This window comes from Microtus pennsylvanicus, chromosome 2, assembly GCF_037038515.1.
Source record: "Microtus pennsylvanicus isolate mMicPen1 chromosome 2, mMicPen1.hap1, whole genome shotgun sequence".
NCBI lineage: Eukaryota > Metazoa > Chordata > Mammalia > Rodentia > Cricetidae > Microtus > Microtus pennsylvanicus.
In genome coordinates, this window is record NC_134580.1 from 100901744 (window position 1) to 100973832 (window position 72089).

The 72089-nt window shown below is 43.2% G+C and overlaps 2 protein-coding genes across 3 annotated transcripts in view; one reads left to right on the plus strand and one right to left on the minus strand.

Annotated features, from left to right (window-relative positions):
* The window catches only part of Coxfa4l3 (cytochrome c oxidase associated subunit FA4L3), a 3078-nt gene extending 2041 nt beyond the window's left edge, over window positions 1-1037 (plus strand). For both annotated transcript variants that reach the window (XM_075963801.1, XM_075963800.1), the window contains one exon: window positions 648-1037. In XM_075963801.1, the coding sequence (XP_075819916.1) occupies window positions 648-716 (69 nt within the window). In that variant the 3' untranslated portion in view covers window positions 717-1037. The remainder of the gene's footprint in view (window positions 1-647) is intronic.
* A 31957-nt stretch (window positions 1038-32994) lies between these two features.
* On the minus strand, window positions 32995-59345 carry Slc30a4 (solute carrier family 30 member 4). The gene is made up of 7 exons (XM_075961997.1): window positions 58596-59345; window positions 51022-51168; window positions 41162-41315; window positions 39686-39890; window positions 38638-38743; window positions 37646-37780; window positions 32995-36997 (listed from the first exon to the last, which is right to left on the minus strand). The coding sequence occupies exons 1-7, from the start codon at window positions 58984-58986 to the stop codon at window positions 36843-36845; spliced, it is 1293 nt and encodes a 430-aa protein (XP_075818112.1). The 5' UTR covers window positions 58987-59345; the 3' UTR covers window positions 32995-36842.
* Window positions 59346-72089: the final 12744 nt, after the last annotated feature.

The window sequence follows — 72089 nt, forward strand, 5'->3', positions numbered from 1 at the left end:
ACTCAGCCCTCTTGCCAGCTCACCACTCTAGGTTTTAGTTTTTATAATTTAAATATTCTGAAGGCTACAAGCACGGGGCCAGAATGAACGCCATTTAGGGCTGGTAGAAAAGACTTCACAAAAGGCAAAGCTCTGAAAACATTTAAGTCAAGGAGAGGCATTCAGAATCGTTGTGTCTCAGGGTCTGGGATGAGAAAGCGCTGCTGGGGACAAATGGGGGTGTCTAAATGAGAGCTGATTGGCTCATTCGTGCCTCTGTGAAGCAACTGCAAGGAGGGAATTTTAGGAGCCTACTGTGTGACTTGCCCTGTGCCTTGAACATTGTCCATCCTTTTACAAGGAACTGATGCACCCCTTGAATTTAATTGCCATCTTAGCAAATTAAAAGTCTCGACGCTACTAATGTAAGCAGGACAGATGCGTGACTGCTCTCCCTGGTCCTGTGGCACCCGGAGACCCAGAGGTCTTAGGGGATGGAGTGGTGTGGTAAGAAACTGGCCAGTCTGCTAATCTGTGCTTGATTCAGAGTCGAGGAGAGGTGATTCCATAGTGATAGTCTTCCTTCAGGGAGAAGGACAGGTCCCCTAAGGGAATGTGAGGACGGAGGGCAGATCCTTAACAAAGCGGCTTGCTTTCTGTTTTTCAAGCTTATAACCATCAACCAGCAGTGGAAGCCCGTGGAAGAGCTGCAGAAAGTCCGGAGGGCAACCAGATGATGGCTCTTCACTCCTTCCTTCCGAAGAATGCTCTATGAATCTAGCGGAAACACTTCAGCACAAACTAGATTTTGATACCAGTGTGCGGAAATGCTTCTGCTACGATTTTAGGGTTTGCCTGCATTCTTTGGATCCTGTGTAAGCAATTGAAGGTAGCACATAGTCTGAAAAAAATTTTTTGTGTTTGTTGGTGTAAATTTCAATTTTGCATTTGAAATTTAATGTTCCTGATGCTTGGGTGTAGTCCTTGAAATGTATGACCATATATAAATTAGATTATTGCCTGTAATAAAATATTATTTATGCAAGAGATCTCAAAAATTATTTAGCTTTAAAAGTATGATACCATCTTTTTATGGGAAAAAAACCCACATTTTTTGAAGCATAAAACTCCATTTTTCAAATACCAGCAAGTACAGATTTCTAAGCTTTCCCCGAGCCCTTTCCCCCTCACCCCAGAAACCTTTGGAGCAGGTGTTGTCTGCAGTAAAGCGAAGAACAAGTGCAAAACTTGGAAGAAGGTGAATGCGGTAGGCTCAGGAGGAAAGGGAAGTGGAGACAGGCAAGAGGGCTGTATGGAGAGCTGGTGAACAGGAACCGGAGGCACACAGAGAGCCCTGCAGGTGCCAGTGGGAACCCTGCTGCTCCCAGGAGGACGGAGGATGGAGCAGGTGGGATGGGGGGTGGGGTAGGGAGATTGAGGGGGCTGGGGAACCCTGGCCTGCATCCTGCAGAGTCTGGCCAGAGACTTGAGAGAGATGATTTCATCATACCCAGAATGCCCACCCATCTCCCCATCCCCCTGCTATCCCACCCTTGACTGCTCTTAAAGATGCGATCAGGAGAGGGCTGTTTCCCATGGAGTGTAAAAGAAATTGGGATATAATTCTCATGTCTTAGTAAGTAACCCACTGAAATTGCACAGCTCAGTGTTTTTATTATATTTACAAAGTTGGGCAATCATCTTCATCTACTTCTAGAACCTTCGCGTTTTCCTCAAAGGAACGCTGTGCCCATGAGCAATCACTGTCCCTAATCCCTCTGCTCCCAGCCCAAGGCAAACATTAATCAGCTTTTGTTTTCTGGGCTTGGACTAATCTGGACATTTCATAAAAATAGGACCATGTGTGGACTTTCGCTTATGATCTGTCTTCAAGGATTCAGCACCCCATCCGTTTGGTGAGGAATTCTATTATGCTGTATAGATATCCCACACGCTGTCGGTGCATCTGAAACTAATGGATATTGGCGATGTTTCTAATTTGGGCTATGGGGAGTGATGCTAACAGGAACAGTCACGAGCAAGCTTCTCTCCAGGCCACGTATTTTCACTTTTCTTTATTAGGTAGCCGAGATCATTAACTATTAGAGTATGGGGTAAACATACTTTTCTTAATTTTTATATGAATGTAATGGGAATATATGAAAAGGGCTAAATTGTGTCCTTTCATAGCAATAAGAACCCTCTGGCACTTGGGAGTTCTGAAAGGATCCACAGTAGACTATTTCTCTCAACCTTTGCTTCAGAGGGAAATCTCTGATGGCCGGTCCCAGGGATTACACATAACCGTTGGGAGTTACATTTTTATTTGCTTAAATTTTTGAAGTAGAATATGATCCCACTTAGGGAAATAAAATTGAACGGCCTGGAGGTGGTTAGCCAACCCCGAGGGCAAAGTTGAAAGCACTCTTGGGAGGACGATTGAACCATTCCCAGCACCAAGCTGACTGCACACAGCATGAACCTGGCGATGGAGGGTGCAGGTCTGCAGGTGGGTGAGGGGAGAGCAAGCACAGCGGTGGCAGCTGTGGGGGCCGGAAAGGGCACATCTATCTCTTGCCGTCTTTCAGACCCACATCTTTATGACAAAAGCATAATAGACTCTTCTTAGGGCCAAAGGTAAGCTAGGATGAGCTGTCTACGTTTATGCTCAGTTTCCACAAAGCATGGTCACTTGGGTAGAAAACTGGCTGCATCCAGAAGCCTCCAGCTACTGCTAGATGTGGGGGAGCTGGACCTGGGGGTAGAGTAGGGGGATAGACAGGGAATTTAGCAAGGCCTTTGCAAACTCTGCAAGGCTGCTCTGTGCTGCCCTCCATCTCGGAATGGAGCCCAGTGCTTTCGAGGACATATAAGGTAGAGCAGACATTTGTTTCTGGCAGGCTCTCACGTAGAAAAGTGGGAGGAAGTCAAAGCAATATTTTACCAGGTTTTATGGCTGGCTTTTCAGAGGAGCTGTCCTCATTTCTGGGACCCATCCTGAGACTGAGGACTTTGACTTTCTACAGTTTGCCTCTGGGGAAGAAGGAGGGGTAAGGGATAGGCAGGCAGGAGAAGGTCAGAGAAATGGCTTCAGAGGCCTTCATTTGGGCTATATTTCCACAACACTCTAGTTTGTTCCTGAAGTTGTGATCTTAGGATGCCAATGGTGGCATCTGTCTGTAATTCCACCACTAGGGAGGCAGAAGCAGAATCAAGAATTCGAGCCTTACCTGGGCTACATAGTGAATTCAAAAGTCAGCCTGAATTACATGACAGGTTCCTATTTCAAAAACAAAACAAAAACCCTAAAAACTAAATAATAAATTAAAAAAACAAGCTCAAAGTGTTTTTAACCTGCTTGCAAATACTGCTTTAATTTCAAATCTGCAGAGAAGTGGGGAGGCTAGAATTAGGAACTTGCATCTTTTCCAGCTGATACATTACCATATTTGCTGTTCATGTCTGCCATTTCAAAATGTTACCGAAGTTGTTAGGATCATAACGTGGGTTCTGGCAGTCGCTAACAAGCTAGGCTAAGACACCTATCCTCAACTGGTCAAATAAAGATCCATATGGGCACTTTGGGAAGATGCCAGGCGATCCTGTCCAAGTCCATTTTCAGGTTCTGACATGAGATTCGGATTTAGAGAAAGGACGAGTTTCATCACCAAGCAGTTGGGAAAGTGTGGTCCTCATTACTGGCTGTCATTGTCTTGGCTCCAGCCTCCCCTGCAAGGCACTGTGACAATGGAGAACCACGAGAAGTCTCTTCAAGGAAACAGGCTCCTCCAGTTGCCACCAGGCTCTAGCCTTCTTTTCAGCATGACATTCCAGGGAAATTCCAATAGCTTAGGATCCATTATCTCAATAGCCTGATTTTCCAGGGGATTGCCCATGGGGAGGAGCCCATGCGCCTTCTTTTAGAAAGGTCTTCTCAAGCAGAGAGGCATAAAACAGCTGATGTCTGCAGGGAAATTGAAGGAGTGTACTGCATGCAATTTTTCATATCAGAGTATGAAGTGGGAGATACTGAAAAGGCCTTCTATTATCCCTAAGTTACAAAAGTACCAGAAAAGGAGGTTAAACTAAGGAAAGAGATGACATCTGAATAGATACGTGACTGTTAGCGAGAGGAGGTGGCAAATGTGCACTGGTCAAGATCAAGGGTCAATGCCAGTGATCCCTGGGACAGATGATAAGAGCCATGGCCAGCCAAAGCAATGGCAGGAAAATGGGTGGGAGGGAAGATGCCTTTGAATGACCAAGAAAAAGTCAGTGCTTGGCCCCACGCCTAAAGGCTTCACCAGCTCCCAACAACACCTCATGCAGGGACCAAGACTTTAACACAGCCTCTGAGGGATGCTTGCCTAAAACATAGCAAAGGCACACACCTGAGAAAAAGGGGCTTCAAGGCTGCCCTGGGTCTCTTTAAACCCCAATGTATTGAGAGTACAGTGATAGAAATAAAGGCAATCAGAAGAAAGGGGAACTGAGCAAGTCAGGAAGAGCAGCTATGCGTTCTAAAACTTAGCAAGAGCAGCTCTGGAGGCAGAGCCTTAGAGGGACAGAGTGACCATGCCTGTCCTTGCTGGCGATGGACATTGTGGCCCACGTGCCTTGCATGGCTGCTTCTAAGGTCTTTCACACCAGCCTGTGACCTCACTCTGTGCTGGCCCTGGGGAAGGCACATCCTGGGTTTGTTCTCTGAAGACCTCATGCACTAGAGGAACCAGTGGTGGCAAGGACATCACCGCAGAGCCCAGCTCCAAGGAAGGACCTGCTCTATTGCCCTTACACATCGGGCTCACTCCCTGCTGAAAACAAATTCAGATGCCCATGATGGTCAGTTTCAGTTAAGGATGCTTTGCGTTCCAAGCAAAAGATGTCTTTCCTAGTCCTAAATTCCCCCAAGTACGATATCAAGGCTGACACTTAGGTGATGTTGGGTTTCCTCTCACTGAGAGACTTTTGGGAAATCACTAGGCTAATTCCCATGTTCATGCCCCAGGCACCTTTCCAAGCATACTTTAAACAGCATGTCACTTTTTCTCTCTCTCAGCCCAAAGGCAGACAAGGGGCTCCCTTGTCCACTTTTCCTGCCCTGAGAGATGGGTGCCCTGCCCTGTTCACTCAGACCTGTGACCCTCAGAGCTGGGACTGGACCTGTGAAGTCCAGTGTGACTGATGTGAGGGCCAACTCTGAGCTCCCCGCCCAGCATCAAACTTCCTGCCTCTCGACTTCTGAGTCACCACCTGCCTTGGAAATCAGCCTCAGACCGCAGGCCAGTTCTGGTCTTGGGGGCAGGATGTCTTCTACAACTTTTGTCCCGTGACAGGAGGAAACAGCGTCCCCTGCACCACGTAGTCTGTCTGGTAGCGTCCCCTGCATCACGTAGTCTCGTGGTCTCTTTCACAGGAAGAAAAGGTGGGGCCGTGGCAGCAGTGGCAAGGGTTCCCGTCCACTACTGTCCTGAGCATTGTTTCTAAGAGCCAGATTATTTTCCTTCCTGACCCAGCTCCCCTTGATTAGAGTGTCTAGAATATGGTACGTGTCCCTCAAATGTCTTCTGGTTATAGTCAGTAGTGAAGTTTCACACCACAACCAAGCGCTGCTATATGATCACTAGATCTTCAGACACCCACATATTTGTTGGCTATTTAGATGAATGAATATTAGACACAGGCCAGGTGCAAGTGATCAATTGCCGGCACAAACTAGGTCCTCACAGGGCGCTAGCCTTGTGGTGGGAGAAATAATTTCCCAGATGCACACAAAAGGTTAATTATAAGGCTATCAAAGGAAGAGGACAGGACCATGGACACAGACAGGAGGCTCTACTGCGTCCAGAGGAGGCTTCCACCCACCCACCTCGTTCACTCTGAACTGTGTTTCAGAGGGGGCTCCTTTTCCCACCGGCAACTCAGTGGAGGGAAGGAAGTGAGTATCAAAGCAAACTGGCTCAAGATCATACCACACAGCACCCAGTTCTCAAAATGGTTTTTTGTCAGGCTGTGAAAGCACTGACAGAGCCCGGGACACAAAAGGATGTGGGACCAGCTTCCCTGGAGCGCAGCCGGCCACCTGTGTCCAGAGCTTCTGCCATGGTACCCTGAGGGCCCGCTAACAAAGGCAGCGGTGTTGGGAGCAAAGTACTTCGTAAAAAGAAGGAAAATCACGCGGCACTAAAGTATGAAAATTAAAATATGAATATGAAAATACGGCTGTCTGAAGTACACCACTGAAAATGACAAAGATGTGCAGCCCCCTACAAGTCAGGGGGCACTGGGATAGCAAAGGGCAGGGCAGAAAATGCATCGGGCATAGCTGCGTGTTTAGTAACATGGTAATGAAAACTGGAAGTTTAGAGATACAAGAGGTAGAGATTGCAATGTGTAAATATACTTTTCATAATTTTTGGAGTAATTGCAAATGCACAAAAGTTATAGAAAGAGTTTAAAGAACTTCCATGTTCCTTACTATATTTCCACTATAAACACTGAACCTCATTTTCTTATAATTTTCTTTCAAAACTATCTGTTTATCTATCTATCTATCTATCTATCTATCTATCTATCTATCTATCTATCTATCTATCTATCTATCTTCCTGTCTACCTATGTGCCCACCTACTCTGTATAAGTGTGGCACATGTAAGTATGCATGCATGCATGCAGGCATGTATTCCCAGGGGAGCACACCTGTGTGAGTCTGGATGGAGCTCAGAGGTTAGCATTGGGTGTCTTCATTGCTCTCCACCTCACTCTTGAGAGAGGATCTCTCTCTGAATCTGAAGCTCACTGGTAAAGCTAGACTGACTGGCCAGCGAGCTCCCGGGCTGTACCGGTCTCCACGTGCTGGTGTTACAGATGTGCACTGCCAGGCACACCCTATGCGTGTATCAGCGGTGTAAATGCCGACTCTCATGCTTGCACGGCAGGCACTTTGCTGTCTGTCTGTCCTATCTTGTCTTTTTTCTTTTTCATTCAAGACAACCCAATGAAAAACAGGACCCAGGGTGTTGCTTCGCCCTTAAGTATTTTAGGCTGTATTCTTTGCAAGACAGGACCAGTTTTAAATTAACGAGACACATTTGGGTACAACGTAAGGGTGAAATAATGTGATTTTTCCACAAAAGACCTGGAAAATCAGCTTCTGAAGAAAATGACCTCTCCCTTAGTCACCAGCTGCAGAAGACATGATGTCTGAGGAATAGGAGAGGGAGGGACTCGGGCCCTTCAGGAAGGATTTCTGAGGAAAAAGGCAAGGTTCTGGGACAGCTTAGCCAGTGGGGAGGGTGATTGCCTGTGACACAGTGCCTTTGCCTTCCTCGGCCAGCACCTGTCTGGTAGCAAGCCTCCTATCCCAGCGGCGGGCTAGCACCGTCGTTCCCAGCGGCAGGGCCTCTCTAGAGGACCAGGTTGTTGGTACAGGCTGTGGCCCGCCACAATAGGAGATAACAGTCCCACTTTTAATGTTACTTCAGCGTTCACAGGCATCAACCTCTGAGCAGCACAATCCCTCTGTGAGGAGCAGGAGGCTCAGGGCATCTGCATGCTGCCGGTAAACATATTGTATTTCCCTGCACACACGGACCCCGCACTGCCAGCCTCAATGCCATTGGGACCCCAGGCTCCTCAGAGGACTCTGGGCGATGGTCACACCATCCTGTGGGGGAAGGAGCGGAAGTCATTGTCTGCTTTCCATATCTACTCCTGAGTCACTGCCTGGGGTGGAAGGTGAAGCTCAGGCCAGGCAGCTGGGCTGGCTTCCTAGGCCCTGGAGACTGCTGGGAGCAGCTTTCTGATGGTGAAGCCAGGAACCCTCCCTGGCTTTGCCACCTCTACCGATACACCCACCTCCTGGGATCTACCGGGGTGAAGTGTTCTTCTTGTTGTTGTTTTGCTTTCTTCCCCCAGTCCCTTCCATTGTAAGTCAGGTCTGCAACCCACGGACTGCCCACTCGGGTCTGCTGTCTCTGTGGCTGGCAGCCTTGGCCCTGTTTACGTGGAGCTGGGCGGTGCTCTGCAGGCCTCACACAGGGAGTTTCCTCCCCAAGGCCTCTTTAGCAAGTGTGGGCCACGGCACAGTCATAGCTGCTGAGACACAGAAAGAACACGAGGAAGCCCTGCCCACGGTGCCAGGGCCTCTCTGGAGCAGGCCTGGTACCTCTGCCTCTCTACGCTTAGGTCACAAGGAACCCAGGGAGTTTCTGAGCTGCAGGTGGCTCTCATACACACTCTCAGTCTGGAGCAGTGTTCTCAGCTGGCCCGCACCTGAGGATCCCTGGTCCCAGGTTACCCCGTGGACTCAACATGTTAGAAGAGTGGTTCTCAGCCTTCCTAACGCTGCGGTCCTTTAGCAAACTCCCTCATGCTCTGGTGATCTCCAGTCATAAAATTATTTTGTTGCCACTCGCAACTAATTTTGCTACTGTTATGAATCATAATGTAAATATCTGATATTCAGGATATCTGATATACGACTCCTGTGAAAGGGTCGTTTGACCCCCGAAGGGGTTGTGACCCACAGGTTGAGAAACACAGCCTTAGCACCTCTGGCCTGGGATCTTTTGGGCACTGGTACCTTCACGAGCACTTCAAGTATCTGTGGGTAATGGACAAGCAAACCTGAAGGCCTCCAGTGTACTAAGCTGAATCTAGACACTGTATCTTCTGTAGTTTTGTACGTGTTTCTCCGTGTATGGACTCCCTCTTGTTCTTCATGGTACATCTCAGGTACCGACTCTTCAGGAAAGTTCCTTGAAGCCCGGCTCCCCTGGCAGAGTCTCTGGCTGCATACCTGTCATTGGTTCTCTTAAGTGCTGTGCTTGGGCAGGAGAAGTCTGGAGGCTTCCTGAACTCACTTCTTGTCTCAATGATTCACGAACAGCTTTACCAAGGTCAAGAGCCTCTCTTCCCTCATCTGTGACACAGATAGTAAAATGCCCACTTGAAGCAGTTATTCTACAGTTGAGGGCACCGATCCGCCTGTAGCAGGGTGGCCAGCAAGTGCCAGGCTTTTCCCTTTAACTCGTGTTCTTGCTGCCACATCTCAGCTTTGAAAACATAAACCTCCCAAGGACAGAGCCGTATCTGCCTCTGTCCAGCCTTTGCTCTGCAAACAGGAGCGCTCAACAAGCATTTGATGAAAAGTGAACCAGAAGGGTTTCCCTGTAATAAATGAAGCCTTGCTCCCTAACTTAGCCCCGAAAGAAACTAGATCCACCTATTAACTTATTTATAAAAAAATAAGTTATAAAAAAGAAAGCATTTTCTTTCCTTTTACTGGGTTATCTACGATGTGCTGGACTCTACAAATTGAGAGTTAAAGGAACCGTTACTGTCACTGAAGTTAGGGTACATGCTCATAGCTGTGTTAGATTCTTTATTGGGCTGTACTGGTTTAAGGAGGAGGAAGAGGAGGAAGAAGAGATAGAAGAGGAAGGAGAGGAAGGGCGTTGGTGGAAGGATGTGAAGAAAGGAGCCACAGGGAAGGGCTTTGGAGGCTAAAGGAACCACGGTAGCGCTGGGGCTGGGTGGGAAGATGCTGGCTGGAATGAGGAAGGCTTCAGGACTTACTAAGGGACTTCACACTAGCTGACAGGGGAGCAGCCACACCTGCTGCAGTTTCCTCCTTCCAGCCAGTCTCTGCGTCTCTCCTTCTCTAGGCGGACAGAAATTCAGATGCCCTGGGAAGTCTCTGCTGTGCTGCTGCCTGGGAGAGGCCAGTGAGGGGGAGTTGAGCCTGTTCCCACCTCTCTCCAGAAAGCTGAGGAACAACAGCGGCTATAGTCCTTGTTTCATTTGTTGGAACTGTGACCTCAGAGCTCCAATTTGCTGGAGAAATGAGGGGTGGGGTGGCCTCTGGGAAGCAGCCAGCACTGCCCAAAGGACAGATGCACCTCTTCTCTTTCCCTTTCCTGCTGTGAATTTTGGAAACTCAATCTCTCTCATAGTTTCACCTGTAAACTAGAGGGCGTGGACCAGGTGATCTGACTCTTAATTCCACGGAAGAAGGAAGTTCAAAAAGCCGTGTGGGATTCTTAGATAAGCTGTCCAGCGTGGGGAGTCAAGGGTGGGGACTCTCAGGCAGGACAAAGTCTCTTCCACATACCTCCGCCGAGTAGGTAGGTCTGAGAACACGGAGGAAAACAAATCTAGCAAATCACTACATGCAGAAACACGTATCGCTTCCGTGATCCCCGAACCTTCAGTTGTTTCTCTCCAACATCAAATTCCATCCAGCACTGGTACTGTGTTTCTGGTTCCTGGATGTGGCAGTAGGTCCCTCAGGCCACAGCTTGAGAGCTCAGTTCCCAACAGTGCCCATTACAGCCCCAGTCCCAGGTCCAGGCCGCTGAACCGTCTCTAACTAGTTACTGCCAGGGTTCCCACACACCACTCTAGGAGCCTGGTTAATTTCAGCACAGAGACAGTCAGGGCAACGCTTTCCCTGCCCTATCACCAAGAGCCTTTGAAAGAATACCGATGGTCAGCCAGATGGAGAGAAACCTGGGGGGATCTGGAAAGGTCTGGGTCACAGAGGCTTATCCCTGTGGATTTGGGGTTCATCATCTTCCTGGCCTGTGGACAAGTCCCACACACCTTTCTGCAAGCTTGTGTGCAACCAGCCCCCTGAACATGTTTTCTGAGGTGGGGGGTATAGATAGTTCATTGTCTGGGTTTAGCGGATGCATGGTAGTTGTGTGGGATTGTGATTGGACAGAGATATCTGATGGGGCTGGAGGTGGCGTGCATAGCAAGGCCTGTCCAGTCTCTTCCTTGGCCTCTCTGTGCAGTGAGGTCTTCTGAAGAGCACGGGGGAGGACTCTGTCTGAAATGGGGCTCCTCAGGATCTACCTGTCAAGTGGGTCTGCAGAAGTAGGCAGCAACTGGAGGTGAGCAGGGGATTATGGGTGGGCCTGGAGCCCAGAGACAAGATGGCGGCGAGCAGCTGTGTCTGCCCTTCCTGCAGCCATTTGCACAGACAGGGTGGGCCTGAGGACAGAAGACGGCACCTGACTGACTCCTGTGACACAGGAGGAAGGACTGGACTAGGAGCACGTGATCAGAAATAAAAACGGAGACAGTTTATAACGAGGGATAAAGCGCTCCCAAAAATGGGAGTTTGCGAGGGAGTGAGAGGCACGCATGTGCGCAACAGCAGCTGCCGGCCAGCTGCAAGCCCCTTAGCGGGCTTTCCGGGCTTTCCGCAGCATCTGCCTCTCTCATGTTTGTGCATCTAAGGTGTTTGGTGCATGTTGTGTTCTAGGATGCAGCCCAGGTGGGGAGGAAATTCTAGTCTCTCTTGGCAAAAAGCTCTTCTGCTCTCCCACCAACCCCCGGTGCTGCTCCTGGCCTCCCTGGTGATCTGTCTTCTACCAGCTTACTCGGTGACTCAAGATCCTGGGCTTCACAAACATTCTTGCTTTAAGAAATGTTTACCTAGATCTTCACGGGGACCCAGAACCAACCTTTTGTGACTATGTGATTGAAAAGAAAGAATTTTATAACTACTTTTAAAAACCACTCTACGCGTGCATGGATTAGAGAGACCCGTGTGTCTACTGTGTCAAGTTCTGTGTTAGGCTCTAGAGATGCAGGACCCAGGGTGGGACAGGTGCCATGGAACCACATAGAAGCATCTTCAGAAGAGAGAGTTGGCAACCCCATGGGGTGTGTCATCTCAGAAGGATAAAGAGCCTATGCTGGGGCAGGGGCAGTGAGCAGGAGTTGACGGGAAATAGTTCTTTACCAGCACATATCACAGCGTGAGCATCTGTGTAATGTCTGTGTCCCCCAGAGCGCAGGACGCGAAACAGTGTGCTCACTGTGGTACCCTACACCTAACACCCAGCACACAGTACATTTCCTCAATTAGAGATTGATGTGGGGAGGGCCCAGATCTCTGTGGGTTGCATCTCTGGGGTGGTAGGTAGTCCTGGGCTCTGCAAGAAAGCAGGCTGAGCAAGCCAGTAAGCTGCACCCCTCCATGGCCTTTGCTCAATGCACAGCCTCCACGCTTCGGCCCTGCCTTCCCTTAGCGTGATAGACTTCTAAGCTGTCGTGTGAAGGAAACCCTTTCCTCCCAGGAGGTACTTTTGGTTATGGCCTTTAATCACAGCATTAGGAGCCCTGATTAAGAGGGACCTCGCTCCAAGAGCAATAAGGAATCAGTGAAGGCCTTAGCCAGGGGATCTCTGCTTAGGTTTTGGTCTGGAAGGCTGGGGCCAGAGTCCAGCCAGCACCGGGGAGTGGCTCACTGCATAGGTTTGCACTTTAAGGGTTCTGATCCAGAGCTGGGGGTGACGGGGTCTAAGCAGTCCTGTCTATGAGGTCTGTGGAAGCAGTCCCCTTGCCAGAACACGGCTTTGAATAGCTCTAATTCACATCAACATGCTTGCCAGGGAAATCATGTCAAACCTATACTTATTGGCTTCCTCCAAACTCCCAGTCTTTCTTGTCACGGAGACAAGCTGTCATGTAGTCCCAGATGGCCTCCAACTGGCTGTAGAGCCAAGGTGAACTTAAACTCCTGACCTTCCTGTCCTCACCTCAGAGGATGGGGAGTAAGAGTTTGCATCACCGAGTGACTTAGACCTTCCTTCCTTTTTTAGAAATTTATTTGTTCTATTTCACAGGTACGAGTGTTTTGCGTGCATGTGGGCCATGTGCGTGCCTGATTGGCAATGAAAGTCAGAAGAGGGTGTCAGATCTCTGGGAACTGGAGTACAGAAGTTGTGAGCTACTGCGTAGGTGCTGGGAATCAGACTCAGGTTCTCTGGAAGAGCAGCTGGTTCCCAACTTCTGCTCCACATCTCCAGCCCCAGACCCTCCTTCTGGGTTGGTCCCTCACCATAATCTCACAACACTTTTGGTCAGGGTTCAGAGCCCAGCAGGCGTTTACTGTAAAGGCTAACGAGTAACTATTCTGAGCTTTATGGCCCCCACTCTGCTGTGAAAGCACACAAGTCACGGGCTTCCTACAGTGTGCCCACACCGTGACCATACGGCTGTGTGACAAAGACAGGGAGGGCTAGGTTGGGTTTCACTGCTGATTTTTCTTCAGCAGATTAAATGAAAGTGGCGTTGTAGGGACCATTGCTGAAGAGGGAGTGGAAAGATTTTAAGAACCAGAGGATCAGGGAGTTTGCTGTGAGATTGTGTCTCCTAGTAACATCAGATGCTCCACCCGTAAACATGACTGCCCACAGGTGAGCAACGAGGACAACCCCAGCGAACGTGCCAAACTGAACGGGGAGAAGCCTCTGGGGTCCCGAACCTACACAGAGAACTACAGGCAACGGAGGGAAACTGGGAGCAGGAGGGGTGGCCCTCCCCAGGGGAGCACACAATTGGTTGTCCAGTGCTAAACAGTCAGCCCTGAAATCATACACAGAATGAACATTATATGGACTCAACAGGGGGAATATTTCTGTATACACAATTACAAATATGCATGTAATAACCACAAAAAGAGGGGTCATGAATTTGAAGGTGATCAGGAGGTCTGTGTGGGAAGGCTTGGAGAGAGAAAAAGGAAGGGAGAAACATAATTAAACCACAACCTCAAAAATAAAAAATAATAAGAAAGTTATGGGGTTTTTTTTTGTTTTTTGTTTTTGTTTTTTCAGAATGAAAGTTTGGTTCCCCAGTGTGGTCTGGGAGGACTGTGTACGTGTTTTCACTGTTGTCCTGAAACATTGACACAATTTATTGACTCTTTATGTCACCTTGATCCCCTGGGCACCTACACATTCTTTGCCCCTAGCTCAGGATAAGGACCCATCAACTGTTGAGCAAGTATCCAGTGGGTGAAATCTCATTGAACGTTGATTTTCAAAAGAGTAAGAGACTGTCAGTGTCTGGTAAGTGCAGAGTCATGGGCATTTGTTAGAAAGGGCACAGGAAAGAGGTTTTTGGCCTGAGGAGGAGTGGTCAGAGGCCTGGGGGCAGGATGGAGGGAGGAGGGGGCAGTCAGCTTAGTGTGAAGTCAGAAGAAGCCTTAGCTGTGAGTGGGAAGACTGGTATGGAGAGGGAGCTGGAGGGGACGGGGAACTTTAAGGGGCCAAGGAGGGAGTGTCCTGGGAGGGCTTCCTGTGCCGGCCAGAGCCCTCAAAACATCCTGCCACTCCCACGGTTACTCAACTAACCCTGTTAACGGGTACTAGGGTGCTAGCAACAGGAGTCATGGGGAGTCTCAGCCCTGGATGACTCAGGTCTGGTCCATTTGTGGTCACAAGAACACAAATTTGTTTGGCTTTCTGTGGCTGCCTGTTCTGAGTAACCACAAGGCTAGCTGCCCACAGGCCAGTTTCATTAATTTAAACTGACCTCCTTAAGGCCTTCATGGCCCTAGATTCCTCTTTCCTTCATTTCCCAAAAGTTTGTCCCTCTACCCAGGCAAATAGAGTCTGGCTGGGCCCTGGGCTAGGGGTGGTGTGTCCCTGGGCATAGCACCCCCTCTCCTCCCACTTCCTCCTGTCTTTTCTCTGTCTGCTGAAGGTAGCAGTGGTTGGATGACCCAGGGCACTAGCACCCCAGTATCATGGGTCCTAGAAACCACTGGCCAGGCTCAGTGACTTTCTGGCAAATATGATATACAGGCATTGGGGGAGAAAACCGTGATTTGTAGGTTTTGCTGATCCCTGCATTGCGTTTACCCTCTGCCTGTGGTGAAATGAGAGAAACCACCGTGATGTCATAGAAAGCAGAACAGGGAAGAGATGCCCAAGCTGCTCTAGATCCTGTCACACTGGGTATGAATCCCGGGGAAGGGTCTGTCACGGGCCATGTGGTACAGTCACTGGAAAGTGAGGATGTTGAGTATTTCTTTAAAAAAAAATATAGCCAATTTTCTTGTACATATTTATAGCATATGGTGTAGAGCTGTAATGGTTTAACAGCTGCGCTGAGAAACTACAGAATTAACCATTAGACCTTGTGAGCTGTGAAGGCCTGGACTGGGAGAAAAGTGAGAGACGGCAAGCCCCAAACTCTAGAGGGCGCCACCTTTGTGGCTGCTGCTCCTCTCCTCATCCAGATGTTGGACAGCCTCAGCTGTTCCTGCAGGTGACTGTCAACAGGCCTAAGAGTCCCCATAGAGCCAGACATGCAGGAACAGAACTCGGCCCTGGCTCCCCAGCCTGAGCAGACACGCCACTTCCTGGCATGGCTCTTCCCTAGCCCAGTTTCTAAATGCCTACCCCGGTGGCCCAGAGCCAGGAAGCCCTCGCACACGCTGCAAAGCTCTTCCCCTTGGAGGTGTGAAATTCTGAGGGTTAGAATTACCACATCACTAAGACTCATACTTGCTCAACACACCCCATGAAGTAAGGAAGGGAGGCCACGTCCCGTCTGTGCCTTGCACCTGCATCTCGTGGCTGCAAGGGTGCCTCGCTTGCTCTGCATGGATGTGACTCTTGTCTGGACATTTCTAATAAGGAGGATGAAAAGCTGAGCAGAACTCATCCGCCATATTTTAAGGGTGCCCACACATAGTCTATCTCTCTTGAGGACACCTGAGCTGATGACCCACAGTGGCGAAAAGACCCAGGCAATGAGTTGAACCTCTGCCTGTTCCATGCCTGTCCATGGACCATGTACTCACTTCCAAAAGTGAGGGTCCTGTCCAGGGCTTGAGAAACCTGGAGAAAGGGTTCCAGCCCTACACATTCTCCAGGTCCTCAACTGCAGATGTCTCCCTTTTAGAAGAGCTTCTCCAGCCTTCTCTGCTGGCAGGGCCCCTCTACCGGGTCTCCTTTGAGCATGGGCATGTGTTTCTATGCTCGAGAAACTTTGTTATTTGGTTTCTTGACCCACATAGGGTCAAATGGCAGTGCCAGGGAGAAGATGATAGAATGCAAGGCTTGTCCAAGCCTGAGGGCAGCTGAAGCCGGGAGAGCCCCTGGGCTGAGTGCTGGGGAGAGCCAAGAAGCTGCACCAAGGCAAATCCTCAGGATAGCAATCTTGCACAGGACAGGGTCTGCCTTCTTACTAGGTTTCCAAAGTCTGTCAAGGCAGTTCTCAGCAATCACAAAATAGACTTAAAGCTGCAAAGAGGAATAAATGCCTAACTTTCTGACCAAGCACCCTCACCCACCCCGACCCCTTCCCTCCCCACCCCACCCCCACCCGTCGCCACCAGGCACTGCTCTCAGATTGAATGCCTGCCTTCTGCCTTCTGTAAACAGCGACCCCATGCGGCGCTCTACTACCATCCTCTATGTGTATCCGCGGTAGGTGACTCCTCTGAGGCTGTTTCTACCGCCACCTCTTCAGGACACCTTTATCTGGGTTCCTTGCATTTTGGTGAAGACTTCTTTGTCCTGTATTTTGAGGCGTCATTTTCCTCTCACAGATGGATATATTCCTATCCTCTGAAGATCTAGTCCTAGTAATTTCCCGTCTATTTATTATGTTTGGGAAAATATATTCTCTCTTTCGTTCTCCTTCCTTGACAAATACTTAGAAAGATTAGTTGAAAAGTCATTGAGTAAAAGGGTCAGATACAAGTTCAGGGCGCCATCTACTGGTCAATGATGAGTATGACCAAATCAAACTGGAATAGAGCTGCTTATACAGGTGAAAATTAGTTGTGTAAAAGTTAAAGGGATCTCTTATTTCTCCGTTAAGTTTCTGTCTGGTTGACCTGTCCATTGGCGAGAGTGGAGTGTTGAAGTCTTTTACTATTAGTGTTTAGGGCTTGATGTGCGATTTAAGTTTTAGTAATGTTTCTTTTACATGTGTGGGTACTCTTGTATTAGGGGCATAGATGTTCAGGATTTAGACTACATCTTGATGGATTGTTCCTGTTATGAGTATAAAATGTCCTTCTCCATCTCTTTTGATTGATTTTAGTTTGAAATATATTTTGTTAGATATCAGGATAGCTACATCCACTTGTTTCTTATGTCCATTTGATTGAAAACCTTTTTCCCAACCCTTTACTCTGAGGTAGTGCTGTCTTTGAGGTTGAGGTGTGTTTCTTGTATACAACAGAAGGATGGATCCTGTTTTTTAAATTTTTTAAATTTATTATGTGTACAATATTCTGTCTGTGTGTATGTCTGCAGGCCAGAAGAGGGCACCAGACCTCATTACAGATGGTTGTGAGCCACCATGTGGTTGCCAGGAATTGAACTCAGGACCTTTGGATGAGCAGGCAATGCTCTTAACCACTGAGCCATCTCTCCAGCCCCTGGATCCTGTTTTTGTATCCATTCTCTTAGCCTGTGTCTTTTTATAGGTGAATTGAGTCCATTGATATTAAATGGATTTAACACATCTATAGAACATTCCGCCCACACACAAAAGAATATACCTTCTTCTCAGCACCTCATGGAACCTTCTCTAAAAATGATCACAGATTTGGTAACAAAGCAAACCTCCACAGATACAAAAAAACTTGGAGTAGCCCTCTGTGTTATATCAGATCACCATGGATTAAAGTTAGAATTTAACGACAATACTACTCTCAGAAAGCCTACAAACTCATGGAAATTGAGCAGTGAACTACTAAATCACTCCTGGGTCGAGGAATAAAGAAAGAAAGAAATTGAAGACTTCCTATAACTTAACAAAAATGAAGGCACAACGTATCCAAACCTATGGGACATTATGAAAGCAGGGCTAAGAGGAAAGTTCATAGCACTAAGTGTTCACATAAAGAGAACAGAGAAAGCTCACATTAGTGACTTAACAGCATACCTGAAAGCTCTAGAACAAAAAGAAACAGACTCACCCAGAAGGAGTAGAAGACAGGAAATAATCAAATTGAGGACTGAAATCAACAAAAGAGAAACAAAGAAAACAATACAAAGAATCAATGAAACAATGAGCTGGTTCTTTGAGAAAATCAACAAGATAGACAAACCCCTATCCAAACTAATCAAAAGGCGGAGAGAAAACATCCGAATTAACAAAATCAGAAATGAAATGGTGGACATAACAACAGACACAGAGGAAATCCAGAGAATCATTAGGTCTTACTACAAAAACCTGTACTCCATAAAATTTGAAAACTTAAAAGAAATGGACAAATTTCCAGATAGATACCATATACCAAAATTAAGACCAGGTGAGCAATTTAAGTAAACCTATAAACGTCAAGGAAATATAATGTCATCAAAAACCTTCCAACCAAAAAAAGGCCAAGACTGGATGGTTTTAGTACAGAATCTACCAGAACTTTCAAGAAGAGCTAATACCTAAACTCCTCAAAGTGTTACACATAATAGAAACAGAAGGAACATTGCCAAACTCTTTTTATGAGGCTACAGTTACCCTGATATCAAAACCACACATACTCAACCAAGAAAAAGAACTACAGACCAATCTCACTCATGAACATGGATGCAAAAATGTAGTAAGAAAGAGCGGCCAGGCTGCGTTCCACCACCTGGCTAGCTTTACCCCAAAATAATTACATGGAAACTGTATTCTTTTAAACACTGTTTGGCCCATTAGTTCTAGCCTCTTATTGACTAGCTCTTACATATTGATCTAACCCATTTCTAATAATCTCTGTAGCCCACGAGGTGGCTTACCAGGGAAGATCTTAACCTGCGTCTGTCTAGAGTGGGAGAATCATGGCGACTCCCACTGACTCGGCTTCTTTCTCCCAGCATTCTGTTCTGTTTACTCTGCCTACCTAATTTTCTGTTCTATTAAAGGGCCAAGGTAGTCTCTTTATTTAACCAATGAAATCAACACAAAACAGCAGACTCCCACATCACAAAAATACTTAATAAAATACTGGCAAACCAAATCCAAGAACACATCAAAAAAAAAATCATCCATCATGACCAAGTCAGATTCATCCCAGAGATGCAGGGCTGGTCCAACATACAAAAATCTATCAATGTAATCCATCATATAAATAAACTGAAAGAAAAAACAAAACGTATGATCATTTCATTAGATGCCAAAAAAGCATTTGACAAAATCCAACACCCCTTTATGATAAAGATCTTGGAGAGATCAGAGATACAAGGAACATATCTAAATATAATAAAAGCAATATAGAGCAAGCTGACAGCCATCATCAAATTAACTGGAGAAAAACTCAAAGTTATTCCACTAAAATCAGGAACAAGACAAGGCTGTCCACTCTCTCCGTATCTCTTCAACATAGTTCTTGAAGTTTTAACTATAGCAATAAGACAATAAAAGAAGATGAAGGGGATTCAAATTGGAAAGGAAGAAGTCAAACTTTTGTTATTTGCAATGATATAATAGTATATATAAGTGACCCCAAAACTCTACTAGAGAACTCCTACAGCTGATAAATACCTTCAGTAACATGGCAGGATACAAGATCAATTAAAAAAATCAGCAACCCTCCTATATACAAATGATAAAGAAGCCAAGAAGGAAATCAGAAAACATCACCTTTCACAATAGCCACAAATAACATAAAATTTCTTGAGGTAACACTAACCAAAGAAGTGAAAGGCCTATTTGACAAAAACTTTAAATCTTTGAAAAAAGAAATTGAAGAAGATACCAGAAAATGGAAAGATCTCCTATGCTCTTATATAGGTAGGATCAACATAGTAAAAATGGCAATCCTACCAAAAGCAATCTACAGACTCAATGCAATCCCCATCAAAATCCCAACACAATTTATTTATTTGATTTTTGAGACAGGTTTTCTCTGTAGCTTTTGGTTCCTGTCCTGGAACTAGCTCTTGTAGACCAGGCTGGTCTTGAACTTACAGAGATCCACCTGCCTCTGCCTCCCGAGTGCTGGGATTAAAGGTGTGCGCCACCACCGCCTGGCTCCAACACAATTCTTCACAGACCTTGAAAGAGCAATAATCAACTTCATATGGAAAAACAAAAAACCCAGGATAGCCAAAACAATCCTGTACAACAAAAGAACTTCCGGAGGCATCACCACCCCTGACATCAAGCTCTACTACAGAGCTACAGTATTGAAAATAGCTTGGTATTGGCATAAAAACAGAGACTCTGACCAATGGAATCAAATTGAAGACCCAGATACTAATCCACACAAGTAAGAACACCTGATTTTTGATAAAGAAACTAAAATTATATCCCCATGCAAAAGACTCAAGTTCAGATGGATTAAAGACCTTAAAATAAACCTGACCACACTGAACCTGATAGAAGAGAAAATGGGGAAGTAGTCTTCAATGCATGGGCACAGGAAACCGCTTCCTAAATATAACCCCAGGCACACAGACAATGAGTGCAACAATAAATAAATGGGACCTCCTAAAAATGAGAAGCTTTTGTAAAGCAAAGAATGCAGTCAGTAAGACAAAAGGGCAGCCTACTGATTGGGAAAAGATCTTTACCAATCCCACATCAGACAAAGGACTTGTCTCCAAAATACATAAAAACCTCAAGAAATTAGACATCAAAATTCCAAATAACCCAATTAAAAAATGGGATACAGAACTAAACAGAGAATTCTCAACAGTAGAATCTCAAATGGCAGAAAGACACTCAAGGAAATGTTCAACACCCTAAGCCATCAGGGAAATCCAAATCAAAACAACTCTGAGAAACCATCTTACACCTGTCAGAATGGCTAAGATCAAAAACACTAATGATAGCTTATGCTGGAGAGAATGTGGAGTAAGGGGAACACTCCTCCATTGCTGGTGGGAATGCAAACTTGTACAACCACTTTGGAAATCAGTATGGCAGTTTCTCAGAAAACTGGGAATCAACCTACCTCAGGATCCAGCAATACCACTCTTGGGCATATACCCAAAAGATGCTCAAACATACTACAAAGGCATTTGTTCAATTATGTTCATAGCAGCATTATTTGTAATAGCTAGAACCTGGAAACAATCTAGATGCCCCTCAACCGAAGAATGGACAAAGAAAATGTGTCACATTTACACATTAGAGTACTACTCAGCAGTAAAAATATATTGGCATCTTGAATTTTGCATGCAAATGGATGGAATTAGAAAACACTATCCTGAGTGAGTTAACCCAGACCCAAAAAGGTAAATATGGTATGTACTCACTTGTAAGTGGATAATACCTATAAATGAAGGATATTGGGCCTATAGTTCATGATCCTAGAGAAGCTAAGTAATAAGGCAAACCCTAAGAAAAACATAGATAGATCCACTTAGAAAGTGGAAACAGACAAGATCACCTGACAAAATTGGGAGAGTGGGGGTGGGGAGAGAAGGGAGGGTGAAGGTAAAGAGAAGGGGAGAAGGGGAGAGGTGAGGAGAACTTGTGGGAATGGGATAGTGGAGAAGGAGGAAGGACAAAGATGAGAGCAAGGAAAGAGATATCTCGATTTCGTGAGCCACTAAGGGGTTAGCAAGAAACCTGGCTCTAGAGAAATTCCCAGGAATCGACAAGGATGACCCCAGCTAAGACCCTAAACAATAGAGGAGAGGTGGCCCGATCTTAACTTGCCTTGTAGTCAGACTGATGACTATCTTAAATATCACCATAGAACCTTCATCCAGCAACTGATGGAAACAGAGGCAGAGACCCGCATTGGAGCACTGGACTGAGCTCCCAAAGTCCAGTTGAAGAGTGGGAGGAGTGAGAATATGAGCAAAGAGGGCAAGACTCACTGAAACAGTCTACCTGAGCTAATGGGAGCTCACCAACTCCAGGCAGACTGGGAAGAAACAAGCATAGGACCAAACTAGTTCCTCTGAATGTGGTTGACAGTTGTCTCCAGAAGAGTGGCACGACACACAGATTTTTCTTTTGCTTGAGCTGAAGTTTTTATGCATTACCGGGTTAATCTTGTTTGTTTGTTCTTGGTTTTTGAGACAGGGTATCCTCGCTGGTCTGGAGCTTGCTATGCAAACCAGGCTGGCCTCGAATTCAGTAGCCTCTGCCTCCCGAGCGCTGGGATGAAAGGTGAGTGCTACCATATCCAGCTCTTTAATCGTTTACTCTGCCAAGAATATCCCACTGCAGAATCTGCTGCACTGTGGGGTAAAACCCGTAAGTCAATTTTTATTATTCATCAGCAACTCATTGCCATTCCTTCCTTAGCAGAATCCATTAGGTAACAAGGCAAGGCTCTATGTGTCATTTTCCTGTCCACTGACTGAACGGCACTTCCCCATGGGGATTTCTGTCGTAGCCATTTTGTTTCACCAGCTTATATCCTGTGCTGTGTTTATAAGAAAGACACTTTACTTTGTTCTGATAAAAGCATTAAGAACCTCGTATTTTCCCTACCATTAGTTGTGTCCACGATGGATTGGTACCTCGGGGTCTGTTTTCCTGCTAGAAAGAAACAAAACTACATGACTAGAGGGTGCCTAGCCAGGGGGAAAAAGAACCTTCATAGATCCACCTGTCTGAACAGGGCTAATGGAGCTAAGGTGGGGTCCTGGGGCTTGGCAGTGTGAGGAGAAGAAGGGAGACTAGTGATTATTAGGCACCTGCTTGATGCTGGTCACACTGCATACTTCCTTGGATGGCACCCAGCGGTCTGGTGTGCAAACGCTGGAAACTGAGGTAGCTAGCCCAAGTTACCACAGAGCCTCATCCAGGTTCAGCCAAGTCATAGCTGGTGCTCTGGCCATGACCTTCCTTCCTTTCTTCCTCCCTCCCTTCTTTCCTCCCTCCCTCCTTTCTGTTCTTTTGATTTGAACTTGAAGTTCTAGCTAGAGAAATAAGATAATTAAAGGAGATCAAGGAGATACAAATTAGAAAGGAAGAAGTCAAACTTTCGCTGTTTGCAGATGATTTGATAGTATACTTAAGAGACTCCAAAACTTCTACCAGGGAACTCCCACAGCTGATAAACACCCTCAGTAATGTGTCAGGATACAAGATTACCTAAAAAAAAAATCAGTAACCCTCCTATATACAAATGATAAATAGGCTGAGAAAGAAATCAGAGAAACATCACCCTTTACAATAGCCACAAGTAACCATAAAATATCTTGGGGTAACACTAACCAAACAAGTGAAAGACCTATTTGATGAAAACTTTAAGTCTTTGAGGAAAGAAATTGGAGGTACCAGAAAATGGAAGATCTCCCATACTCTTGGATAGGTAGGATCAACATAGTAAAAACGGCAGTCTTACCCAAAAGCAATCCACAGACTCAATACAATCCTCATCAAAATCACAACACAATTTTTCACAAACCCTGAAAGAACAATATTGAACTTCATATGGAAAAACAAAAAACTCAGGATAGCCAAAACAATTCTGTACAGTAAAGGAACTTTTGGAGGCCTCACTATCCCTGACTTCAAACTCTACTATAGAGCTACAGTAATGAAAACAGCTTGGTATTGGATAAATACAAACACGTGGACCAATGGAATCATATTGAAGACCTGATATTAATCCACACACCTATGAACACCTGATATTAATCCACACACCTATGGACACCTGATTTTTTACAAAAGATCCAGAGTTATATAATGGAAAAAAGAAAGCACCTTTAACAAGTGGTGCTGACATAACTGGATATCAACATGTAGAAGAATTCAAATAGATCCATACCTATCCCCATGCACAAAACTCAAGTCCAAATGGATCAAAGACCTCAACATAAAGCCAATTACATTGAACCTGATAGAGGAGGAAGTGGGAAGTAGTCTTGAATGCATTGGCACAGGAGACAACTTCCTAAATAAAACCCCAGCAGCATAGACACTGAGAACAACAACTAATCAATGGGACCTCCTGAAACTGAGAAGCTTTTGTAAGGCAAACGACACAGTCAATAAGACAAAACAACAGCCTACAGATGGAAAAAGATCTTCACCAACCCCGCATCGGACAGAGGACTGATCTCCAAAATATATTTTGAGGTTTTTGTACTAATAATTTTATTATTTTAAATAATAAAATAAAATTTAAAATTTTATGATTTTTTTCTTAGTCACTCAGTTGTATTCCATCACATTAAACTACTACAGGTTTTCCATTCATCTGTGAATTAATGTGTTTTCAACCCTACATTTTAGACGTGGGGGGAGACACTGCTATTAGTCTCATTATATTGGTGTTTTTTAGGCATATGAGTTCACTTTCCTTGAACATGCCTAAGAATGGAATGTTTGGATCCTAGGGTAAAATTTAATCTTAGTTAACTTTAGTTTAACAGCATAAGGTAGTTAGTAGCCATCATATCGAGTCACAGAGTTCTAGAGGACACTCATTCCCCGAGCGGGTTGGTGCCAGGGAGAAGCTTCCATGCTTGTCTAAAATCTGAATTTGTTGACTTCTCACTCTTTGAGCAAAGATGGAGTCACTGTGCTGACATGTGGACCTTGTTCTTAAGGTGCTTGTAGCCAAATGGACTCTGTTGGCTGTGGATGTATTTGTAGTTTGACTTCTTTGGGAACTGCCAGCTCCCCAATGACACGGAGACTTCTTATTAATTATGAAAGCTTGGCCTTTAGCTTAGGCTCGTCTCCAGCTATCTCTTATAACCTAATTAAGCCATATATTTTTTTAAATCAATGTTCTGACACGTTGCTTCATTACCTCTCCTCTATTCTGTACGTCCGGTGTGGTCCACGTTGCCAGCAGCTCCCATGATCCTATACTCATGCCCGGTCCACTCTATCTCCGGAAGTCCAACCTGTTCTCTCCTGCCAAGCTATTGACTATTTAGCTCTTTATTAAACCAAGCAGAAGGCACTTGGCAAAGACACATCTTCACAGTATACAAACAGATCATCCCACAACATGTATTTGTTGTTGAAATCTGCCAACAAGTAGGAGGAAGGATTCGGCGAGACTATGAAATGGAGGAGTTAGGCAGGAGGGTGGGCTGGGGCCGGTGACTGAGGTGACCCGGCACAAATGAGGTGCGTAGATGGCGGTTGGAGGATGGGCTGCAGCTGTTGGTGAGGGAGAGTCAGGACATGGCTGTGTTAGTAGGGGTTGTTCCTGATGAGGCATGGGGACAGCCCAGTGCAGCAGACACGGCTAACAGAACTCCCTGTGCTCAGAGTTCACACTGTGACGTCATAGAGAACACTCTAGTCAGCACTAGAAACTATTTTCGGGCTACGACTTAGATGGGTGTGGGTGTGCTGAACTGAGAGACTTCTTAAAAATTTTAGATCTTTCTGCGCATGACTGATGACCTCTTGCCTCAGGACACGTTCCTCAGAGGCAACCCCAGTGACAGGCTTTTGGTGGGAGAACAAGGGTAGGGGGGCTGTGATAGGGTGTGATTTCTGAGCTGATGGAATGTTCTGGGCTAGGATGATTCAGAGTGAGTCACTTGGGAAGCCCGTCCTGCACCCTACACGGAGGCGGGAGACTTTGAGTCTGTTTGTGGAGTGTCCGTAAAGATGGAGGCCAGGGATACTACGGATAGCAAAATGCAGCGACAGTTTGTGAAATACTCAGCTTCTGCCAGGGGCCTGGAACGCAGGAGAGACCTACAAGTCAGGCAATGATTCCCACTTTACCAGTGAAAGCACGGGTCCAGGTCACACTCACCGAATGGCTTTTAAACTTAGAGCTATCTCTCCCTTGATCTGAAGCTGATACAGGTGAACTGGTATAATAAATACCCTGTGCAGACTTTTTTTTTTATGCCACCTTGGCACAGACTAGAGTCATCTGAGAGAAGGGAACCTCAACTGAGAAAATGCCTCCATAAGATCAAGATGTAGGCAAGCCTGTAGCTCGTTTACTTAATTAGTGATTGACGGAATAGGACCCAGCCCATTGTGGTTGGTGTTACCCCTGGCCTGGTTGTCTTGGACTCTATAAGAAAGCAGCAAGCCATGAGGAGCAAGCCAGTATGCAGCCCTCCTCCATGACCTGCCTCTAGGTTGTCTCATAGTTTGAGTTCCTGCCTTGGTTTCCCTCAGGGTATGTAGGTCAAATAAATGCTTTCCTCCCCAAGTTACTTTTGGTCACGGTGTTTCATCACAGCAATAGTAACCCTAACTAAGACACTTATATACTTTCCATTCTCAAATTAATCCCTGAGGAGACAATCTACTTGAATTAAACTCGATTTCCTAGAAGTGTCTGTAAGAATATGTACAATGTCTCTGTCATGGATTGAGGGTAGAGACTGAAAATAATTTGGTACTAAGTACCTTGCTAGATTTTATGAGTGATCCTTGTATTCATCCCCAAGGCTCCACACGAGACATGATTTTATTCTCTTGGATAGCTGAAAATGGGCATAGGTTTAGATTTATGCCAACTTGCATGTATGAAACAAGCAGGTTTGAAACTGAACTGGCTGTAGGCTGGATCCAGACCCACCTCATACTAGGGATTTCTGTGGAGTATGTTACCAAGTGTTTGAGAAAAGCACAGCCCCTTCCAGGCTTTTGTTTACAAAAAGCACCAGCTAGGCTTCAGCAATTCTGCATTCAGTCAGGCAAATACTGATAAAGCCAGCCTGCTGCTGCTGGGCACCTCGCCTTTCCCCTCTGCCCCCACCCACACAGCTGCCCAAGCCCGCAGGTTCTTACCGTTGCCTGGGCCACCAAAGACCCTTGCAGAGCACAAGTCAGGGCTGCACTCGATAACTGATAAGGTCAGTCTCAGCTCTAATCAGGTTGTAAAGGCCGAGAGTGGAGCCGCAGGAGTCAGACTGTCTGGAACGGAATCTCTGCTCTGTGCTTATCGGCTAAGCCGAGTGGGTTTTCTCTACCTTTCTCTGCCTCAGTTGCCTCGGGTGTACAACTGGGGTAATAAGTCATCAGGATGTTTGGTAGAATAACATTGAGGTAATGTCAAAAAAGCTTTTAGGAACGTTTCCAAGTATACACAGTGCTACATACTGTATTGTATCTTACATTTCTAAACAGCCAGGTCAGACTGAAGCCCTGAAAAAAATAAAAGAGTAACATATTCAACGAGGTATGCCTACTAAAGCTGGCGGTAAATCTAGTTCTTCAACCTCTTCATGCAGTGAGTTCACATGCACACAGCTAATATTGTAACAGTGAGAATAAATACTAATGAGTTCTAACATGGCCAGAACTTGGAAAGTGGTGTGAGCTGCTACTCAGCTTCAAGATAAAAATGACCACCTTATCAACGAGTCTTGTAGAATTTTGCAGGAAAGCACACTTGCCATGCATGCTGGAGCTGCTATGGACCAGCTCAGTGTCAGCCCTGGGCTCAGGCAGGGAGACGATCACATGATCAGAACTGATGGTTGTTAACAGCACTTTAGTTGCCTTTTTGCAATAGGGTGGGGTATTTTGGAAAAAATATCCTAAAACAAAGATTGCACGGCTGTAGCATGAGGAAACGCACAATACACACTATGCAAACTCTCTTCTGTGTATTGTGAAATGGCTGGTCTGGAGTGATTTCATGAGACAGCACATACATTGTAGGAAAAAGGTTAGGAAGGTTAGAATATTGATGGCCATGGGCAGCATCGTTAGGGCTTTTGCAAGCCCAGAGAAATGGCTTAGTAGTTATGAGCACTAACTACTCTTCTGGAGGACCTGGGTTCAATTCCCAGCATCCACATAGCAGCTCACAACCATCTGTAACTCCAGTTCTGTGCAGGTCTTATGCTTGCTGCCACAGTCTCTGTGACTTCTTACATGCATCAGATCAGTCCTGTTGTTGGGTCTGGAGGACATTGTTTCCTTACAGTCATCCATCCCCTCCGCCTCTTAGAATCTTTCTGCCTCCTCTTCTGCATAGGTCCCTGAGCCTTGAGGGGAGGAGTTTGATGAAAAATTCCATTTCGGACTGAGTTTATTGCTATAGCTCTGTAAAACAACATCAAGTCTAGGATGGTGATGCAGAAGTTCCTTTATTATTCAGGATTGGTGATGGTGGTGCTGCTGCTGTTTTTGGCTGTCCCGGGCTTTTTGTGTGTTTCCATGTGAAGCTTAAGATTGTATTTCATTTCTGTAAGCTGTGATGGAATTTTGATGGGGAGAGCATGGATTGGTAGATGCTTTGGTAGAATGGCCATTTTCGTTATTTATTTTCAAAATAATTTTTGAGGCTATTGTGAAAGGCACTGTTTTCCTGATTTCTTTCTCAGTATGTTTGTCATTTGTATATAGAATTCCTGTTAATTTTGTAATCCTGCTACTTTGTCGAAAATATTTACTAGCTGTAGAAGTTTTCTGGTGGGAGCTCTAAGGATCTTTAGTGTATAAAATTATAACATCTGAAAATAAAGATCTTCTGACCCCTTGATTAACTATTTCTTTCACCTTCATCTCCTTCATTTGTCTTATTGCTCTAGTGAAGACATTAAGTACTCTATCAAACAGAGAGTGGACATCTGATCTATTAGTCTCTGTCTTTTTGATAGGGAATTAATTTGAGGATGATCAATAAATAGTATTGATTTCTGTTACTTTTTATTATGTTGTGGACTTCACCTCCCTCTTTTGATTTGCTGCACAGGAATTATCTATTCCTTCTGTCTTCTTGGGTGTGGTTAGCTTCTTCAGACTGAAGTTTTCTTTTAGTGCCTAATAGAGCTGGATTGGCAAATAGAAATTGCTTAATTTTGGTTTTATTATGGAATATTTTCTCTCTTCTTTTGGTTATGATTGACAGTTTTGCTGGGTATAGTAGTCTGGGCTGGCATCTATAGTCTGAGTTTGTAGAACATCTGTCATGGTCCTTCTGACTTTCAGAGACTCCATTAAAAAGTCAGATGTCATTATACATCTGCCTTTTTATATTACTTGATCTTTTTCCAATGCAACTTTCAATATACTTTCTTTGTTTTTTTGCATTTAGTATTTTGTTCTAATCCTGTCTGTTCATTGTTCTGTATGCTTCTGTACCTTGATAGGCAGCTCATTCCTCAGACTAGGGAAATTTTCTTCTATGATTCTGTTAAAAATATTTTCTGTGCTTTTGACCTGGGCTTCTTTTCCTTCCTCTATTCCTATTATTTGTAGTTTTGGGCTTTTCGTAGTATCATGTATCCCAGATTTCCTGAAAGTTTTGTATATGAGTTGTTGCTTTTTTTTTAAACTTAGCATTTTCTTTGACTAAATTGACCATTTCTTCTACTTTGTCTTTAAGATCTGAAACTCTTTTATGAGTTGTAATCTGTTGGTGATGCTTACCACTGAGATCTTTGCTAAGAGTCAGATTCTCCAGAGAGTGGAGGTGGGATGGGAGGGAGGGCTTCTGCCTGCTGGTGGCTGCAGGACAAAGAGTAATTCAGGAGAAGCTGGGATTGTGGACAGGAATAATAGTAAAAGTCTCCTATCTGCACCCCAGCCCAGTGTGGCCTCTGGGGGGGTGTCCCTGGTAGGACATGTTTCTGCAGATCAGCAGCTGACAAAAAGGGATGGATATGTGTTGGGAGCTGTGAACCCCCAGATCCTGAATTTCTTGTAAGCAACTTGTTTCCCTCTGCTCTGAGATAGCTTGCAGCTGCTCTGAGCAGGAGACCCTCAGGTGTTCCTGATGGCAGGGGAGTGGTTTCTGGTGGGTTTGGCTGGGGCGTGGCTAGCCCTATATAAGCTGCCCCTGGACACAATAAAGGGGGCATTCTGGCATCAAGGATGACCTGTGTCTCTTTGTGTGTCTTTGTGTGTTTCAATCTCCAGCCCCTTGCCCGGTTCATGAACTGTATGGTAGCACATAGAGCGCAGATGGGCATGGTGCGTTACAGATATAGACTAAAAGGAAAGACCAAGGAGGGTGATGGGAAATAAGGGGAACCCTTGGGTCTGCACCCTTGGGTAGTGGGGCAGCTTGGTGAGAGATGGGCCTCCTGCTGGCAGGGTGTAAGCAGGAGGAGTCAGGTAAAACCCCATTTTATGGGTGGAGAAACTGGAGCATGGAGAAGTCAGCGATCTTGTTCAAGCTTCACTGCTGAGGAGGGAGTCAAGATGGAGCCCAGCCGGGTGGTTTTGAGCGAAACTGTCACTGTGTGAGCTCACAACAAAATCATGCATGTGGTTTGGAGCAACCTTGTAACTAACTCTATCAACTGCATCTTATCCACTCACCAACCAAGATGAGATCAACTTTAACCCCCAATTCTGGCTTCCTGCACAGCTCTGCGACTTTGCAGAGCTGTAAGCTTTTGTTTCTGGTGGACTCACGCTCCATGCAGCATTTCTGAGCGATTTCATTTCTATCCTGTCTTGGTGATGAACTGTGTGTGGGTCTAGTCCCTTCTGCTTTGTGTTACCTTCTCTTAGGTGTGCTATGACCACTGCAGGCCATGGGATGTTCCTCTTATCAAAGACCAGACCAAGTGAGGATATAACACCCCATTGGCAAAGCAGGGGCCAGTTAGAGAGCAAAGGTCAGGAGAAGCCTGAGAGCCATTGTTGAAAGGACCTAAGAGAAGACACAGTGACAAGAGCCTTTATTCGATACTAGTCTGGTGCTCGCCTTCCACTAATGACATAACACAGCAAAATTTGGCTACATCATCATATCACCAATCAATCAATCACCATCATCATCTAAATATGCATGCAGCTTTGGAGAGTGCACCTAAAAGATTGTTTTCCATTATGTTTATGTTACCTAAAGCTTGGCTGTGATATTTAACTACGTTAGTCGACACTGGATCCCTTCAAGTCACATCTTCCTAGTTACACCTGTTTGTTGTGCGTGCCCTACTCCTGCTTTGCAACTCTTCCTACAGGACTTTGGGGAAGGCATCTGTCCTCTCCTGATGAGGATTACATATCCTTCACAGTACCATCCTGGGCACTGACTAAGATAGTGTGCGGCAGGCACATAGCACAGCTTCTCAAAGGCATAAAGATGAACAAATGCAGGCAGTGATTTATGCCCCAGTTTAGCCAAAGCTGGTTGTGGTTTGGCATGACTGGCACAGAGGCGGTAGGATAGTGGCAGGGGAGATGTAGCAGTGGGGTGGTTAGCTAAGTGGTGACAGGATTTTGTGTGTTTATCCAGCGGGTCAGGTTCTGAAGTCATCTGGATGGATGACAAGTATAAACCTATCTGTAAGGGGTAGGATATGGTCCCAGATGTCCCCATATTTAACACTATTTCCTGTTTAACAACCCATAGCAATTCCGTGCTCTGTCCCACGCCATGATAGGTGGCAGGAAGGTGATCTTTAAAGGTCGAGTTTTAGTTAAAGGATCTGGAAATGGAAGGCATTTGCAAGTAATTCCCATATACTAGTGCACTAACCCTTTGAGACGCCTTAATTATGGAATCTTAGAGAATCTATCACGGCATCTTAGAGAGAAGTGTTTCTAGAGACAAATATACATCTGTGCCAACACACTGGAAGTTATATAATAGTGTGTTAGGGGTTTGAAAGGTATTGCAGTCACACAAAGAGGCAAAGGGAGAATGGAGTGGACGTGTGTGTTCTGATGACACTGGATGCTGGCTGTAACTGATTAAGAGCCTGAAGGAACAAGAGTTTTCCCTTTAGCTGACCCAGGTGCCTACAACAGATAAGCGAGCAGATGGCCAGGAATTGCACCGTATCTCCCCCAGGTCCTCCTTCATGCCCTGAATGAGGTTATAGTTACCATCACTGTTCGGAGGCAGGTATCCTTGCCATCCTTTAAGTAGTTAGCAGGTTTCCTCTGGGTCGAAATGAAAGCAGGTGTCAGGAAAAGGGTGGGACCCCCTAGGGAAGTTGAGGGAGCTAGGTGTTTTCCTTTAAGGCTAGCCTTACTCTCATGAGGTCTTTAGCAGTTTTCTATTTTAAAAAGAAACCTACTCTCTTACCAAGAAACAGCTCAATATATTTTGAGGAAAAACCAACCCACATACATTTCTATATATTTTATTTCTTGTGGTGCTGGGATTTGAATCCAAGCTTTGGGGAAGGCAGGCAAGTGTTTTCCTTGCCTTCATTTTCTCTATATCGTCAGCAGTTTGTTAAATTGAAAAATTACAAAACCCAAATCCACCCTCCCCATACACAAACCAATGTGCAGAATCTGGCAAGAAAAACCAAAGGAATTTGAAAATGAAACCATAACAAAAGTTTGAAACCCATGTCTGCCAGAGCAGGACCCAGAAGTACTATCTCGGTGTTTATTGTGCCATACCCACAGACCAAACTTTGCAGTTTGTCATTTTCTGTAAACGTCACAAGAAGTCTGTTAAACCAGGTTACTGCTCAAAAGATGGTATCTTTTGTAGATTTCTAGATCTCATAATCTTAAATATGACGCGTGTGGGTCAGTCACAAGGCTGAAGACTTCCTATCATTTGCAGTCTTACTACATCTGACTTAGTTTTGTTATTAACCAGTGAGAATTTGAAGTGCAGTCTTTTAGTTTAGCACACTTCCAGGGCAATGGTGAGCATGCATTGTGCAGACGGCTCTGATGGACACTGGGAAAGATCATTGAGGTGCTATGTGGATATTTCTGCCCCAGGCCCAAAAGGGAATAAAGACAAAGTCAAGGAAAGCCCTAGCCGTGAAAGATGCTCCAGTTTCACCAGCTCCATAAACTTCCAAGTGGGCACCTCAAACCACACATGCTGTTCCAGCCTTGCAAAAGGACTGCAGTCTACCCCAGGACATGGCTAACTTTTCCTACAAAGTTTCCACAGTAAAAGTTTAGTGTTATCACAGCCACACACCTCTGCCGCTGTAGCATGAGAGCAGCCGTGGGTGTAGCTGTGTAAGGACCCATTTTCATAGGAACATGATGGCCACTGGAACTTAATCTTCACATCATGAAATATTGCACTGACTAATAACATTTAGAGATGCAAACCCCACTTTGAGCTCTTGGGTCAAACAAAAATGGCTGCAGGCAAGGCCTGGCCAGGGAGGGTTTATAGCTGGCCCCAAACACTGGAGAGGCTTATTCTTCTCAGGGTTTCTTCACACTACTCATCCGTCTCACTTTCGTGTAGTTTCTGTCCCTTTTGCAGGTTTCTGTTAATGGAGGGGCATTACAAGTCATTGGCACCAGAAGAAAAAGGCTCTTTAATATCCTGTCTTACCTAGACAATTTATAAACAAATGGTTTACTTCTTAAATACTTAAGAGTGCATTGCAGTTTGAGACTACAAAGTTAGATGGTATGCTTTAAGGCCTTTTACCATTAATTAATCAATGAAAATAGCAAAAGTTTAGGGCACTGTACATCTCGTTTTTAATAAACCACAAGGCAAAACAACACTTTATTTAATAATCATATAGGAAATTTCATTTGAAAATGGCAAATACAGTACATATACAAAGAACCTGATCTTCATTACACAGATAAACCCCAACTACAAAATCTTTCTAAAATCAATCATATGCAAAATACTTGGTTTTTGGAGGGGTGTACAGGAAAGTATATACAATTTCTTAAACCGTGATATGGCTTATTTAGTCACATATTTAGAGAGGCAGACACTTTCCAAATACAAGGTCTCTTCTAGGTATAAAAGGGACAGACTGGCACATTTCAGCTTTGTGCTGCATTTATTCTTGATGGCACTATTTAAATTGACACTGTCATGGATTTAGCTGTCACAGTCTCCAAAGACATTTACCAATCTTAACAAAAACCAGATAATGACTGTTGGTTCCCCACAAACCTTTTGAAACCAAGAACTCAGTGACTGGCTTGATAAACGGAGACCTTGTAACACTGAGGAATCCCGTTTCTTCTTTCCAGTCTGCAGCGCCCACTAATATCATAATGTATCTAACTGCCAAATCAAATCTGAAAGGCTGCCCTGCAGGACCCATCTGACAGCCCTGGAGCTGGAGTGTGCAATGATGCTCTGTCGTTAGGCGACACCTGGAGGTCAGACTTGCTACCCTCAGCACAGTATCCAGCGAGATGTCACTGTTCATGTCTAACTAAGACCAGATGAACTCATCCCGTATGTAGGGACAAATTCTGTAACTCTGGCTATACACAAGGTGGTCAACAGCAAAACTGCCCAAAACTGTACCTGAAAAGGGTTCAGATTCCGTAAAAGCATCTTATGATGATGAACCAAGGATCATAAATACATAAAGCCAAATGCAGCTGAACTGCGTGCTTCAGAGTCAAAATCTCCAAGAGTCCTTCAAGTGGGGCTCAGTCTATTTCTGTTTCATATGCTCTACTAAGTTCAGCGTGCAGAAATCTAGGCAGGGGATGATCTGCTGTTATAAAACCTTTCTCACCTGGAAAGCTCTCTCTGAAAAATGAGAGAGAAGCAGTGTATCTACATGATCTTTCCTGTGTCCATTCTGGGAAGGATCACCTAAAGACAAATACTGACAGGTGAACCTCCTGGGCTAAAGAATTCATAATTAGGAAACACTTTAGAGAGAAGTAAAGCCCCAACCCCAAACTGAAAAGAAATACAGTAAACTAAGAAATCCAGTGATCCAGCAAACAGTGTTGATGGGAGCTATGAAGATCTCTGCTCACATCAGGACCTGCAGCCATGGAAACAATATAGCTGTATGTAAGAATCACAATTCTCCAGGTTCTGACTATCAAGTATGTCTTATTCACTGCATTCTCGTTAATCTTGTTAAGGCAACAAGATCATTAGTCAGACAACAGTAAACTGAAATAGTAAAATTAGTAAAACAAAAGACGGTAGGGGGCCAGCGTTGTGAAACACAGGTTAATGTCTACAGTAACTGATTATCTGCAAATATTCGGTAGATGTATTGCAATGGAGAACTGCCAAGTTTTTATGTTGTGATGTTTCCCAGTGCAAAACCAGCACCACATCTCTCCAATTCAGACTCTCGTTTCACAGAGCAAAGAGCTTCCACAGCTCAGCAGTGAAGGACAGCCCAAACCCCACAGCTGTGTAGTCCCTGGAGTAACTGCTGAATTAATGTCCTCCTCTGCGGGTACTGACAAATTAAAAAGTAAAATCTACCAGTTCTCCATCATGTGGAAGCAGTAAAGTACAAGGTCTAGCTCTTGCTGCAATAATAAAGCACAGAAACTTCAGGCACACCCCACCTTAAGTAGAACAGGATAGTTAAGATTCCCAAGTTTTCAGTGTTTCTGTATTTTTAAAAAACAACCCCTTTCAATATTCAAATAGATTTTTAGGCTGTCTTATCAAATAACTTAAGGAACAAGTCACTATGAAAATCTAGATATGCCCACATTGTGATAAAGGATGCCTATAAGAAACTCATGGTATGATAAACGTTAAGTACAAAATGTACATTTTCCCTTTCTTTCCTAGATACCTAAAGGCCACACATGCCCAGGCAGCCACTTAAATGCCTGCTACTTATTCATATGGTTATCACCATTTTATTTAGTTTGTTGTCTAAAATTTTGAAATTTAAACATTTATAAACACAATAAAAATTCAACAAAGTTAACTTTCCTCTTTTTTTTTTCAAAGCAACTTTGAATTCAGCAAATACTACTGTGTTTTATTAGGTAACAACAGCTATTTTTTGATACTATCAATTTCCAATGGGTAAATCCGGATTTCCTTATTTTAGTTTTACACGTAGGGAAAGTCTGAAGTAAGAAGATAATACCTATTTCTCACTCTTCATTTACACATCATTTGGGTTTCTAGGATTTCAATTCACAACTTGTTTGAGACACTGTTACTCTACTGTGATTCTCTGACGAGCCAAGGACCATATGAAGTGTCTATGCTGGAAAGAGATTGTCTCAAAACAACTGCTGGAAATGAAATATGAATATTCATGACTATCTCTTTAACAAACTTCTGCCAATCATGTTCCCTTAAGCTTGGAAATATTTATGCTTCTTCCCTAGACATAGCTTTAATATCCATCCTTAGTTCATTTTTGTGCACGCACATACATGACAAGAAAAAAAAAACAAGAATAAAAACAAAACCCTTTCCTTTCTGTTTTCTCAGAGTATTTTCTCCACCCAGCCCTCTGTATTTTATACTATGGCACTATTATAAAACTTCAAGATTGTATCTGGGGCTTTCTGTAATGCACAGAGAACCCCTAACCCATATCATAAAACAGAAACTCTCTCTGGAGCAACAGGGTACTCTGCATGGTGGGCATTAATAAACTCAGGTACTCTATTGGTCACTGAAAGATGCATACAGATGACCTGGTGTACACACGAGAACAGGGTACCAAGCAAACGATTACTAACAATGCTGGCAGTTCTTTAAAGGGGAGCTTTGTCTCTTACTGTTCGTAAGACAATTCTACATAAAGCACAGAGTGATTTGCAGGGAAGACAGAAATGCAAACCTTCACACCCCACCGCTTGCTCCTCTGGTTTAGATCATCATATGGTAAGGTGATTTAAGGTTAAATCTAATGTCTGTTATTCAGAGCTATATTAAAAATTTCCTAAATAATTCAATGATAGTGACCACATTATGTGAATATTTCTGGTACGATTACAAATAATCAAAACATTGAGATTCAAAACCCAGTAAGATCTGGAAAATTTGCTTATAAATTATGACTCTAACAAATATCAAGAGTTATTTGTGAAATAAAACAGTTCTGAAACACTTAGGAATACATGCTTATTCCATTTTCTGGGTATTATTACTTTCTGAAATCTGTTGAGGGCTAATTTTTATAAAAAGAGAACACAATTCCAGAAACTAGATGCCAAGGTTACACAGACACAAAAATCCCAAATAATTCAACACTGAGTTTGCTAGCACTCACTTCATACGACAGGCCTGTAAAAAGTAGTTTTCGATGAAAATACTGAATTCTGAGTCTTCCTGTGCATCTTGGGTATTTTGTCAAATGAGTGAAGTACGGTCTTGAACGGTCTTCTATGAGGTATCTGCAGAGCTATAGCTTACTCTGTAAACAGTACTTTGGAAACTTCACCCGAAAATCATGCAATTATCAGTCAGATCGGAGGGACTGTTTTTGTGAGACCGGTGCTTGACATGTACACAGCTGTCAGGGACTCCATTAGTATACGTTTATTGCTCTCAAGTCTGTGACTGTAGGATAAATAAGGCTGTAGACCCCAAGTACATAGAATCAGGTACTGGAACTCTGACAATTTGCACAAGTTCTGTTCATTTCTTGTCTGTAGCTCTGGAGCTGAATAGTGCATTTATACATGCCAAATGTGTTCAGTAATAAATGCTTAGCTTTGGACTGTACTTCTTCCCACTTAGATGAACTTCCAGGAACTGCAATATCAAGAAAATATCACATTATCTATTGTACACTGCTATATTATTAGTAAGCAAGATTCAGAGAAGAAACAACAGTACACTGCAACCATACGCTCATCAGTCTGATGCCCCCTCTCTTAAGCCCTTCTTTTCTGCTGTAGAAGTCATACATAGCCCAGAATGGCTTCCCACGATCTCAGTCTTTCCACGCTCAATAGAGAGAATGCTGAATACAAGCCTCTTGTTTAAGGACCTTATGATCCTTAAGAAAGAACCAAATGCATATATTATTTTGATTTTAAAAAGCCATCAGTCTCTGAAATGATTTAAACAAGAGTGTGGTTTTTATTGTATAAAAGATGGCATAGTAAAAGTATGTAATACCTTTAAATGCAGGTAGATATCAATTTGTAATATCTTCTCTCAAAGAATTACAAAAAAAATAAATGCTACTATTTCTTTATTTGGAGTTCTGGGAACTGAACACAGGGCCTCACAAGTGCTCTACCCCGAGCTATCTTCCCAGCCCTTTGGACCTGCAATTCATCTTTTGAAGAGCCTCACTCTCCACTAAGTCTTTTTATCAGAAAAGTCGTCAGACACATGACAAGCTCAGATGTTGGTTCCAAAATCAGACACCTTTGAATCCCATCAGCAACATACTTAGCTGCATGTGAACTATGGCAGTGGATTTCCCCGAAGTGAGAGACCAGATATTCAAGTCTTCCACAGAATAGACATCTTCTATTTTCATCAGCGACTCTTTGATATAATCTACATTCAAGTGGCTTGGTACACCTATTAGTTTGGAACAAATAATTTGTAAGTTTACTTTGGTAGGAAATCTTATATTACATTTAAAGAAAACAAATGGTTTTGCCAAATTTAATTCCAATGAATTTGAAGCTTTGTTTACACTTTAAAATAAATACAGACATTCTTATAAAAATATAGGAAATATACAAGAATCAATACATACTTTAAAAATGTTAATTCTCACCAAAGTGGAGTAACAATCAGTTTACAATATTTAGCTCAACCTTAATAAGTTAGCTTAGAAAAAAATCTTTTTAACAAGGTTTCACCATGTAACCCTGGCTGGCCTGGACTTCTCCTATATAGATCAGCTTGACCTTGAACTCACAGAGATCTACTTTCTTCTGAGTCCTGAGTGCTGGGATTACAGACATGTGCTACTATGCCCAGCTTAGGAACAGTTAATAATGATAAATTATTGCTGAGAACTTTTCTCTTCATGCTTAGACATGCTTTCAGTAAGACAAGAATGTCAAAAAATATAACAAAGTCACAAATTAAATAACATGAAGGAATTAAATAAACCACAAGGTATAACTGCATTAAGAATCAGAAGCTGCACTTTATCCTAGCTTTACAGTTTATTAGTAGCATGACACTGAATGTCATGTATAAAATGTTTACATACTTTTTTTTGTTTGTAAATGTCAATTCACTCAACTGTCTGCTTTACCCTGAAAGGGTCAAGTGCATGGCCCAGGGACTGTACTGCTTCTTGTATGCTATGTACAAGAGAGTATCAGTAAAACACCAGACATGGCTCCTAGCCAGAGCAATCCCCTAGCTGGATCTCCACTAGGGAGGGGTAAATCCACAGTGGGATGCTAATGAGTGCTTACCTTCCAGTATTATCACTACTGTGTCCCATATGATGCGAAATGTTGTGAAAGCCACAAGTAATGAAAATATATATGTACAGATGGGATCAGCAATCTTGTATTCTGGCTAAAAGGCAAACAGATGAAGGTTATATGATTAAAGAGACTGACATTAAACACTATAAAGTAAGCAAGGCACACAGCCCCGTTCTTTATCTTTCTTTAACAGGATTGGAAAATACTTTTTTTTTTAATAAGTGGTATCAATCAATTCAAAACCATCTTTTATTAGGCAACCAGAAAGAATGCAAATGTGAAAGCATACCTTATGATTTTACAAATGTAACTTTTAAAGTATTAACGAAGTACGATTAAAATAATAAAAATTCTGAAATTATAAAGGGAGGTCTGAAAGTTATCACATTTGTTTAACAGCCTTCTCCAAACAAATAAATAGAAAAGAGATAAGACAACTCTCTCTTATAAAAGAATATACTATATTTTCATCTGATTATTTGGTACGAGATAACAAATTGATGTCCTCTTTCAGGAAGTGGAAAATACTTTTAAAACTTGGACACTAACTGAGAAACATCCTCACTCTTAAGATTTTTCAAATGGTTTGCCTCGCATGCCTTTTCTGGAAGTTTGGTCATTCTGTCTATTCTCCTCTGTGCCTTCTCTGAATTCTGAAATCAGAAGCATAACATACTGAAGCTGGAAAGAACTGTATCAGCCATCTGGACTGAAATACTCACTGGAGAGAACAGAATTAAAATTTAGAGTTGCTGCAAAGATGAGAACCTCAGCGCACAGCTCATGCAGTGGTTTGGTGACAAGGGTTAACAGCGAGCTTTACAGTGAAGGTGTTATCAAAGCCCACTACGGGTAAATCAGCTAGTAAGGTGACATCATTGTGCTACTGACAGTAAGTAACTATACCGACGGCCAATTAATCTGACACCAGTGAAAAATAAATAAAAAGGCATTAGTGTCCAGTACATTGATAAAGGACTAGCTTTTAAACTAAGCATTAGACATGTCTGAAGTAGAAAGCACACCATTTTACCTTGAATCTTATGATGTATGCAGCTATAAGCACACCAACACTCTGTACCAAATCACCCAGGGCATGTACAAATGCAGCTCTCACTGCCAAGCTGTCCTGCCCATGACTGTGTCCACTAGATACCATGGTCGGAGAATTTGAAGGCAGGGAGTGGGAATGGGAGTGGGAATGGTGGTGACCGGACTGGTTCAACAGAAACCCCATTCTGTTAAAAATGAAAGAAAACATATTATTTCTCTGAAATTATTGAGAGAACATCTATTACTACTCAGACAGTAATGGAGCAATGCAGAACAGTCATTTAAGAAGGATGAAAGCAACTGCTACACAGAAAATTTGTTGTAGGTTCATGGAGCTTATGGTCTGCATGGGACCTCAGAAGTGCAAGCACACAGCCAGTTAATGTGAAATGCTTTGGAATGTATACAGCTTTGTAGACGTATGGAAGATGAGGGGCCAGGTGATGGGGTAGGTGGGTGGGGTGGCACAGAAGCGCTCTCTCAGAATCCTTTGAGCAGAGACTTTCAGAAGTCAGGAGCAGATGGTGGATGCGTATTCTAGGAAGAGCAGCAGGCAAAGGCTTAAAATGAAACTGCACTCCATGCACTTGAGAAAAGGATGGCATTGTGGCCAAAATAAGGAAAGTAAGAAGTACTAAGGCAAATGGGGGCTGCACAGGGTTTTATTTTAAAAGGTGGTTGTAGGGACTTCTGATCTTTATTCTAAATTTGAATAGAAGCCACGAGACAGTGATTTTTAAACTGAGGCCACTAGACCATATTTGGCTATGTTTTTTAAACATGAAGTTCTATTAGAATACAGGCATATGTATTCACACAGTGAACATGGCTGCCTTTGTTCACATCGTGTAGCTCTCAAAGACTCACTAACGAGGCTTCTTGTTGTTTTAGAAGTGTGGGAATCAACCCAGGGCCTCATGCATGCTAGGGAGGGCTCTATCACTAAGCTCCGCCTATAACCCCATCTATTCTCTAAAGAAAGTCTGCTAACTTCTGCTCTAAATGATTAAGTATATAACATATTTCAGTAGTTTTGAGGAAGAAAATTGATTCTAAAAGCTAGCTAACAGGCTGGTGATATGGCTCAGCAGGCAAATGTGCTTGCTACTAAGTTTGACAGCCTGAGCTTGATTCCTGTAACCTACATGGTCAAAAGAGAGAAATGTTTCCTATAAGTTGTCCTCTGACCTCTATGTGTGCACAATAGCATGTGTACACAAATAAAATATATGCAAAAAACTTAAAATGTAGCTAATGTAAGATTATTAAATATTAAACAACATACTTGGCTATAATTAAATTCCTTAGTGTTAAACACATGGGCAAGTTAATGAGTTTAGCACGCTCCAAATAAAACTGATGTACTATATTTTGAATATGAAACTATTTTATGCCTGAATGCATGCATATGCAATTGTCTTTTCGCTTACAGCATGTGAGAAAACACTGTGCTTACATGACATTAACTGCAACTCCAACAGCTGCGGTGATGAGCATGATGTCACCGTTTATTTCATAGTTCATATGGATTGTTCTCTGCACAGCTTCATATAAGAGGAATCCCATAAGTACATACACCAACATCACACTGATCATAGCTGACAAAACCTCTAGAAGGGAAGATGGAAAACACATGTATCTTCAGCACAGCTGTTACACTGTATACCAACTAAACACTGCTCAGTTTTTTACTTACAACACTATCTTATTTTTGTCATAAAACATTTTTCTTAAGTATTTTACAACTTGAATTGTCTAGACCCTTAACTAATTCATCTCCATCCTCTATTTATTTATCAAATTATGTATATTTACAGGCTATTCACAAGGTAAAACTGAAACAGAAAAATAATAGATCAGATGAGATCGGGTGCGTTCGGGGTGCTATGGCCGTAGACTAGAAAAATAATGGAAATGTGACCACAGACAACTTAACAGCATAACAAGAGGCATGTGAGGTAGCTCGGCATGCACACAGCCCTGGGCCAACTTCTGGCTTCATTCAGGTCTGCTGGTGCATCTGTAATCCCATTACTCATGAGGTAAAGTCAATGGATGGGAAACTCAAGGTCATTATCCCCAGCTACATACTGAGTCTGTGGCCAGCCTGCGATATAGGAGAACTGGTCTCAACAGCACAACAACAAAATAAATAACTTAAAAGAAAAGATTGGGTAAGAAAAATAATTTTTAAAAAGAAGTAAGAAACTAAAGAGTAATCTGTCATAGAAAGAAATGGAAAAATTCTCAATAACAAATGTAATAAAAGAAAATTGTATTTTATTACTTTGTATGGGTGTTTGGCCTGCATGGATGTCTGTGTGTCATGTGTATGTTTGGTGCCCTCGGAGGACAGAAGAGAACATGGGAGCCTGTGACTGGAGCTATAGACAGCTGTGGGTGTCATGTGGACGCTTGGGTTCTGGGTTCTCTGGAAGAGAAGCAGCCAGTACTTTTAATCACTTAGCAATCTCTCCAGCCCCTCAAAATTCTTATATCCTTGTTAAGTTGGCAAATAAATTTAAGTCTGATAATTTCTAAAGTTAGCAAGAATATTAATGTAAATATTAAATGGTTAGCTTTTTATTATTTGATTTCTTTATTTACATTATTGCATGTATTTGTTTTTTAGTTAACTAATAAAATATTTTATTATTTTTATTGAGCTTTACATTTTTCTCCATTTTCCTCCCTTTATCCCCTCTCCCCTTCTACCCACTCCTGTGACCTCCCAATTTACTCAGGAGATCTTGTCTTTTTCACCTTCCTATGTAGATCCATGTATGTCTCTCTTAGGGTCCTCTCTGTTGTCTAGTTTTTCTGGGGTTGTGGCCTGTAGGTTGGTTTTCCTTTGTTTAATGTCTAAAAGTCACTTAGGAGTGAATACATATAATATTTGTCTTTCTGGGTCTGGGTTACCTCACCTAATAGGTTTTTTCCTAGATCCATCTATCTGCCTGCAAATTTCAAGATGTCAGCTTGGTGGTAGTGGCGCACGCCTTTAATCCCAGCACTCAGGAGGCAGAGGCAGGCGGATCTCTGTGAGTTCAAGGTCAGCCTGGTCTACAAGAGCTAGTTCCAGGACAGGCTCCAAAACTACAGAGAAACCCTGTCTCAAAAAACCAGAAAAAGAAAAGATGCCATTATTTTTTTCTGCTGTGTAGTACTCCATTGTATAAATGTACCACATTTTCTTTATCCATTCTTCAGCTGAGGGGCATCTAGGTTGTTTCCAGGTTCTCGCTATTACAAATAATGTTGATGTGAACATAGTTGAGCACATGTCCTTGGGGTATGATTGAGCAAAATAGAAAAAAAGAAAGCATATTCAACTAATGGTGCTGGCATAACTGGATATCAACATGTAAAAGAATGAAAATAGATCCATACCTATTGCCATGCACAAAACTCAAATCCAAATGGATCAAAGACCTCAACAAAAAACCAACCACACTGAACCTCATAGAAGAGAAAGTGGGAAGCACACTTGGACGCATTGGCACAGGAAACAGCTTCCTAAATATAATCCCAGTTGCACAGACACTGAGAGAAACAATTAATAAATAGGACCTCCTGAAACTGAGAAGCTTCTATAAAGCAAAGGACATGGTCAACAAGACAAAACAGCAGCCTAAAGAATGGGAAAAGATCTTTACCAACCCCGCATTGGACAGAGGGATGATCTCTAAAATATACAAAGAACTCAAGAAATTGGTCATCAAAAGAATAAATAATCCAATAAAAAAATAGGGTACAGACCTAAACAGGGAACTTTCAACAGATGAATCTCAAATGGCTAAAAGACACTTAAGGAAATCTCAACATCCTTAGTTGATGGAGGAAGGTCATTGGTTAATTAATAAAGAAACTGCTTGGCCCTGATATGTTAGAACGTAGGTGGGTGGAATAAACAGAACAGAATGCTGGGAGGAAGAGGAAGTGAGCTCAGACTCTATAGCTCTCCTCTCTGGGGCAGACACGATGAAGCTCTGACCCAGGATGGACGTAGGCTAGAATCTTCCAGGTAAGTGCACCTTGGGGTGCTACACACATTATTAGAAACGGGCTAGTCCAGGTGCGAGAGTTAGCAGAGAAGAGGCTAGATATAATGGGCAAGCAGTGTTTAAAAGAATACAATTTGTGTGTTGTTATTTCGGGGCATAAGCTAGCCAGGCAGCCGGGAGCTGGCGGCAGGAATGCAGCCTGCAGCTCCCTCAACACTTAGTCATCAGAGAAATGCAAATCAAAACAACTCAGATTCCATTTTACACCTGTCAGAATAGCAAAGATCAAAAACACTGATGACAACTTATGCTGGAGAGGTTGTGGGGTAAAGGGAACACTGCTGCATTGCTGGTGGGAGTGCAAGCCAGTACAGCCCCTTTGGATGTCAGTGTGGTGATTTCTCAGAAAATTAGGAAACAATCTACCTTAAGACTCAGCAATACTGTTGTTGGGTATATACCCTAATTAATTTATTTTTTAAAAAACAACCTTTTCTCATTTTGCATACCAATACCAGTTCCTACCCCCTCCCCTCCTCCCACTTCCTTCACTTTTCCCTCCCACACGCCATCCACTCCTCAGAGAGGCTAAGGCTTCCCATGGGTGTCAACAAAGTCTAGCACATCACTTTGAGATAGGACCAAGGCCCTCCCACTATCTAGGCTGAGGAAGGTATTTATCCAAAGAGAATAGGGTCCAAAAAGTCAGCTCAAACAGTAGTGACAAATCCTGGTCCCACTGCCAGTGGCCCCACAGACTGCCCCAGACATACAACTGTCACCCACATTCAGAGGACCTACTTTGGTATAAGGTTTTTACTGTTTTTGAAAGCCAATTATAAAGCTAATTAAAACTTAAAATGCATATATTTCTTGATCTAGCAATTTTACAAGTAGGAAAGTACAGGCATACAAAGGTATCTAGAAGGCTTTGCATTGTAACACACACATGAAGATATGTTAAATGTACATCCAGCAAGGGATAGATTTAGTATTATAAGGGGTAAGTATTATATACACAGTGAGGATACCAGACACCTACTTATAATACTTAAAAGGTTAAATATTATATACACAGTGTAGATAACAGCCACCTACTTATCCATTTTAAAAGAAAAGTAGATAACAAGAAAAACAAAAGTTGGGGAAATTAATGATTACAAGACAGACAGAGATAGAAAGCATGTATCTGAGAAGTGGAATGAATCGGGGTTTAGGGTATTTTTTCATTTTATTCTTTTTGGTAATGTTTTAAATTAAAAATTTTTAAGCCACAAACATTAAAATTATACTAAGGAAAATCTGATGATTTATAATCAAGAAATACAAAACACAGATTACATTATCTGGCTTAAAATGCTAATCAAATAATATTATTGATTATTCTGATTAAACAAAAAAGCTCTCTTACTATGGATAAATCAAGGTTTGGAAAAATACCAGGAATAGAGATAATTACTGCTTAAAAATCTTTTTTTATTTAAAGTGACAAGATGCATATTGCAGTGGTTTGAAAGAAAATGATCCCCCAAAGGAAGTGTCACTATCAGGAGATGTAGCTTTACTGGAGTGGGAGCAGCTTTGCTGGAGGAAATGTGTCACTGCAGAGGTAGGCTTTGAGGTCTCATATATGCTTAAGACACACCTAGTGTCTCAGACCACTTCCTGTTGCCTGCAAGTCAAGATGTAGGACACTGAGCTACTTCTCCAGCACCATGTCTGCCTGCACACCACCAAGTCACACCATGAAGATAATGAACTAAACCTCTGAAACTGTACGTGATTTCCTTCTATAAAAGTTTCCATGGTCATGGTGTCTCTCCACAGCAACAGAAACCCTAAGAAAGAAGTTGGGACCAGGGACTGGGGTACTGCTGTGATGGGCCTGACCATACTTTTGTTTGAGGGAATATGGACTTCGGGACTGTGGATTAGAAAAACAGTTGAACACTTTAAGTGCTGCTTAATGGACCATACCAGTAGTAGCACAGAAGACCGTGGTGCTGAGTGTGATTACTGTGAGGGCTGGCTCAAGAGATTTCAGAGGAGAATAACTTTAGTATGTTGCCTAGAAATCATTCTTGTGATACTTTGGTGAAGAATGTGGCTGCTTTTTTGCCCTTATTTGAAAAGTTTGTCTGAAGCTAAAGTGAAGAATTTTGGATTAATTCCATTGGCAGAGGAAATCTCAAAAGAACCTAGTATAAATTCTGTTGTTACTAGTGCTAACTCTAAATAAGATATATAATGAAAAGGAGCAGGCTAAACAAGGAAAAAATATTTGAGGAGAAAGTAGAATAGAGCTAAATTCTGTGTTCAAGGAGATAAACTGATTAAGAAATGGAATAAAGGGAGTGGTGACCTCAGGGAAGGATCCCACCCAGCTAAGCTTCCAACTTGTGAAAAGGAATTAAAGAAAAGCTTAGAGCCTGGCAGTAGTGGCACACACCTTTAATTCCAGCACTAGCGAGAAGCAGAGGCAGGCAGATCTCTGAGTTTGAGGACAGCCTAGTCTACAGATCCAGTTTCAGGGCAGTCAAGCTTAGGCAGTGGAGGTGAAAACAAAGCTGGTGAAGATGTAATTGAACATGGGGGCCATGCTCCAGGCTCCAGCAAGCAGAACTTGGTAGCTTTGGCCGTATGGTTTTGACCTTAGAGTCAAGGACTAAAGAAAGGGTTATAAAACCTAACTGTAACTAAAGAAAGCCACTGAGGCCAAGCATCTGTCAGGGGTGTCACTGAACTGGAGGCCCAGAGAGGTCATTGTGTGAAGCTGTGAAACTGAAGTTGGACTGTCTTGGAGGCCTCAAGATGTTAGAGATTCCAGAGTTGTGGGATACCTGCCTAGGAGAGCTGCTAACAGGGAATAGAACCAACTTGAGAGAAAGAAGTATGTTGCAGACAACAAAGCTGAAAGGAATTGGAGATCTGAAGAGCATTTTGACAAGGAGATGTAGAGTCTGGATGTTGGAGGATACCACTAGTTAGTTCCTGGCCGTTTAGCCTCGAAATAATCACACAGAAACTGTATTAATTAAATCACTGCTTGGCCCATTAGCTAGCTCTAGCTTCTTATTGGCTAACTCTTACATATTAATTTAACCCATTTCTATTAATCTGTGTACCGCCTCATGGCTGTGGCTTACCAGCTAAAGTTCGGTGTCTGTCTCTGGTGGGGTTATGTGGCTTCTCTCTGACGCTGCCTTCCTCCTCCCAGCATCCAGTTAGTTTTCCCAGCCTAGCTCTGTTCCCCTATGGATCTGCTATAGGCCCAAAGCAGTTCCTTTATTAACCAATGATATTTACAGCATACAGAGGGGAATCCTACATCATCTAGAGTTTGCCCAGTTGGTTTTTAGTCTTGCTTTGATCCAGTATTTCCTCACTATGCTCCCTTCCCTATGTTTTGGAATGGTAATGTATATCCTGTGCCATTAAATGGGAACTGCTTTTTGATTTTGATTTTATAGGGAATTATAGTTAAGAAAAAAAAAGACTTTAAACTTTGGACTTTAAAACATGGTTGAGACTGTGATATACTATGGGGGCTTTTGAAGTTGATCTGAGGCCTTTTTGTGTTATGATATGGCTACAAGCCTTTGGGGGCCAGGGAGTGGAATGTGGTGGTTTGAAAGAAAATGGTCCCCAAGGGGAATGGCACTATTAGGTGTGGCTTTGCTAGAGGAAGGCTTTGAGGTCTCATACATGCTCAAATCAAACTCAGTGTCTCAGACCTCTTCCTGTTGCCTGCAAGTCAAGATGTAGGACACTTGTCTACTTCTCCAGGACCACGTCTGCCTGCACACCACCATGTCACACCATGATGACAATGGACAAAACTTCTGAAAATGTAAACCAACCCAATTAAATGTTTTACCTTTATAATAGTTGCTGTGTCCATGGTGTTTCTTCATAGAAATAGAAACTCTAACTAAGATACAAAGACAGGTTAAGTCGCTTCCCAGAGAAAAGGAAAAGTTCAATTAGACTATGACTCACTCCAGATGTCTCTTTCTTGTTTTGGGTTGGTCTCTGGTCACATAGCTTACAATAAGTTTATCACTCTGTATACCACACCTACAGTACCAATGTTGACCACTTCATTCATGTCTTTCTTATGCCTCAATTTAAATTCTCATTTCTAGCAAGTTCTAGAACTTGCTAGTTCTTTTCCTCTAAGAGTTCATAGGATGTGATTTAAAATGCAGTAAGATGTGAATAATAAAAGGCATGGATTTTGTCATAGGTAGGAGGAAGCTGCTAAAAATGAATCACAACTAGGTAAAGGGCTTTTTTTAGATGCTTGTACAAAGGAAATTTTTAATTGAATTCTTTCTATTCCTCTAGCATCAGGGGATAAAACAACAAACTATATAGAATTAGTGCTGTAGCCAAATGCTTCTCAAGACACATCTGGCTGGCTCTGACCGTGATCTCTGCTCAGCAAACATTTTGAACAATACCTGTACTATCATCTTGCCATTGATATTGGCTGAGGACTTAAGCGATCATATCATGTACAAACTCTTCCTACCCCCCTACTCAAACAGCTCTGCTTAGTACAGTCTTTATATCAGTGCAATCCCTGAAGAGTTGGAAGAAATGCCATATAAATAAAGACAATTCCTAAGGTAATTCATAGAGAGCCAGATGGGGACAACAGTCTTCAGAATGGCCCCCTTGGAAGAGAATCTTTTTCCTCCTGAGGATTTGAGATTTCTTTCAGCGTTGTGGTTTCATTAAATCCTGAGTTTTATTAGCTTAGAGTAAAGAGACATGATCACATTAAATAAATCCAGACATTTAGAAACAAGGCTTCGGTCCTCCCTCTCTCTCTCTCCACATAAACCTGCTGCTGTAACTCAGTGTACATAAAGAACACCCAGAATGATTTCACACCGTCCACAGCTTTACACGAAGGAAGAGGAAAACTGTGGCACTGTAAGAGACTGTGGCGACAGCTCCAAGGGAAGAGGGTAACAGCTCTCCCACCCATTCCCACTGGCCCTCAGCATTTCTTTCCTACAAAGAAGCACAAATTCTGTCTTATCACAGAATGTAGATTCTTAACAAATTATGATAAAAATTAGCCAAACATTTTCAAGACTGGATATTCCAAAGAGCTTTACTGGCTTTTCTGTACACATGCATACACGCTACACAGCAGCCTTGAATTCATTCTAATTTTTTCAGAGAAGAAATGAAGCTGACTAAATGAAGAATGGTGATTCCTTAAAGTGCTGGGCACTGTCCTAAGTGCGGTCTAAAGAGTGAGGCACTTACTGCCCTTAATAACTCTGTGGGAGACACTATCATTAGCATCCTTTACAAACAAACAGAAAATGGAGGCACATAAATGTTGCGGAACTTGCCTAAGGTCAGCCTGGTAGGAAGTGAGACAGCCAAGATTTGAACAAAGCTATTGGTTTCTATGCTTCTTCTCATGGGTGTTTGAAAATACCCATTAAAAGGTTATAATCAGCTGGGCAGTGGTAACACATGCCTTTAATCCCAGCACTCGGGAAGCAGAGGCAGGCAAATCTCTGAGTTCAAGGCCAGCCTGCTCTACAAAGCAAGTTACAGGACAGTTTAGGACTACACAAAGAAACCTTGTCTTGAAAAGTCAAAAAAAAAAAAAGGCTCTAATCAACAGACCATAATTGTGTGTGTGTGTGTCTGAACATGGGTACATGTATGAGTGCAGAGGACTGCTAAGATCAGAGGCAGCTGACCACCGTGGGGCTGGAGTTACAAGCAGCTGATAGTTGGGAACTGAATCTTGGCAAGGTAGGTTTGGAGCAATGGCCCAGCAATGAAGAGATCTGGCCACTCTTTCAGAGGACCTGGGTTCAATTCTCAGTACCCATATGATGGCCCACAACTTTTACTTAAAATAAAATAAAATAAAATAAAATTTAAAAAGAGCAGTATGTGCTCTTAACAGAGACCTCTCCAGCTCCAGAAAATGTGATCTCTAATAGTAGAAAACATCTACACCACAGAACTAAGATGACAACTACAATTAAACTGTTGTAGAGTATTAGTTAAAGATGTGCTACATTTGTTTATGCTGTGGAATATTTGTTGATGATGCAAAGATACGTTGCAGTCTCTTATGTTGTGTTTGTTTAACTCTGTGAAGTTACTAGACCTAATTGTTCTAATAAAGAGCTGAAAGGCCAATAGCTAGCCAGGAGGGGGATAGGTGGGACCGCCAGGCAGAGAGAATAAAAAGGAGAAAAAGAGAAAAGAGGACACTGGGGGCTAGCCACTAAGCCACACAGGAAGATATGGAGTAAAAAGGCAAGAACAGATATAGAGAAATAGAGAAAGGTAAAAACCCAGAGGCAAAAGGTAGATGGAATAATTTAAGTTAAAAAAACTGGCTAGAAATAAGCTAAGCTAAGACGGGGCATTCATAAGAAAGAATAAATCTCCATGTAATTATTTGGGAGCTGGGTGGTGGGACCCCCCAAAGAGCAAAGAGTTAAAAAAATCAACTACATTAAATCATATTGATGTTTACTACTATCAGATAACAACTGATCTGGTTCATTGATACAGTGCTAATTTCTAATAACTCCAGTCCTTTATTTTGTTTCCTTATGAAGAATCTCATAGTTCTTTATCCAAAAAAGCCAAAGAATGTTATTTTTAATCTCAATTCTTTAATGTGAATTATCAAGTGCTGAGCTTTTCAAAGCAGAAAAACCTTAATTTGGGGGCTTCTATGCAAATACACATTGATATGGTCCTTCATATAATAGTTAAACAGTTATTTTATGTAGTTTCGGAGTAAGTAACAAGTTTAAAACCTCAGCAATAGTAAGAACCAGAGCTATGTAGGTAATAATTAAAATACAGATTTAAACCCTTCTAAATTAAATATTATGAATATATTTGCAAAATTACATTGATATAATGCAAGGTCAGTTACATACCATATTTTGTATATATGATGAAAATGCTTAAAATACGGCTTCAGTTGCAATTCTTAAAATACAAAGCAGCAGCAAATGCTTATTAGACAGTTACCCAGATGGTTCTGCTAGGTTCAATAAACTGGAACTAAGCCTCCTTATGCTGGCATCTTCAGACACGGAGACATGAGTAGCTAACCGCATAATCCTGTACTGTGTAGGGAGGCCTGAGTGGGATGTTCCATGGAGACAGTTTTGTGACTAAGTCTCATTATTTTCATTTGCTTTGCTCAAATCTACTATCATCTTAAAGATTTCAGTTAATTGGGGTCATAGTTCATTGTAGCTTTGCATTACAATAGCATAAACCAAAAGAAACTTATGCTACATACCTAGGCGATGAAATCCAAAGGTGAATCTTCTGGTTGGTGACTTTGAGGACAGCCACAAAGCAAGCAAAGTGAGTATGATGGCACTAAGGTCGGTTAGCATATGAAGAGCATCTGTCATAATTGCTAGGCTATTTGCGATGTATCCACCTGGGAGAAAGGGAAGGAAGATTAACTAAAAAAATGTAAGCAATCAAACTTGAAATGCACATCCTACAAAACATAACTGTGAGCTAAATTTCTATCCTGATACAACTGAATCAAAGTATTCTAAAATTTTATGCAAAATAGTATATATGTCATCTTTCCATTTATATGGGGATGGTTCCAGAAACCCCTGTGGGTATCAAAATCTGTGTGTGTTCAAGTACCTTATATAAAATGGTGTCTTTGCATACAAAAGAGAGGTGACAAGTTTTGCTCAACTTAGTAATTCTATGGTTATAGTGAGTTAATAACTACAGTATCTGAATACTGCAACAGTATTCAGGAAAACATTCAGAAAGAGCTGAACATAAAATGACATTGAAGAGTTCCATACAGTGAATATGGGTTCCACACAAAGGGTAAACATTAGCTTAGCTTATGTTTTTGAATACAGATAACAATCCCTGAAGAGAGGAACAAAAAAATGGTATTTAGAAAATATGTTGTAACCAATGGCATAGGAATAGTATGGTGTGTGCTTGTTAAGAGCGTCCATGTCTCCACAACTCATATTGGTGCTTCATCTCCGTTACGAGGTATTGAGATGTTGGAAATCGACACTGATCATTGGGAGGTAATGTTAAGAGAGGCCCTAAGTGGAAGGCCTCAGTTTAATAGGACTGTGGCCTTTCTTTTATTGAAAGAAGAGATCTGAATGAGGAACATCTTCCTTACCATGTGACTCAATACTGCTTTGAGACTATGAAAAAAAAAACACAACAAATGTGGCCTCTAGATTTTAAATTTCCTAGTCTTCAGAAACACAAGTATTCTGAATAAACTTTTCTGCTTTATAAATTACCTAATGGGTAGTATTCAGTTATGGCAACATAAGACAATATACATTAGGGTTTGAAATTTGTGATTCCAGGACTCCAGGCTTCTACTAGGAATCTTGGAACACATCCCCATGGACAAGTGGGGGACAACCACACAAGTGCTGAATGTATGTATGCATGTATATTAACATACATACTCTTTCTTTTCTCGCCTATTGATTTTATTCTCTTATTGGAGAGTAGAATAATGACTCATTTTCCTTTTTGGAGACAGGGTCTTACTATGTAGCCCTGGCTGACCTGGAACTCACTATATAGATCAAGGTGGCCTTGAACTCGGAGATCTGCCTGCCTCTGCCTCCCAAGCACTGATATAAAACATGCACCACCATGCCTGTCCCTCATTTTCTAAATTTTCTATGAGTTTTTGGATTTTTGTTTGTTTTTAAGTTCCTTTTAGGCTTTTATTGTTCAACAGTTTTTTCCTCCTTTACCCTGAATTTCTTTTTTTTTTCTTTTTGTTTTGTTTTTTCGAGACAGGGCTTCTCTGTAGCTTTGGAGCCTGTCCTGGAACTAGCTCTTGTAGACTAGGCTGGCCTCGAACTCACAGAGATCCGTCTGCCTCTGCCTCCCGAGTGCTGGGATTAAAGGCGTGCGCTACCACCGCCCGGCTTACCCTGAATTTCTTTTGCAGAACAACCTCTTCTTTTCCAGATACAAGATCTTATCTCAGCATACTAATTATATGATTATAACTGGTTTTTAAAACAGGTTTTTCATTAGCTTTCCTTATTTAGCCTTCTTTATACATACATGCTTTGAGGCATCTGACATGGTCCAGTGTGGCCTTTTTAGGATCCTCTAGTGCAGTAGTCTTATATTGGGTCCTGTAGGGGCAGCATTGGGATTCCCTGGGTTCCAATAAAAGCAAATGCTGGTCAGGCAGTGGTGGCACACACCTTTAATCCTAGCACTTGGGAGGCAGAGGCAGGTGGATCTCTGTGAGTTTGAGGCCAGCCTGGTCTACAAGAGCTAGTTCTAGGACAGCGAGGACTGTGACACAGAGAAATCCTGTCTCAAACAAACAAAAAAAATGCAAATGCTGGTCAGACATAGTGGAGCAAACTTTTAATAGCAGCATTTAGGAGATAAGAGGCAAGTGTATCTCAGTGAATGTGAAGCTAGCCTGGTGTACATAGTGAGTTCCAGACCAGCCAGGGCTATATGGTAGCAAGACTGTCTCAGAGTACATACATTCATTCATGCTCTGCCCTATCCCAAGCCTCTCTTATTAGAACTTCTGAGGGTGGGATCAGTACTTTGGGTTTTAACGAGTTCTCTTTGTGACTGTGATGTACAACAAAGCTTGTGACACATTACTGCAGTGTAACCTGGGTTGGTCCTCAGCTGGTGTTGACTTTCTTGAGTGTACTAAGCCAGTTAACTCTGTTTCTTTTCCAGTTTACAAGAGTTTTGCTATTTTTCTCATCTTTAGATTTTCCCATCTGTGTGGATCTATCCCTTCCCCAACAAGCCAAATCCCTTTAGTTCAGTTAAAGATATACTTTAAGACAGGGCAAAATTAAATATACCAGTTCTTTATCTAAAAGTTAAGTGTATATATCTTTATGTGTTTTTAGTTGCAAGAAAAACAGGTAAAATACTGACTTTCTGTTACCAAGTTCAAAGGATACTGATGTGGGATTCCCCTGTTTGCTGTGAATACCATTGGTGAATAAAGAAACTGCCTTGGCCTGTTGATAGGGCAAAGTTGAACTAGGCGAGGAAAACTATACTGAATGTTGGGAGAAAGAAGGCAGAGTAAGAAGCCATGTAGCCCCACCAGAGACAGCTTCTGGAACTTTACCGGGTAAGCCACAGTCACGTGGTGATACAAAGATTAATGGAGATGGGTTAATTTAAGATATGAGGTAGCCAGAAATATGCTTAAGCTATTGGTCAAACAGTATTGCAAATAATATGGTTTTCCTTGTGATTATTTTGGGCTGAGCAGTCGGGAACAAACAAGTAACCTCCTTACAACAGGATATCTTAGTTTTTTTCCTCTAAGAAAATCTCTTATTTCCTCTTTGAAATACTATAGTCCTCCTCATCCTACCCTGAGGCACGTATTCCAAGATTGTCACTGGACACCTGGAATCTTGTCTAGTACAAAATACTGTACATATATTTTTCATACACATACAATCCTTTGTATATGTATGATAAAGTTTAAATTATTAGTTAGGGACAGGAAGAAACTAACAGAATAACTAATAATAAGATAGGACAGCTGCAAGAATACACCATAATAAAAGTTACAAGTGGATACATTAGACAAAGGGATGATTCACATCCAGGGCAGGATGGAGCAGGACTCTAAGATTCCATCTTAGTACCTACAACAGTGAACAATTTAAAACATGGGTGATTTAGTTCTTGAACTTTCCATTTCATAACTTTGGATATGGCCGTTGTAATCAAATAAAACGATAGATAGTGATATGAACAGTAAGGGAGGGGGACTGATGTAGTTTATTTCCTTGGATTTTGGGACATCTGTTTGCCTGTTTACCTTTCTAAAGTTGGAAGTCCTCAAGACATGGGCTCTCAGGTAATTCTGCCTATTCTGGGGACAACATCTACTGTGCTGGCCTGTCTTCTGGAGCACAGGTTTGTATTTAATAGCCCACCAGACATTTCTCCTTGTCTGCAGAAGCATGAAAATGAACATGTTTAAACAGTCATTGAGTCCATGTCCTGGTTTTGTTCTGCACCCTCTTTCCACTTCATAAATGATGTTTCTTACGTATCCAACTGGTAAGTGAGAAACTCAGGATCATTCGGGACCTGCTTTCTCCTCAACCCCCACATCCAGATCAGTCAGTTCTGTCTCCCTTCCCTCGAGACTCTGTTTCCAGCTGTGCAGTTTTCTGTATCTGCTCAGGTTTGTTTCTAACCAGGAGCTCTCTAAGTCCGCTCCCATTTTTGCACCCCCATTCCTTTCTTCATAGAACATCCACGGTGATCGTGTAAAAAGTCACCCTCCTACGTAAAGCCCTTCACTGGCTTCCAATTGTACTTAGAACAGAAACTGCACTCATTCAATGTGGTCTATCAGGACTTGTTTATCTGGTCCTCCTGCCTCCTTCCTTTATGCCTACTACACTCCAGTTACACTAGTCGTTCAGTTTCTTAAAAGAACTGAAAGTTTTGGGACCTTTGCACATGTTGTTTTCCTTGCTTGGATGATTCCTAATATCCTTTTTGTTGTTGGTTTTAAATGTTCCTATCAAGCCAAAACTATATCCCACTGGGTAATATGTCTATTTTTTTTCTTTGTAGAACTTAATACCTGAATTTACAATTTAATCACTTGGCTATTTAATGTTTGTTTCCTATGTTAGGTCAAGAACTTAAGATAATAACAGTCTTGCTTTCTATCACAGAGCTAGAACATGTAGGACAGTGCATGCAAACTAACATGTAGGTACCCAGAAAGGACCTGCTGAACAGAAGGGAGAAAATAAGGGACCCCTTGTAATGTCTTGAGCAAGTCAGAGGCAAACCTAGATTCAAAATCAAGTCGCTTCTTTCAAATCTTTACGTAATTTTTTATTGGCTCAAACTTCCCACATAAATGATTTATTTCTAAGTTCTCTGGGCATATTTTAATAAGCACTCCACTAGATCTAAGTCTAGAGATAACATTCTGAGCACTATGATTCCTATCATTTCTGTATTACTGACAAAAGGTTCTTCTATATTTGGGTTTCAGATCGGAAAGTATGTAGCTTTTGCAAAGTATTAACCAAATAAGAGACTCTGGAAGAGAAGTCAGGACAATTAAATGTTAATTTTTACTTAAGAGAAGTCACATCTAGAGTAATTTTAAGGGAGAAAATTATGATTAACATAACTAACTTCAAATACTCAGTATCAGCTTCAAAAACCACTAAGTCTGAAGATATTTTAGTTGCACGAGTTTGAGAAAGTCCCTGGAACTTCATCTGCTCAAGTCATGAGATCACGCTCTGACTACAACTTACCATTTCTGCATTAACAGTTCACACATTTGGAATTCTCTAACATAAAAAAATAATTCAGAGTATTTAGCCCTAAATGGAAGATCTATATAGCCTCCTCTGAGGCTTAGGGAACATGTGGAGGAGGGGGAGGAAGAGCTCAGAGCTGGAGGATGGGAGATGTGCCACAAAAGATGCCTTCTGCATATGGCACAGCTGCAGTGCTTATGGACTTGGTGCCACCGTGATTCCTTAACAAGGCTGCAGCAAGATTGGGCCTGTCAATATTTTATCTGGAAGAGAGAGGAATTCATGGTTTCACCTCTCCCCGAGGGACTACTGACAGCTAATGGTTTCTGGGGAAGAGGGTGCCACTTCTCTCCACGGGGTTCTCACTGATCATCTGCCCATGCTTCCGAAGTAACTTTTCTCCAGTGCTCACAAGTCACTGAGGGTGTCACAGACCCTAAAATGATATGAAAGTGGGACCCGTGTTGGGAAGAAGGTTCCCACTGAGAAAGAATGGGTGTGTATAATGAATAACATTCATTATAAACAGCATACAATATGGGAGAAATTAAAACTGTAATTAAAAATTCAACAAAAGTTCATTTACTATGTCTGTTTTGTATCATTCACTGTTTGAGGTATTAGGCAGTCAGCTTATACGTCAGCAAATAAAAGGCATGTAAATACAGTAAAAGTGGGAAAATGACAGGTTTATTCCAGACAGTCAAACACGAGGCTTTCAGAGGTGTCTTTTGAAATGAGAGACGACTAACAGCTAGCCAAGGGATGATCTGGGAAAGGCAGGGATATAAAAGCTGAGGTCAGAGGCTGGAGAGGCAGCTCAGTGGTCAGCTCACTTGCTACTCTTGTTTCTGTTCCCAGCACCCACATGGGGGAGTTCACAGCCACCTGTAACTCAGCTCCAGGGATCTGCTGCCTCTAGGCACCTGCACTCAGTCATGTGCACACACTCATCCTCCCCATACCCACATGTAATGGAAATGAAGTAAACCGGCTTGAAAAAGCTGGAAGGTGGGTGATGCGCCACATCTATCTGGGTAGTGGGCCATGGACTTCGCTGAGAGATAACTGATGACATTAGAATATAACCTATAAGATTTGTGTTTGCCTGGCACATATTTATGCTCAGATCTGTGGATAGGCACACACCTAAGGCAAGTACCTATGTTTGCATGTGTAATGCTTCTTATTACAGTGTATTTCTTATTGCAGTGAAGTCAACAAAAGTTTGAAAAACATTGGGGGATCAACTCATATGAAAGGCATAAGGGCAGGAGGAAGGCAGGCCTGAGGAAAGAAAGAGGATCATCATAGGTGAGCTCACTCTGAGGAAGCATGGTATGGCATAAGGTAGGGGACAAACATGATTCGCTACACACAGCTTCCACCCAAGCACTGGAAATCTGGGTTGCCAGGTCTCGTGCTGTCATAGTTCACTGTAAGAGACACCAGGAGAGAGCCATCTCCCTCGCCAATGTCACTTCCTAATCTGTCACTAAGAAGTTGTTCATCAGTCCCCTCTATATGCAAGTACTCCATCCGTGGATCCCACCAACCATGGATGGAAAACATCTGAAAAACACCATGCCTCACGACTCACCATGCATAGACGTGCTCTCTAAACAATACAGAACAATGGTATTTTGTAGTCGAAGTAATTTCCGAATAACTTAAAATACAGAAGGGTGCCTATGTAGGTCATATGCAAATAACAGGCTGCTTCATTTATGCAAGGGACCTTTATATAAGGTGCCTGTGGATGGGGCATCCCGAGATTCAGGTTTGTAGAGGGGACTCCTGGAACCAATCCACCTTGGATATGAAGGGGTGACTGTAAACTAATGGGGTAGCAAAAATAAGGTCTAAACTACCAACCTGAGAGTGAGAAATTATTATCTGAAATAATCAAAAAATGAGAAGGAAAATAAGCTCTCGCAACTGTGGAGGAGCCCTCGAGCTCACTTAGATTGTCCTTATAATAATAAACTTCCAGTTAGTTGGCAGGACTGAATTCTGTAAAGCCTTTGGTTATATAAAGTAAATGATATATAAAACGATCAAACAAGCCAACTGTAGAAAGTATAGTATTGTAGATAGCTCTGCCATTCCCCAATAAGTTGGCCTTCTAAGTTTTAACCCTTTCAGAACCCCCATGTGGGAAAACAGATGGTCTTCAGCAATGCCCCTTAACCGTACACAATTCGGATTCTAAGCAATGTTAGAATCATTTTAGATGTTCCGAGAGCAACCCGGTGTCCTATCAGAATCTGTAAAAAGAGAAGTTACACGATACACAATCAAGTTTGATTCTAAACCCTACAGGAGACGGCACACTGTTGGAGGAATTACAAGATATCCCCGCAAGCTCTCTGTGGACGCCCAGGGAACCGCACTTTGGAATCGGGTGGCCATTTCAAGCCCTGCACAGGTCTCTCCACACCTAACTCGCTTCCTGAAAACAAAGTTCCCACCTCAAGTTAGGCGTAGCTACCAGCTTGACAAAGTCAAGGGCCAGGGTGGCGGCGACAGCACTCACCCACGAGCTCTCCGATCATGAACAGCAAGTAGAGGACGGCGGCAATGGTCAGCCTGGTCTTCACCTTCCTCTGCTTGAGCAGCTCGCGCCGCTTGCTGCAGTTGTCACAGGGGTCCATCTTCAAACTCAGCTGACTGTTGGTCAAAGGTAAGTCCTGGTCCAATAAGGAGTCATCGTCGGCCTGGAGGGCCGGGTGCGCCCCGTTCACAGGCCTGTCCTGGGCTTCCGAGTCATCGTCGGCCACCACGACTCGAAGTTTATTAAAGCGCGAAAGCCCCTCGTCGCTCACTTCGTCCGAGAAGTCAAAGGCGCTGGTGTCATTTAAGAAGAGAGGCGCGTCGTCCTTCCTGAGCAGGGATTTGAGGCGCTTCCACGCGCCGGGGCCGGCCATGGCCGCGGAGGGCCGGCGGCTCCCCCTTCACCGGCGCTCGGGCTCCTCAGGGCAGCGCCGCGCGTCCCTGCCCATCGTGAGGAGAACGAGACCCGCTCCGCCCGCCGCGCCCCGACCGCGCGCCAGCTCCGGGGTGGCTCGGGATCCCGCGACTCTCAGCTACCCCGGGCCGCCGCCGCCACCACCGCGCATCCCCCTCCCAGACGGCTGGCGCTGCTGCGTCCAGGACCGGGATCGAGGCCGAGCTCCAGCCGCTGCGCTCGCCCGCCCGCCCGCCCGCCTCGCGCCGCTCGGGGAGGCCGGCCGCGGGGTCTGACAGGCCCGGCCTCCTCCGGCCCCTGCGCGAGGCGGCGCGTGCGCCCGCCCGTGAGGCGCGAGGGAGGGGTCGGCGCGGACACGCAGGCCGCCCGCGACTCGGGGGCGCGCGCAGGGGGGCGTGGTCACGCGGCGCCCCCCGCCCCCGCTCCTCCCAGCCCCGCCCCCTCGCCTCCGAGGTCCGGTGCGCTAGGAGCCCTCGGGTGTGTCGCGGAAAGGTCCCCCTCCTGGGCTGGGTGTCACTGCTCGCAATTTCCCTCCACTGGAGACGGGCCTGGGGAATCTCAGGTCCGATCTTGGTTATGGATGACCGGTGGGAAACGTCATTTAGGGCTTTCTAACTAAGTGGGTATCTTGGTAGCTTTTCTTTTGCCAAATTGATAAAAATTTGTTTAGTTTGGTCAAATGACTAGGACAAGACTATGATGGTCTGTAGTTCTCTGGCTTGCCTTATGTTTCCTGTTTCTCAGCAAATGTGTCTTCCTTCTGTGTTGTTCACTGCTATGCTCCTTGTCCAAAATTGTGTGAGCTTCTTTTCCTTATCTTTTGTCAAATTCTCAAATGTCCTCCAGGCACAAGACTAAAGATAACAGTCAGAAAATTCCTTTTAAGGTGTAAATTCCTGACTTTATTTTTCCCCTTTTGGAGATTCCTGGGATCTAACCCAGGGCCTCACGCGTGTTAGGTCAGGGGTCTACCTACACCTCCAGCCTTCCAGTGGTGGTCTGCAAGCTCCTACTTTCCCAGTGTTTACAAAGACTGTATTATTATTATTATTGGTTTTTCAAAAAGACTGTATTTTAAAAACAGTTTATATCTTACCAAATTACAAGTCACAAAAATACAATAGAAATCGCATGAAAGCATTTGGTTCTGAGACTGTTGACACCTTAGAGTCATGTGTGAGTGAGCACACTGGCTACTTCTGTATTCCATGGTCATCTCTCTTTTCTAAGTTTCCACACAATTCTCCCAGAGCTGCAGTCATGACAGCAAGCTAGGGAACCTGAACTACACACCCTGTGATCCCTAAAGCAGGAAGGGAAGACTATTACCTATATTATTATTACCAATCAGGACACTGGTCATAGCCAAAGGAGAGAGCTCACTGGGGATTTCCTTTCCTCCCTCTGCTTCAAACTTCTAGGAGTAGGTTGTTGTCTTATTTTAATGCGCGTTTTATTGTCTGCCATGTTTCAGGAGTGTCATCAGAGTCTTGTGAACACAGCCTCAAGGAAGGAGGACCATGGATGCTCCAGGACAGTGGAGACAAAAGCATGGGTTGTTTGGGAACAGTTACTGCAAGCTGCATTGAGGAGGGCTGGGTTATGCATTCTGTTTTGTTTTGACTCCTGTCTTGCTGGCTTCTGGAGACAGTGCTTAGATGACAGCAGAAACTGGTGATTTTCAGTGTGTCCCTAAGTTCTGTGACAGCCGCGCTCCTCAGGAGAGTTCAGCTCCCTTCCTCTCGCTTGTGGACAGCACTTAGTAATGGCATATGACCTATACTGCACAGAAATGGCAGGAGGGACTGTGACATACAGACTAGGTCATAAAAGGCATTGCATCTGCTTCCTATTGTCACCCTTGGGTCTCTTGCACTGTGAGGAAACAGCTACTACCTCATGAGGAACTCATCCAGCACCATAAAGGCCTACAAGAGAAGGAGCTTAGAGCCCCACAACCGCCATGTGAATGAACCACTAGCGGAGGACCCTCAAGCCCTAGTAAATCCTTTGGATGACTCCACTCGGGACAACTGAAGCTTCGTGAGGCATCCTGATCCAGAACTACCCAACAAGGCCACTTGCAGATGATACAGAGACTGCGTGAGATAAGGAATGTCTGCTATTTTTTGGATACATTTTGGAATTTTTTGCAGCAATAGAGAATATACAGTATTTCAAATTTCTCCAGAACCTGGAAATATACTTTTGTTCTTCCCTTTTTTTCTTTTCCTTTTTTTTTTTTTTTTACATCTCATGAGGTGTTGTTCCTACACTTGCCCTGGTACTAATAGCATGACATATCACTGTGCTTTCAAACGGACCAGTAGACCTTTGCCAATAGACACAGGGCATGACCACCTTTACAGCCTCATCTCTCCGCACTTGGTGTTTATAAACAGCAGACAAGCTGCTGGAAGGTGACGAACTCAGCAGCAAGGCCTGCGACTGTGCTGAAGGCCACTCACTATGCTTGCTTTTATGTGGGGCTTCATGCTCTTTTCCAGGCTGGGGACTTTTTCTGTTTTTGTAATACATAAGAGACATTTCACCAACTACTCGACCTACCTTTCAGCCAGGTGGCCCATAATATCTAGATTGTTTAGATAACTCCAGAGGCCTTGCCAGTACAGCTGAAAGAAACCTAGCTAATACAGACATAAATCTATGTCAAAACCTATTTTCTGGCCCATGTGTCTCTTAGTAACAAAGCTAAACATGATAAAACAGCTAAGATTTACTTAGGACTTGCTTCTGTGCCAGGTGCTATGCGAGGACTGACTTATATTAATTCAGTTAGCTATTAAACGTGGTAATGAAGAAGGTATTGATTATAAACATGGCTTTGGGAGTCTCATGGCCTGTCTTTGAATCCTGGCTTCACCATCCCCCTGGCTTCACCATCCCCTACCTAGTAGTCTCTGGCAAGTTAACCTGCTTTTGCTTGCCTTCCAAATGTCGATGGTAATAGTATCGACTTCATAGGGATGTGATAAAGACGGAAACAGCACGTCAAACAAGACACAATTTTTAGCATGTGATGCTCAGTCACTGATACCTGTTGTTTCTACACAGGCAAAGACACTGTCTCAGATTGCCAAGTGTCTTGGTCAAGATCAGACAGCTAGGAAACAGAGCAACAACTCAAGCGCACATGGTTTCTGTGCTTAAAGTCAGTAATTCCTTCATCGTCTTCCTTGTTATCTTTTTTTTTTCCCTGTGAGCAAATGGAACCACTTGAAGGAAAGCCTGGAAGTGTACAGAGACTTTTATACACAGAAAACCAAGAGCTATGAAACCGCTGTACATCCTGGGAAATAAGTTGGCGGAGGGCTGGAAAAGATTATAAATATTGAAAGAGGAAGAGGCCACTTGGTCAACAGGTTCAATACTGCATATTCTAGATGCTTTTCTCTTTTCAGAGTGTGTGGTCACAGCAGGTTTCCATAGGATGTGCTGGACTGTGTTCTCCTTTTCCGGACATGGATTCTGTTGGGTGAACAGTGATAACGATGTGATACACAGCTAGTAATATGATACATGCTTTCACTGGGGGTATTCTGTTAACAAAATGAACAGTTTCAATTTGAAACATCTCCCAAGGGAGGAAACAGGAAGGTCCCAAGACAGACAAGAGAATTCTCCAAGTATAGGAAAGGCCCCTCCTAGGTTGGGTAGGAGACGCAGGAGGACTCCCAGATGCAGGATATCTACCCAGTCAGAAGAATCTGCCTTATAAGTCAGATCTGTAGGCAACTGAGTTCATTGTTTAATACCTTTAGTTTTGTTTTCCTATAGTTTTTAAAGCAAATATTGCTAAGTGTTGTTCTCTTCGTGCTGTAGTGGTGTTTAGGGAAATAAAATGATAAGATGGGGGTTAAGGGTGTCAGCATTTCACTGTGAAGTCTGGGAGGTAGCAGCTGGCCTGGAAGTTGGAAGACAAGGTAGAAGAGGGAGTGCTTCATCTCAGATAAGAACTACCTGAGAACTTGGCAGAATCTGTGCAGCTTCTAATTTTGTCCCCCATGGTCTGTGACCCCCTTACTACACACTATTGCTGAGGTTGTTTCTTGTCTGCGAAGGATAGGAAATGAATATTTGTCCTGTCTACTATATAGGGACACTGTAAGATCAAAATAGATCCCTCGTTGACTTTACTACAGGGAGATTAGAGACCATGGCACCTGAATTAAAGGGTATGTATAATGCTGTTTGTCAAGAAGCTAGCCTAAACTGTTTTTGTATCCATAGTACCTAATATCAGATATAGTAGGAGCCCTGAAAATACTTATGGATAGATTCATGAAAAATATTTTAATCATAGGGCACCCATCCACAGTTTTACATTCCCCTCTAACATAAATGTCTAACTAGTTTCAAAAGCAAGCAAGGAAAGCCATTCCTAAGAACATTTTCAAAGCTTGGTGTGTCTGTGTCTCATTCCTGTAATCTAAACACAGGGAAGATTGAGGCAGGAGAATTGCCATCAGTTTGAGGTCATCCCATCTGATACTTTGAATCAGGATCCTGTCTCAAAAAAAAAAGTAAAAGAAATAAGAAGGAAGAAAAGGCAAGTGCTGGGGTGAGCGCGGTGCTCCTACACTGACTGATGCTTATTAGCTCACTAATAACTCATAGTCATTCTCCTTCTGTTATAACATTCATGAATTAAACCTGGATCAGAAGCAACTGCATACAAAGTAACTCGTTGTGGTCTCTAACCATTGGTGACTTTAAACAATAGACCTTTGTATAAACTCCAGAGCTTATTGTGAGGATTATTTAGATTAAAATCTTGCCAAATGCTTCAAGCTTTTCTCAGAATTCTTTTATAAATAAAAATGGCATTAAAGTTTTTTTTATCTCAAAAAAGTATGTTTATTTTGGTCCTGCCAGAATGAAATATAACAAGCTCACCTGCTGCTGAATTGCTTGTGCTCCCTAAAGAAAAACAAAGATTAAAACCAAGCCTAAATTACCTTTAATGGCTTCACCCTGGCTACAGGAGCACACTTGACTGAGCAGGAATGACTACCTTAATCACAAAGAGTTTGGTGTATAATTTATAGCACACAATAGTACCTCATAACCATCATGCCAGATGGTAATTATATATAAACTCTATAATTACTGCAGCTATTCTACACGAGGAGCAAAGATTTACTATCCTCTTTGTTATTTATATTTTAATAATTTACATTTTGTTCACTTACAAATAAGATAGATGAAAGGCAACCTTCCCTTTAGTAGACTTCATGCAATGTAAATTCTAAAAATTACCCCGCTATTACATACGGTTTAATGCACAGAAACACATAGACACTAGTTAGAGATGGAAGCCAGCTATCAGAAGTGAGGTCCAAAGGCTGGCTGACTTCCTTGGGAACCCCCCGCTCTTTAGATACCAGCTGTCCTCTGGTCAGAATCCTGCCCCTAGTGACCTGCCCACCTCAGGCAGGCTATCTCCACCCTCAGCCAAAAGGAAGAGCCTGGAATATTAGAAACTGTAGGCTTCAAGCTGCAGAACTCTGGCCCAGGCCTGATCCTGGAAGAGAGTGGATAAGAGCCTCATTGTATGTATAATGGAGCCTGTCTGGCAGGTAGCCAACCTGATTTGCTTGGGGCTGCAGAGGATTCCTGGGACTTGGGACTTTGACTTACAGTTACCTGTTTATCTGGTAGTGAACATCGATTCTAGAACCCTGGTACTCACTGATTCGCTGGGTGGGGTGAGAAACTAACCCGAGGAAAGTTATTTTGTGCCTTTTGGAACCTGCAGCACTTTGGACTGAGTGTTCTCAGGGATCTCTGGGCAGAACTCTTGTGGCCTTGGAAGATGTCAGAGAAGTCTAAGAATCAGTGCAGTCAGACTCAGGCAGGACTTCCACAGCATGGGACTGTGGAATCCTTAACATCAGTCCTTAGGTCAACCAGGTCTGCGGCTTTGCAGGAGGGGAGCCAGTGCCTGGTGGATCACAGTGGGGTGGAAAATAGCTTGTGCTGAACAACCTTGCCCAGAAACTAAATTATGTCGCGTATCCTGGGGATATGACAGTCGTGTTCTCTAGAGGCTCTTTTCCAGGAACTAACAACCAGAGACACCTAGCTGCCTGAGCTCTAGGAGATTTAGGGAACATTGTCTGCTTCCTCGAGTCACCCTCCACAGCTAGCTCACTTGCTTAGCTCCAGTCCAAACCCCTGTGGATCTGCTCAGTGGCCATTACCCCTAGCCACCTTTCATTCTTCGTCCCTACTCCCTCCACTTCCCCTCCTTTCTCCCCCGTCTCTGTCTCTCCTCTTCTTACCTTCCTTCCTTCTTCAATAAATATTATTTGAATGCCTAATAGATGCCAATCATTAATTGTGACACTTAACCTCTAGAAAAAGAGAAAGAGAAAAGATGATAGTTCATTCCTCAGTCCTGCATTCAACACTACAACTTCTAAATCTTTACGGCGATTCTTCCTAGATTAAATGCAAACTGTTACTATATATGTATGTATGACTTTTAAACTTTTTATTTATTTTTAATTTCTGTGTATTGGTGTTTTGTCTGCACATATATACGCCGTGTACATGCCTAGTGGCCTTGGAAACCAGAAGGGCAATGGATCCTCCTAGAACTGGAGTTACAGACAACTGTGAGCTGCCACGAGGGTGCTGGGAATTGAACCTCGATCCTCTGGAAGAGCAGTCAGCAGCACTTAAAACCACTGAGCCATCACTCTAGCCCTGATTTCTTTTTATTCACTTTTTAGTGTTGCCTGGCTGGCCTTGAACCCTGAGGTTCAAGTCATCCTCCAGCCTCAGTCTTCTGTGTAGCCAAGACTGGAGATGCTCACGGTGATACCTGATTATCTATGTGTGGTTTATAAAGCGAAAGTACACAATAGTGTGTGCGTTATTCCCAGCCGATTTTCAGCGTTGCATTCTGGGAAAGCTCTTTGTAGGCTCTCACCAGATGAAATCTGCAGATAACCAGCCCCATCCATTGTGTTTTGATCTCGTGCAGGAAGTTTGCTTAATTCTGCTGCAGCTGCCTCTGATCCTGAGCTGTCATCTCAAAGCTCAGAGTCCTGTCTTCGCTTTGTCAATAATTCGGATATTTTTTATCTCAAAGTACACTACTTTGTATTGGTTTCCACAAAAGCTCATCTGTCAGTTGCATGATCACATGGTCAGATTTCTGGGCTCCTCCCGTGAAAGGTCAGCTAAAGAGTAATTTCAGCTTGGTGGAACTGAAGTGTCTGCGACATCCGCCCTTTGGTTGAAACAAGTATGAAAGCCAAGGGCAATGACTGGGCTCCAGGAAACCTCATTTGGAGAAACATTTCGTGTCATTTTTACTTGTCACAAAATGTAATTTTTCTACTCCCTCCAACCATTAAAAAATGTAGAAATGATCTGCAGGTTGTACAAAAATAGGCAGAGGCTGCATTTGTTCCTGGGGCCTGCCTTAGGCCAAGACGGTTTGACAATGTTGTTAGAGACCGTTTGCCTACTTGGCCCTCCAGAGCATCGTACCTGTACCAGTGGGTTCCTCCTGCCACTGATGTGGGAGAGGGCCAGGGTTTTGTGCAGTTCTATGAATCCCGTCTCCCCTGGACACCATTAAGGCATCGCATTTAGATTGCTCAGCGGTCCCTGTTTAGGTGAGGTGTAGCTGAGCTCCCTCTCTGCTTCTGGCTGTCCAAGATTTCCAGTTAAAACACCTTGAAGCTTTCAAAACAAAGATGACTATGTCTACTCTTCACGGGCAGCTCAGGGACTCTTCCTGTACCCCCCCCCCCCCGGGCTTTAGCTACACTGAATTTGTGTGTTAGAATACTCACCATGGGCCATGGCAGGCACGTGCAGTATCTTTTTTTTGAAATGCTCTTCATCACAACTTCTTTATCTGTTTAACTCAGGGCTAAGCTTTAGAGTGTTCCTGCCCCCTGGGAGCCCTCCATTATACCTCAGGTCCAGAGGAGCCCACTAGTTCCAGATCTGCTGCACTCCTGGCTCCCTTCCTACGTGTTAGTGGCATCGCCTGACCAATGGCTGCCTCTGACTCTTTGTGAGTAGTCTCTAAACTCCAAGGAAGCAGGGACTGCCTTTGTTCACCACTATATACTTGAAATCTAGTCCGAATTTTAGAACAGAACCAGCGTTCAGCAAGCACCCAGTGGGGCCTCAGCTTTCCAGCTGGGACATTGGCAGCTCTTATCATAGTCTCCCCAAACCAGTAGACCAAATGGCCTTACATGAATTCTAAGATATTCTGTTTCCCTTTTTTAAAAAAGTTCTGTTAACTAGTATTGTTGGACTGTGATAATTTATTAAGATAATGTACCTCTCTCTCTCTCTCTCTCTCTCTCTCTCTCTCTCTCTCTCTCTCTCTCACACACACACACACACACACACACACACACACCCTGGCCTGACCTAGTCACTGCTACGTTACTCTTAGACCTCTTCCCCACTTGCCCCTCACTGATGTCAAATTCAAGCTGGCCATTTTCCCCAAGTACCATTTTCCCGGATGGTTAATCTTGCAGCGCCACACTCTCCTGGCGAGATACCCGGTTTCCCGGGAGAAAAGCAGTTTGATTAGCATGCCATTATCCATCCAGTGTCCGAATCAGTCATCTGGCTCCTGCATCTCTACCCACTGGAATCAATAAGCCCCACCCATTGTTTTAACCTTGAGCTATTTCCTTATTGTTTCATAAACATTCCAATCCTGTGCAACTTTTATGTCAGCCTGTCCTTGGAAATGGGTCAAATGTCTTAGGAGTTCTCGTGATTGCACTAAACAGGTTTTTTTTTCAATCTACATACTATTACTTTCCCAAGAATTAAACCGTCCAATTTTCTCCTTAGACATAACATCTTACCATTCTTTTCTGAGAACTTTTTTTTTCCTACGTGGTTAGTCTGCCTATGTCACAAGTCCACGGTGACTTCCCCTGTTCACTTTAAAAGTTTTAAAATAATAACATTTCCATGCAGTCAAGATTTCACTGTTTTAAGGTCACTCTGCTAGAAAACCGTATATAATTTATTTAGTTTAATCCTTATAATAATTTTGCAGATGGGACACTGTGATAGTAGGACTTCACAGTTAATGTGTGACTTCAGAGTTAATGTGTGAAAGAAGCCAGTTTGCGGAGGAAGACGGAAAGCCCTTCCTCATCCTGATGTCATCTAAGGAACAGAGCATAATAAGCAAGGCAAAGCCAAACACAAGAAATACAAACGGGAAGTGGGAGAAGACCACACTTGTGAGGCTGTAAATGGGAAGAGGGGGACTATAGAAGACCGCACAGTGAGTGACTGTACATCTTTGGGACTTGGTCTAGTTGGCTGTGTCATAAAGGCCATGACCAACAGCAGCTTGGGGACAAACAGGTTGATTTGGTTTGAACGTCCTGATCACACACATTCTGTCATGTGGGAAGTGAAGGCAGAAGCTTAAGCAGGGCAGGAACCTGGAGGCAGGAACTGAAGTAGAGACCATACAGGAACGTTGTTTTCTGACTTGACTTCCCTAGCTTGCTCAACCACCTTTCTTTTACAGCCCAGGACCACCTGCCCAGGGGCAGCACTGCCCATAGTGGGCTAGGATCTCCTACATTCATCATTAATCAAGAAACTGTCCTAAAATCTTGCCTATGAGCCGGGCGGTGGTGGCGCACGCCTTTAATCCCAGCACTCGGGAGGCAGAGGCAGGCGGATCTCTGTGAGTTCGAGACCAGCCTGGTCTACAGAGCTAGATCCAGGACAGGCTCCAAAGCCACAGAGAAACCCTGTCTCGAAAAAAACCAAAAAAAAAAAAAAAAAAGTCTTGCCTATGGGACAGGTTTATGGAAGTAAATCCTACAGTTAAAGTGTCGTACTTCCCAGATGACTTCAGTGTCAAACACACACACACACACACACACACACACACACACACACACACACACACACCTATCACAAGGTTCTTCCTTCAGCTCACCATCCCACTTCTATTTTTGAGAATGCTTTTACTTTCTTAATAAAACTATCTTTGCTCTTCTATGCCTAACTTAAAAGGCCAGGCTTTTTCTCTTGCTCCCCGTGGTAGCTACTGGAATTTTCTCTTAAACTGTACTCATACTTAAATAAAAGTGTCCTCAAGCTCCCTTCTGAGTTCACTTCTAATTTTTTACCACTTAATTATTTTTTAATTAATAGTATTTTTAATTAGTAAATTTATTCAGATTAAGAATTCCAAAAGGGCACACTAGCGTCTCTGGCAAAAACAAAATTATTACCATTTTATACAATGAATAGAAGTAATTTTATACATGATTTTTTTCAAAGTCACAGATTTGGAAATCTGTCAAATAAAGATTTGTAAGAGGTTTGTCTCTGAGCCTAGCATCCGTCATGGTGCCACTCCTATATTTTCCCCTTATATTAGGTTTGGTGGTCAGTGAAAGCAGTGGAAACGGGGTGCGTGTGCTTTTTGGTTCTCTTTTCAAATTGAAATGTGTAGCTACACACTTTGGCTAGTGGCCCTTAAGTGTCATGTTGGACTTTCCAAAGAACTCTGGTGTTGTCCTTATACTTAAGATCATCAATCATCTCTCCATCCACTCATCCAATACTCTGCACAGGTTTGTATAGCAGACACATGCTAGAAACATAAACCCAAATCCCCGGTTTCTGAAGAAAAAAAAAACAATGCTGGGAGTTAGAAGAAGAGGCATTGGACAGTAGGGGTGGGGAGACTAAATAGAGATCTCAGCGCTAAAGGAAGGGCTTCCTGTGAAGACATTCCCTGGTCTGTGAGTATGCTAGGGAACTCAGAACTCTCTCTCAGATTCATATTCACTGAGATGTGAGCAGTGGGTGGAAGTGGCCTTCCGTCCTGGCTTGACGTGGTTCTGTGTGTGGTTTGCTGTGGTTCTCAGTTCCCTTCCCCTGAGCTGGTGCTTTCCTGGTTCTCTGATGCTCTCATTTTCAAAGTCAGTCTTAGAAAATTTGTGGTGTAGACATTACCTTTGAATTTTGTGTTTTCTGTATAAGTAGCACCCTATTTGCCTCAGTAGCCTACTGGAATGGCTATGGTGATTCAAAGTGTGTGTGTGTGTGTGTGTGTGTGAGAGAGAGAGAGAGAGAGAGAGAGAGAGAGAGAGAGAGAGAGAGAGTGCGTGCATGTGTCTATTCACGTGGGTAGATGTCTTCACACTTTTTGAGACATGGTCTCTCTCATGAACTTGAAGCTCATCTAGACTGGCTGTCCACCAAGTTCCAGGGGTCTGCCTGTCTGCTCCCCAGCCCCGCCTCAGTGCTGGGGTACAGTATTGGCCCAGTTTTTGCGTGGGTGTTGGAGATCTAGACTCATGTGCTCATGCTTGTGTGGCGGGCACCTCACTGGCGGGGTCATCTCCCCAGTCCCTCATTAACTTTAAGAGAGGCTGGGCAGATGTCGTTTACTTCATTTTCTCTGGCAGTTTTGTGATGTATGTGTTTGTGTGTGCGTGGTGGGTGCGTGTACGCTCAAGTGTGCACTTATAAGAAAGGAACCTGAATTGTTCAACCATTAAAACATGTTCAGACAGGAATCTTGGCGACTGAGACCTCTTTTTGAGGACTTTAATTTGATGAGTTTGTTGTGGATCAAAGCACTTGATTTTGTTGATATTCTCAGAGTACATTTAATTCCCTTTCACCCGTATGCAAAAACTAACAAAGACAAATCAGAATATTTCAAGGATAGATCTGTCTGTCTATCTATCTATCTATCTATCTATCTATCTATCTATCTATCTATCTATCTATCTATCTATCTAAAGGTGTATGTGTGTGTGTGTGTGTGAGTGTCTTGTGAATCTATAGTGACCTAAGCATCTTGGTCAGTATGGGCTGTGATTTCAGAACATCATAGACTTTATTTATGCCAGTTCTAGAGAAATAAGTCCATAATCAAGAACAAGCGGCTGGCACATTCGCTTTCTGGTAAGGATCCTCTTTCTGGTTATGAGTAACCATCTTTCCGTGTCCTCACAGTGAGAAGAGACTAGGGAACCCTTAACAGTCTTTCCTGTGAGGGCAGTATTTCCATGAGGTCTTCATATCCGTGGGACCTAATTATTTCTCAAAGGCTCCACTTCCTAATACATTGCCCTAGAGTCTAAGGTTTCAGTTATGACCGTTGAGAGCACACAGTCAGGTCATAGCAGAGGGGATGAAGCAAATAGGTGTAGGGTTTCCTTTCAAATGTTCTGGCTTCTAAAATTGGCAGAATTTTAAGGATTTTATCTCTGATTCTATCTACACTACATAATAGTCATTATAAAGTAGTCAAGTTATTTCCGGGCGGTGGCACACACCTTTAATCCCAGCACTTGGGAGGCAGAGGCAGGCGGATCTCTGTGAGTTCGAGGCCAGCCTGGTCTACAGAGCTAGTTCCAGGACAGGAACCAAAAAGCTACGGAGAAACCCTGTCTTGAAAATCCAAAATAAATAAAATAAAATAAAAAAAAAAATAAATAGCTCTATACAGTTTGAAATTTAAAAACATGCAACCGTTGCTTCTGTAGATTACAAAATTAAATATAGAATGACACTAATAATTAATAGTCCATTAATGATCTTAGCAATACAGCCGCGGACTCTGAGGCTCTGTGTATATACCCGCCTGTTAGGAGGCCCCCATTGATCCTCAGCTGATTACCTGGGTCTGTTGTGATGAACAGATGTGAAAACCATAAGTGCTAGAAAGACAGAAGATTTTTATTAGTCCAAGTAACAAAAAGATAATTAATCTTTTATCTGTGCACCAACCACAGTTTCCATGTGTACTTCCTCTTCCTACCCCCGAGAAACCACTCCCACCAACCTACCCTCATCCCAAAAATACAGAAAGGCTTTTCTTGTCAGAATGACTGATGAGGATCTTCAGAATAGCACCCTGGGACTTAGGGCATGTGCATGAGCTTGTAGAAGAGTATTCTCCCTTCTCCCTTCAGCCTGGATTTGTCCCTGGCAGCGTTACAGCATTAGTAAGTCTTCTGTATCTCTTCTCCTTTTATACTTGGTTTTTAAACT

Bases quoted from the DNA above. Each gene is read 5' to 3' on its own strand.
- Slc30a4 (XM_075961997.1), bottom strand. From the start codon at position 58,986: ATGGCCGGCCCCGGCGCGTGGAAGCGCCTCAAATCCCTGCTCAGGAAG. The intron at 51,169-58,595 runs GTGAGTGCTGTC...CCTTTCTCCCAG, and splicing joins CATGATCGGAGAGCTCGTGG to GTGGATACATCGCAAATAGC. The intron at 39,891-41,161 runs GTAAGCACAGTG...CATTTTTAACAG, and splicing joins GGAGTTGCAGTTAATGTCAT to AATGGGGTTTCTGTTGAACC.